Source organism: Pinus tabuliformis, chromosome 5_2, assembly GCF_031772625.1.
Source record: "Pinus tabuliformis cultivar Carrire ecotype Pingquan chromosome 5_2, CPIR1, whole genome shotgun sequence".
Classification (NCBI taxonomy): domain Eukaryota; kingdom Viridiplantae; phylum Streptophyta; class Pinopsida; order Pinales; family Pinaceae; genus Pinus; species Pinus tabuliformis.
The window spans coordinates 215446769-215518857 of NC_142306.1; positions in this window are offsets into that span (position 1 = coordinate 215446769).

Sequence of the window (72089 nt, forward strand, 5' to 3'; positions counted from 1 at the left end):
TTTGTTCAACCTCCGTACCAGGGACCGTATCAACCTGCGCAAGCTGCCCAACAACCGGCTTACCAGTATCAACCGTATCCTGGGTACACTTATCAACAACCTCAGCAACCCCAGTACGGTCCGGTTAATCCTGGTTTTCCAGGAGGATATAATATCCCCAATGCGATTCCTGTTCCTAGTTATCCTGAATATCCTCCTCCTGGGGCTGGTATTGTGACTCAGAATTTTAGAGATCCTAACCGGCAGTTACCTTTTATTGCAACTTTAGATTTACCCGACTTGACGCGCCTAACGAACGATCCAATTCAATATCAACAGTTCTGGCCGCCAATGCCAAATAAGTTGCCCAGCGATATACCCAAGTTCGAAGGAAAGTCTGGAGAGGATCCATCCAATCACGTGATGACTTACCACCTCTGGTGTGCATCAAATTCCATCTCAGATGATTCCATCCGCTTACGTCTTTTCCAGCGTACACTCATTGGTCTCGCAGCCAAGTGGTACATTGAGTTGCCACGGGCCTCTTTTTACAACTTTAGCCAGTTAGCTACCTCGTTCTTAACTCATTTTCAGTTACCAGTCAGGTACGATAATGGTACAGAATTATTAACTTCGCTAAAACAATCGACATCCACGTACATTTCTGATCACATCCATGAGTGGAGACGTCGTAGGAGATTAGTGAAAGTTTTTATCCCGGACCAAATCTTAGCTGAATGGTTTGTCAAATCATTATTACCACGAATTACTGAAGATGTAGCTAAGGCCGGAGTAGTTACTGAGGAGCAAGTTATTGCTCAAGCACAGTACCTTGACTTAGTTTATACTCAGTCGGGTACGTTACACGAGAAAATCCCGGATCTTCCCAAGTCAAACCAAATCGCTGCTGCTCCTTCGGGATCTCATGCCGCTGATGGTATGATTGGTATCGTGACTACGAAGAGAAAGAAGAAGTCTTCCAAGGCTTCAACTACTCCAATTATCACTTTGCCTGATTCTCCGACAGGAGAGTCTTCTCCTGAACTCACCGCCGACATTCACGCCGTAGAGTCATCTACGGCCAAACCAAAAAACGGTGGAAAGAAGAAGGCCAAAGCAGACAAGGCTCCAAAGGAGAAAACAGAAAAATCGGAAACCAATGACGAAAAGCGCAAACCTCGTTATCCTTGTCTCATTTGTGAAGAAGATCATTTTACGAGAGACTGCCCTCATCAGGCCGAGGTAGTGAAAATAGTCAAAGGTTCTCCCACTCCTGCTGTGTTAAAAAATCCATTTCCAGAACAGGAGAATAAGATGATAGGTTCTTCTTCGAATGCCAGTGAAGAACCCATTTTGATGATGTCTCATGTCAGGATTGCGACTCGATCGCAAGATTATGGTAGTAAGGCTCCTGTTGATGGTAAAGAAGCAGAATCTTCTCACTCTAACCCATCAACCTCAACTCCTGGTTCCGATCCACTACAGATCGAAAAACCTAACACAGACTTAGTGATTAAGCCGCCCGCCAAGGGTGTACTTCGAAGGTCTGCTTTCAACCCACATGCGAGAGCAGCCCAGAATTACAACATTGTTGAAGACTTAGCTGTTTCACCTTCAGCAATGTCGGCACTCGAAGTGCTGCAATCATGTCCAGCGCAACGAAAATTGCTTTTGTCGGCTATTGGAGCTGTCGATGTTCAGGACCCGAACCTAATGATCTTTGATCTAGAAAATAGTACACCACGTCTCCCCCATCAAATGGCTTTCCAAATCCCAGTGATAGTCAAAAACAGGCCTATTCATCGGACTGTGATTGATGAGGGAGCTTCCACGTGTATTATGTCGATTCAATGTTGGAGATCACTTGGTTCTCCTTCGTTGAACCAATCCCCCACCATCCTTAAGGCCTTTGATGGCCGTGGGTTCCGTCCGTTTGGTATTCTCCAAGAATTACCTATAGGGGTCGAAGGTAAAACCGTTAGTCTGGATGTGGAAGTGGTTGATGCCCCTCTAGACTACAACCTTCTTTTGGGTCGAAGTTGGTCATATGCTATGACGGCGGTCGTTTCATCGGTCTTCAGAGTCATTAAATTTCCACATAACGGTAAGATCGTGACTATTGATCAGCTGACATACTTTTCATCCGACCCATCCTCTTCAGAAACTATCCAACATGTTGGTAAAACGACAATCCCTTATAAGGACATTGGTGTAGGTTTAGTTAAGGATTCCGGTTTACTGGGAACTTTTCCTCTCCCTCCACTCAATGTAGATCCTTCATTTGAAACGATTCATATGATCACGTCAGAAAACATTATTTATGATGATCCTTGGTATGTTCCCTCTGACTCTGAGCTAGATTCACTCGGTGATGTTATGCCGTTGAGTCCGTATGAAATTGCTTATGAAGCTCTTATGTCTTTCACCGATTTTCATTCAACCGAACCCGACCAAATGAATGTGGTCAGTGAAGAGTCACTTTTCGCCTCACCTTTAGAATGGATAACGTTTCCCGAAGACGTGTCATCTGACGAACGACTTCGCGAAATCCTAAGTGTAGATGATCTACCATGGGAAGATCTCCATCACAGATCTTCGTTTTTACCTAAGGGAGATGCATTTGAAAATGATTTTTCATCTATCTTTACCGCTGAATATGTCAAAGACGCTCAGGATCCAACGAAACATTCTGATTCGGAGCTGAACTTAGGGAATATTTCTCGTACTGTTCCCATTGATATATCAGTGAAGCCCGGAATTAAGGAGAACATTCATATAGGTGCCGCATGTACTGAAGAAGAAATTGAAACTTACAAGGCCCTATTCCAAGAATTCCGCGACGTGTTTGCCTGGTCCTACGAGGAAATGCCAGGAATCGATCCTGCCATTGTTGTTCATGAAATCAAAACCTACCCGGATGCTAAACCCATTCGGCAACGGTTGCGTCAGATTCACCCTCGAAAAGCAGCTGCGATTAAAGCTGAAGTCGAAAAGCTGTTGAAAGCAGGTTTCATTTATCCGATCCCGTTAACGGATTGGGTATTGAATATTGTTCCCGTCAATAAAAAACAAGGAACAATAAGAATCTGTATCGACTATAGGGATATCAATCGAGCTTGTCCAAAAGACAACTATCCTACGCCTTATATCGATCAAATAATTGATGATTGTGCCGGAAGTGAGATGTTTTCCTTTATGGATGGTTTCTCAGGCTATAATCAAATCAATATTCTACCTGCCGACCAACCAAAAACGGCATTCATTTGTCCATGGGGGACATTTGCTTATTGCAAATTACCTTTTGGCCTTAAGAATGCCGGCGCTACTTTTCAACGGGCCATGTCTTATGCATTTCATGACATCAAGCACATTGTGCAACCCTATCTCGATGATTTGCCTGCTCATTCTTTACACCGAGCTGATCACCTTGTCCATTTACGAGCAATCTTTATGAGGTGTAGGCATTATCGAATTCGGTTGAATCCCCACAAGTGTGTTTTCTGTATAGAAACAGGTCGATTGCTGGGATTTGTTGTTTCCAAAGCCGGCATTCGCGTCGATCCCTCGAAAGTCGAGGCTATCATCCAATTGCCTCCTCCTTCGAGCTTGCGCCAACTCCAAAGTTTGCAAGGGAAAGCGAACTTTTTACGCCGATTCATCCCTAACTACGCCGAGGTCACTAAAGGTTTTACACGGTTGTTGAAACAGAACGTACAATTCTTTTGGGACGAGATTGCCCAACAATCTTTTGATGCATTAAAACACGCGTTGACCCATGCACCGTTATTGCATCCTCCCAACTACAACCAGGACTACTTCTTATACCTCGCAGCTTCGCATTCCACCATTGGAATGGTGTTAGTTCAAGAAGATGAATTCAAGGCAGAGCATGTGATATATTACCTTAGCAGAACCTTAAATCCAACTGAGTTAAAATATTCACATGTGGAGAAATTGGCCCTGGCAGCCGTTCAAGCTGTCCAGCGTTTCCGTCACTACATTCTTCTCCGCAAAACTACTGTTATTTCGGATTGCAACCCTATGATTTATATCTTGACAAAACAACTGCTAGGGGGCAAGTACTCTAAATGGATCGTCATCCTGCAAGAGTTCGACTTGGAGTTTGAGAAGTCCAAGTCTAAGAAATCTTTAGTCTTCGCGGAATTGATGTGTGATTTCCCGAGTGCTGACACAGAGACTGTGGCAGAGGAGTCCATTGCGGACGAATCTTTGTTTCTTATTAGCACTGTAGATCCGTGGTATGGGGATATAATCATCTATCTCCAAACCCAAACCTTTCGGCCTGAAGCTTCCAAGGAAGACCGTCGAAAAATTCGGTTTCAATCCCAGCAATACAGGATTATTGGAGATACACTTTATCGCCTGGGGGCAGACTTAGTTTTTCGACGTTGTTTAACTCATGACGAGGCTGAGAGAGTTTTAAATGATTGTCACTCTGGAGCATGTGGCGGTCATATGTCTGGGTATGCCACAGCTCAGAAGGTGTTGCGCGCTGGCTATTTCTGGCCATCTATGTTTAAAGATTGTATCCTTGCCGTCAGAAAATGCCACAACTGTCAAGTGTTTGATCGAAAGATGCGCGCTCCACCTGCTCCTCTCCACCCTATAATTGCCGCTGGTCCATTCGCCAAATGGGGTATTGACTTTATTACTTGTAACCCTCACTCGGCCGGGGGGCATGTGTATATCATCCTCGCGGTTGATTATTTTACAAAATGGGCCGAGGCGATGCCTACATTCGACGCAAGCGGCAAAACAGCTGCAGTTTTCGTATTCAATCATATCATAACTAGGTTTGGTGTCCCACAAGCAATCATTACTGACCATGGGAGCCATTTTCGAAATGTCATGATGACTGAGCTTACAAGCCAGCTTGGTTTGCGCCACGATAGCTCTACACCTTATTATCCGCAAGCCAACGGTTTGGTTGAGTCAATCAACAAAGTTCTAGTCATCATGATTCGACGGATCATTGGTATCCATCGAACGAATTGGCATAACATGTTATTTTCGGCGCTATGGGCATATCGAACTTCAGTGAAAAATTCAACAGGTTTCACTCCTTTCCAGCTAGTTTATGGCTTAGAAGCTGTGTTACCTATTGAATGCGAAATCCCATCACTTCAAATGGCTGTCGAATTACTTCCAGCTACTTCCGAAGAGGAGAAACGGTTGTTATACTTGGCTAAATTAGATGAGACTCGACGTGACGCTACTTTAACTATCGAGACTCACGCAAAACAAATGAAAGCCCAGTACGATAAAAATGTAACTCCTCGAAGTTTTTCGGAAGGAGACCTAGTACTATTATATGATCAAGCTAACGATAAGCTAGGTGCTGGAAAATTCGTTCCCATGTGGCATGGGCCCTACATTGTAAAGCGAAAGCTAGCAAAAGGGGCTTATGAGTTAGTTGATTTTGATGGGGACTCTTTGGGTAAACCCAGAAATGGACTTTACCTAAAGAGGTATTATGCTTAAAATGATGGATGGAGAAGTTTTTAGATAGGTTAGATTTTCTTTCTAGCTAGCAAGTGTGTTAGTTTAATCTGTGTGCTTAGCTTAGCGAGTGTGGTTTGTCGTCATTATTCTGGCTTATTTTGGTTTTACTCTTGAAATTGTAGATGTCGACGCCTCTCCAAACATACATTGGATTCGCTGATGGTGCTTGTCGTAGTACACGGAATATTTCTTCCGCAGCTTGGGTTATCTATTCACCCTCTGACGAGTTAGTTTCTATGCATGGGGTAAGCCTCGGTCAAACAACGAATAACATTGCAGAATACAGTGCAGTGGTTGAATTATTATCCGAATCTATTTCATTTGGAATTCGACGTTTGATTGTGAGGTTAGATTCTGAACTTGTTGTATTACAGCTTAATAGAGTTTATGCCATTAGAAATCCCGTGTTGTTAAGGTTGTTTTTGAGAGTGCGTCTCTTGGAACGTGAATTTGATTACATTGAATATCAACATATTCCAAGGTCCCTGAATACATTAGCAGATGCAATTGCTTCTCGAGTGTTGGACAGACATTTATAATAATCATGCAAGTAAATTTAAAGACATTTCATCATACATGTTAAACAAGATAAGCCGGTAATAGTGATATATATAGATAGAAGTGTGTCCAAAAATATATACATCGTCTTCGATCATAGGTTGAAAACACCTTATAATCGGCAAAATGATAGTACAAAAAGTCAAAAATGTCACATGTGACTTCAAAAGTGACTAGTCAATCACTGGTGGTGCTCTCTGTACGACACCACTGCGCGGGCTACCTTACGCAGAAATCTCCTAAATGGTCCAGGGACTGCAACTACAAAACGTTGAAGCCTGATAGGAATGTCATCCATAGTAGTCTCAGGTATGTCTACCGTGAGACGATCTAGGTCATGCTCCAACTCAGCTAATACGTCTGCAGCTGCGTCCTGTGGGGCCGGTGCCGGTGCAGCTGGATGTCGCCTATCATAAGGCCGGAGATTGGCTGGACGCTGTGGGCCAACATCTGCATTTTGAAAAATTTTACTATTAGTTTGAGACGATATATATGAAAAATAAAAAATACATAACTAGAAAACTTGTGAAAATAAAAGTACCTCTGTCGTCCCATTGTTCTCCCTGTGGAAGAACCATGTCCGGATCACCTCTGAAATCCATTCCGGCATATGGAAAGTCTTGTATCACAAAAAGCTGGCCCTCTAACCAGCCAAAGTAACTGTCTGAGAATCGAACCACTGCCGCGCCCTCGTCAGGATGCCGGGCCATCACCGCAACCCATCGAATAAGCTTTGGCTCCCGAGGACCCAAATCATCAATAGTGAGTCGCTGAGGGATCAGCATTGGAACTCTCTCCAAGGCAAAGCTCACGACTATAGGCCCATATCCAAAAGTCTTTAGTCGTCCGTTCTTTGCCTTGGTCAGTTGGCTCTTCATATGAGCCGACACAGCTTCACACCAGTTGAAGATGGTGCCTTGGTAACAGTCAACTGCCATCCGCATTTGGGATCCGGAAGCAATATGTAAAGCGGCCGCGCCGCAAATTCTGGTGACCGTGAACGCAATGACTCTGAGTTCCGGCAGAGCGATGTGTTTTATCTCTACGCCTTTTTTATGGCGAGTCCCGGGTCTGCACCACTCCTCGCGGAGATCATCAAGGGATTGGCCACCCGGCCTGGTCCCCGCAAGATTGAGTTGCTCACCTCTGTTTGGCAAGCCAGTAAGAAAGTATACATCCGAGGGCTCTATCTCGAGCTGGTGCCCTCCTATGTAAAAACATTGATCTTGAACGTTCCATCGCTCAACCAGCCATTCCAAGAATCTTACCTGGCCCCTCATGCCCGGTATGGTCCAATATTTATACAACCCGCATGTTCTTAAGGCATCCAAAGAGGGCTGGTGGTTTATTGCAGCTTCGTCTTCATCTACGTGCTCTCTCTCTCTCCAGTCTAACATGATTAATGCCCTGCATATCAAAAAAGACAATTAGAAACTGATTTGAAGAAATTTGGTGGTTTTTTGAGAGAGTTGGGGTTTTCAAATGCGCATTACTCGGAGGACGCACCCCGGCTTTGTAGCACAGGGCGTCCGGACGCAGCTTGCCTGAAGGCGGATTGCGTCCCCCGACCATTTTCCCGTGTGAGAAAAAGTCGGGGGACGCAGGTCACCCGAAGGGCACCTGCGTCCGCCGAGAGGCGCATTTTAAACCCAAAACCCCCCCAAAAAATGAAACAGAGACCTAAAACTTAATTCTAAACGGATAGAAATGCAGAGTAGGATGTGTAAAATACCTGGGTGAAGCGGCGTTCGATTCCGACGGTCAGATTTTCCGCAGCGACCACGGGAAGTTTCTTGTCAAAAGCTCCTTTTTCAACCTCCAAAGTCAAACGGTAAAAATGACATGGTAAAAGGTCTTTTTATAGGTTTTTTGGGTGAATGAGTTCATTTTTTACCATGAAAAGATGTTTTTCGACGTATTTTTGCCTATTTTTAAACAGGTATGAGTAATGTGTCGCTTTTGTGCAGGACAAAGGGTTTTCAAGGGAAATTGTAATTTTCACTAATAAAAATATCAGAGTCATCTTTTAAGCCCTTTTCTGACTCCTAAAACATGAAAAGATCGCCGAGTGTTTCTTTTACACTCGTTAAAACGGAATTAAAAGACGGTCCCCTTTTAGCTCTTTTCTGACCGTAAAATCAGGAAAAGATTGCCGGGTTTTTGTCGTTTCAAACTCGATAAGGAACTAAAACGACGTGTCTTTGATCGCTTTTTACTTTTCAGGTCAACGACACTATTATGAAAGTACTCCTTGGTCGCAAGATCAAGCGGTTCCCCCAGGTATTATTTTATACTTTTTCGGGCTTGCGGGACACAAATTTACGAAAAAGTTCAACGTGGAGTTTTCTTAAGTTTTTCAGACTCTCTAAAAATGAAAAACGCCGAGTTTCTCCTATACTGGGCTCGTTAAACTTTTACAGTAAAGGACCTGTTCAATTACAAACAGGAACGAACCACTCCTTCCTAGGGTTCGAATTTAAACTAGGTTGGACTCGTCCGAAGGATGAGCTTATAACCAAGCATATGTTATCCTCCTCAAGCTTGATAAAAATAAAGAGGTACTTGCCAGAAATGGTGGGGGAAAAGAGAGAAGAATGAACCTATTTGTCACCTTTTGTCTCAAACGAAACTTTATTACCACTCTTGAACACGACACTTTTGCATTTCACCTGGGTTGGGAAATCTTTTACCTCACAGTTGACCAAATCACTTTGAAAATCTTTAACCGGGTTCAGGGATCAACTTTGAGTTATTCGTCACCAAACCATCTGTTGTGTCGTTATGTGTTCAAGAGGTCTGCAAGCAAAACTTTCATCTGCAAAATACTTATCATCCATTTGACCATCCCTGAGTCAGTCCTTACAGCAACATTTCTTCAACTTGAACAATGATTTCGTGTTGTAGGCTTGCCTGCAACGAGTCGCTTTCTATCGACATCAACACATTATCTAGAAAGATGACTTAGGAATCGACAGTACCTTGAAGTCTGCATGCATCAATGGCAGGTTTCTCGCCTTTGACGACAGTTTACATCATTGACTTTCGATCAAAGGATTCCGTGAAGTGTTCGACATCAGAACATCTATTCACATTTCACGGGTTGTGCTTGGTACTTTGAGAACCATTGACATTACTGGTGGTCTCTCTCACGCTTGTTAACAGTTTACATCATCGACTGGTAATCAAGTGGTTTCTAACATGTTCGACATCAAATCATTTAATCACATGGTTAGAATCGTACCAATTCGGGAAGTAGAAGTGAAGACCCTGGATCTAGTTTCTACCGTCCAGGCTGCGAGGAGTTTTGTATTCATTGTCTATGTAGACTAATCATAAACAGATGGCTGCGTCCATACTGTGTCTACAAAAGTCTATAAAAATGATGTACTGCAAGATCATTCCTGTATCAGAATAGTTAGTCCATTAGTTAAAGTTTTGAATCTGAGTATGGGAATGCCTACCTCAGTGATGATATAATCTTATACATGTATTTTGTGTTGAAAATTGCAGGTTCTAACCAGGTCATCCACAAGTCAATCCTTGAAATGATAAAGCGCTTCACCCTTCCTAGAATTACAAAACACCAATCTATTCCAGGCTTCGCACTTTAGGGGGCAATCTGTTACACTAAAAAATGTCACCTTGACTACTTACAGTTAGTATGGCTCAAATCAACAGTCATGCTACCCTCTTAGGCAAGTCTCTATGCCTCTGTTATCCATCTCAAACTCAAAGAAGAGAGAAAGTCTTGTAAAAACTATGTTTATCTCTGGGGTCGCAGGTTCTCTCTAGCCTTACCTGCGGGGACGCAGGTCATGTTCACAAAAACTGCGTCCATGGACGCTCTGTATGTTAAAGGACAGGTGCGTCCTCCTGAAAAAGGCAAAATGTGCAAGTTTTATCTTGAGAAAGTTACTTGTGGTTACTTCTAGAACATTCTAGAGGTCGGTTTGATGAAATGGATGCGCCTCCAGTTGGTTCATGTATCTCTATTAAGAGGGGACTTATCCCATCAATAAGGGAGCTATCCCACCCATAGAGGGGGATGATCCCATTGATAGTGGACCTGAATAACCTCTTTACAGCACTATAAAAAAAGGCATTGAGCCAGAAGGAGAGGAGGTTGGAGCTATACATTTTCTTTGGGTAAATGCTGCAGGATTTAGGTCTTCCATTAGAACCTTTGTGAGGAGAGATTGTCTTTACATGATTCTACTTGGAAGTGGGTGAGCCTTGTCAAAGTAGGGGAAAACACTTGATGGACCCTGGGAGGAACTTGCACAACACCAAGGCCAGGTTGTAAGAGTTTCTTTGTTTCGTTATTAATACAAACTGGTTTATTTTTCTCAATAGCTTGTGTTAATGAGTTATTTCATGTGTTCCTTGGTCTGCATGTTGAATATATGTTTTATTATATGAAATGCAAGTGCTTGGTAATTGTTTGATTGTTTGTGGTTGCAGGAATTGACTTGAAAGAGGAGCTCATCTGGATCGTCAAGAACGGACTTCAACAACAGCGTTTTGGAATAAGGTAAGCCTGAACACTTGTAGTTTTCATGTTGTAAAAGGTGTATTTAGAGAAAGATCACTCCATTTTGTCTTGTTTGTCATTAGAACGTCTTAGACTTCTAGGAAGGTCAGTCGTGTCCGCACCCTTGACAAATTCCGTGTGACACTATGTTGATTAGTGCCTCCATTGTTGCCTTCAAGATGCAGGGTGGATCCTGCTCGAATATCATCTTGTAAACTGAGGTGACAAAATGATTGGGCAGTTGTGTGATAACTCCTCTGAAGTTGCATTCAGATAACATCTTATAATAAGTGTTCACAGCAGTCTCCACCAACGTCCATGCCCACTTCAAGCTAGGGAACTCTTGACGGGCACAGATTGCATCCAAGATGTAAGTGGACATGTAGATTTATGCTTTCATACCTTTGGGTGGCTTTCGAGCCCTTATTACCTGTTCCGTCAGTTGATGAGCCAACATGTCGGACCAGTTGCATGCTTTTCCTTCTCTAGCTAGTTGGTCCAATGCGATCACCCAACTCTGTGGGAAGGTTTCTGTGCTTTCTTGGATATATAGTTGACATGCAAAGATGACCAAGTAGTGATACACCTTCTGCAGTATCTTCATCTTGTAGACCTGGTTGGGTGTCATCCTGAAATTGGTCGGCTCCTTCACCCAGTTCTTCAAAATGTCTCTGGAGTTGGCGCTGTTGTTGGGTATGATGAAGGGAGTCTCCATGATGATCGTCGGTTTCGACATCTGATACATCTCATCATAATGTTGTGCCCTGAAGGTAGCGATCTTTGTCCCGCTGACACTGCTCAATGTCATCGTCTCAGGATCAGTGTGCGAGACAATGCAATGTATCATGTTCGCGCATGGGAGAACGTGATATCTGCATGCAATCCGATACAATCTAGACTTGTGGATGTTCACATAGACTTGGCGGTCTTCAAGGTCTTCCCCAAATGTGCCTACAAATGCATCATTGACCTCTTACCATTTCAACTTGATGTCCTTATCTACAATCAGCTTGGTATCCTCATAGATTGGTAGACTTGCAGACACTTGCTCAACTGCTGCTCCAGTTTCACTTCCATCAATGTCCTTGGATCCTGCTCTCTTGGAGGCCATTGATCTTAAACTGCTAAGAGGCAGATGAACACCTACTATATATGGACACAAAGCGACATGCATGGCAAGAAATTTGTCAGTGAAAACCAAATCAAATTTGAGGAACGATATGCAACATACATGGGGATTCACTGGAAAGGATTGTGTAATATTTTCTGGGAGGTTGGGAGACTAGCTGCTAGAACTGCGCAAAAGGTAGTCTGGGCTGTTTGGGGAGGCTGGCTAGCTGCTGGAATTGCGTAAAGTGCAATCCAAGCTAGCCTACTAGCTGCTGGAACTGCGCAATGTGAAATTTCAGCTGGTAATGGTTGCAGGCCCAGTGACTGCGTTGCATAATTTTCTGGGCCAACAGTCACTGTCCCTCAGAATTTTGCAAGGAAATACTAGAGGAAAATCACTGGGTAGAAATGCACATTTCCTTAGGGGAAGACAGATCCTTCCTTCTCAGGATTGCACAATGCTGTCTTGGTGAGGCAGAGTTCGGGCCAAGGCTGCCCAGACCCGCCGACAGGCAACTGAAAGAAAATGTCAATGCGAATGCATAACGATACTCAGTGTAAACAGGAGTGAATGATCATGCATGCAAATAGTGAATGAAAGATTCAGAAAATGCAACAACATGCATGTGGGTGGAGTGACTCGCTGAATCAGCGACTGTTCGTGCAAAATAGTTTCATGCATCCGACAACAGTGAGATGCTAACGAAAACTGAAACGATGCTAGTATGCATGTAAACGACAACAAGCGTTTATAGAAATCAAACAAACAACACTCACACAAGAAAAAACACAAAAAACGACATAAATTCTGCAAAAGACAAGTTAAGACAACTTACCCGTAAATAACTGAGTTGGATCTGTCGAAGACTCTTGGATGTGCTGTGGGATGTCACAGCTCCAAGATCAATGTGAATGAGTGAGCTCTAAAGCATCAAATAAATAAGTTTAGGTTCATGACGCGCATGACACAAATCTAGGAAAAAGCGACACTTGGAGTTGGAGGAAAGATTCTAAAATGATCTTTGCATGTAACCTCCAGTTGCTAAAAATAGCTCCCTAAAATATATGGATGCTTTTGCATGTTGCTTTGTGCTATTCAGGGAAAAAGCATCTCATGCATGCAAGTCAAGTTTTCTTGGTCCCGAGTGGAACGATCAATCCAACTGTACATGCAATAGTCTGCTCAGCTGAGGAGAAAAGATGCACATTTCTGGGAGGGAGTTGGGCTAGCTGCCTAGAGGGATTGTGCAATTTTTTAGCAGAGGAGCTGACAACTGCTCAAAATTGCGTAATTTATGGGCTGAGAAGCCTTGCTGGGAGGAATTGCACAATTTTCTCAGTGAAGCTTGACTGGCAGATTTGTGCAATTCTGGAGCCCAACAGACTGCTAGAAAAACTTGAGCAATTTATGGAGGGAAGGCTGGTTCCCCTCCACAATCGCACAATTTCTTGAGGGAGTTTCTCAACCTGCAAGTGGACCAAGTTCGGTGAAACAACCTATGAGGGGAATGCAACAAGCTTTGATGGACATGCTGTAATTTTGAAATAAAATCAATGAAGCTTGTGTACTTTACAAGGAAAAACACGCTGCTATGAAAGGTTGGTAGGGAGGCTCCAAAACGAAGCTAAGGCAAAATTTTGGAGGGTGGTTTTAGCCTCTACAACAGGTGCATGGAAACATTTTTCTCAACATGTTATTCAAATTTTCATGTTGTTTTCCATCATGAATAACATTCAAATTAACAACATTCGAATTAACAGAACGATTATACCTTTGTTTGTTGTCCTCTGGCTTACACTTCCTGCATGAGGAACTTGCGTGGAAAGAAGAACTCAACTTTACTTCTTCTTCAACTTTTACATTTCTCTTTGGATACGTTTTGCACTATAAGTCCTCCTTACGCTTGAGGAACCAAGCAGGAACCATTTCTGGATGCAACTTCCAACATCTTGCCTCCTCGTACCCTTTCTTATGGAAAAAGGAACACGATATCTATGAACTGTCGCTAGAAGACCACTCTTCTTTTGCAACATAGACTAAGCCTTCATATTTAGGCCTCTCCTTGGCCTCATTTAGATTTTTAATGCCTTGCTGGTTTACTCCAAGGCCTCCTCCCTTGTAACCCATCTTGGTCAAGAGCTTGGATCCAATGCCTTTACTATGTTTTTCAAAGTCTGCAAATGAATTACCATCAACAATTTCACATAAGGAAGAAGCATGTGAATTCTTACCATTTGCTTCATCTTTCGATTTCCCTTTTGATTCGAGATGTGTCGTCTTGGACTCTTCGACTCTCTTCTTTCAGCTCCTTGGATTTGGGTGCTAATAGAACCTCATCTTCCACATCATGTGGAAAAAAGGTACAAACTTGTCCATCTACCTTCTCAGAGGGAATTTCTACACTAGCATCTTGCATAATAGTTGTAGAAAAACATGAAGATTATGCAGAAGATGGTGGTTTATCACCATTCTTGTTACCTTCTTCCCTTGGAGAAAATTCTCCTCTTGGAGGTCTAGAGAGTTCACCTTGCAATTTGGTATTCCTCTCTTCATAGAGGACTTTCACCATTTCTACCATGTCTAAGAAAGCCTTTCTAAAAGCCTTCACATCCTCTAAAATTCTTGCAGGCTCTCCTCCTTGGGACATGCTTTTCTTGAAGATTCTACTGCAATTTGAGGTAGAACTTGGTGGTAGAGATTGTAACAGTCTTTCTCTCCTTTCCAAAACCTTCTCCTCAATGAGCTTCAAAACACATTCACTTTCAAACAACGGTCAATTCCTCCTTGCACAAAGCAAACCATAGCTCCTATACCAACCTGATCTGAATTGGGAGATATTAGTAATGTTGTGCTAATTCCCCTCATCAGAATAAAAAAAATGTGCTTGAGGTTTGACTCCAAAATAGCAAGTAAAAGCATGAATTTTATGTGTTTTTACTTAAGTTAGTTTCATGAAGAAAACTTAAAACATGAAACCAAAACACTGAATGGAAGCATGCATCAAATAATAATACACCAGCCATTGATAAAGGAGTTCACCCCTCCTGGGCTACATCTCCTTGGATCAGCTCTAAAGGCATGACCCCTTCTCATTATGCTCAAAATTCTTCAATGGTAAAGAGTACATAAGTGTGCTGACAAAAAGAGTGGCTAGTTTCCCCTTCAAGGAAACATTCTTTTGCAAATAACTCTCACTCTAAACAAATGACCACCTACAGTTAATCATGAAACAATCAGCAAGCTAAGGGATCTCAAATCAAGACCTCATACTACAACTTCCAAGAGCATAAACAGTACTACAATCCACTTGAAGTACTTAAACAAGTCTCTTTCTCCAAACACATATAGAGCAAAGAATAAATAAAGCTACAACACTATTGTAATGGATGCTTCAGAAAGTACATGGAGGCTGGAAGACCCCTGCAAGGTCATCTCCACCTTCATACTCCTCCATAAACTGAATCAACACTCTGGTTGACCAGGGCACCCATAGGCTTCACTTTACAAAAATCATATCCAGAAGTGCTCCTTTGCTCCTGAAACATGTTCCAATGAGTTTAGAATGTCCAAAAATGGCAATCTAGCCTCTTTTTGCATCCCATTTGGTCGAAAATTGCCTTAGTTATGACTTCTGCCAGTCTTTCCACAATTTTCTCCTCCAAATCTGGCTTACTGCCAGTTAAATTCATTATCGTAGTTAAAACTGGCAGTTCCGCCGAAATCAGCGGTTCCGCCATCATTCCCGCCTATCTCGCGGTTAAGGGACGAGTGGTCACATGCAAAGTGGTGCCTGATGGAAAAGGCTATAGTTCCATAGCCTTGTCGAATATCGTAATTAGCGAAGTCCATCGGTGTACAGACCCTTACATCAGGTGCTTTGCGGACTCGTTGGGATTATTAAATACAACATATAACATATTGCATCCAGTAACCCCATTGCACACAATTGGCGCTTAAACCTTCGGTGTATCAAACCAACTTGCGTTCTACGATAACACGAACCCACCGGGATTATAAATGTCAATGCATAAAACATCGCATCCGGCTGTCCTATCGCAATTGGCACTTTCCCTCGGCGGATATCAAAGTCCATCGCAGCGAACCCGCCAGGGTTATAAAATACAACATATAATAATATCGGGCTTGGAAGTTCCCCATCGCAAATTTCAATCGGCGGTGACATATATATATCGGTAGGTACCAGGTGCGATATGCGATTGTGATATATCACCTTGCAACCCTCACTGTGTCGGGGGCTGATTCTTAACATTATGTGATATGTAATTACGATCGCATTTCATCGCAACTTGCTCTGCAACAGGGTCGATTCTTTAACGACGACCTGCCTTTTGCTCCGATATGTGATATGCGGGGGCCAATGTCAGCCTACCACTTGGCGCCTCCTCATTTGTTGAAAGGTTTTGCCATGTCATCCAATCTTGCCATGTCATCAAGTCAACCCTGAACTTTGACTTGCTTTAACTTTTACATACGAGCTCGGATATGAGTTATGTTCAAACTGTTGGATTCAGAATTACAAGGTCTTCGATCTGAAGCTAAGCTTATTAAGATTCTAACACTTTGAATTTTTGGCAAATTTTGAGCTCTTGATCATTTTGGGTGCTGAATGTGCATCTTTATTTCAAGAAATTTCATTACCCATGCATATTTCCATATCAATATTGCACTCTCTACCTTTGAGAACCATGTTGAGAGATATGGCAGGACAATCACTAACAAGTCTTGGACAAACTTGAGGGTCTTCTTAAGAGATTGGAGGAGGCTGTTTAGTGATCACTGAAATGACAGTAGAAGTAAAACTTTCCATGTGTTTTCATTGTTTACAATTTGAAATTTCAGTGTTTGCGTTTTTTCTTCCCTTTCTCAATCTCAGACAATGAAAAGTGCCAGTAATTTAGCTTTAGGTCTAGAAAATTTTTGGTAGACCCCACTAGGTGTTTATCCTATCTTTATCATGAAAGTGTTCTAGTGGTTTGTATGACTAGAAACAGACACTAGGGTCTTATTATTCAACATCAGAAAGCAATGTAATTGTTTGAATGCTTTTTCATATGTAGGCCCTGTCTGAATCAGAACTGGTCACCCTTTGGACTGGGCATGGTATTGAACCAGCCTGCTGACCAGACTGGTACCTAACTAGTACAAACTGGCCCTAATTGGTTGAACAAGAGACATAATTTTTTATGAAATTTCTAAATGAATTTCCTTGTACATGCATAATAGACTTAGCTTTATTCTTTTGATGATGACTATAGATAGATAGTAAACAATTGTGAATTTTTCTTAATGTTTGGAAATCACAATCCTCTCTTAATTATGACTCGAAATTTATATCTGAAGTTGTTATGTGTTTGAATGAAAATTATTTTACAAAATGCTTAAAAGAATTGGTTTTCATCTACATAACAACATTCATCTATGTACTTGTATGTTGGTCTTAGGGCTTTAGATTTGGGTTGCTATTTTTGTTTTCACGGGTATTCTAAGTTCAGAACATAATCATCACTTTTACACCAGAAAGTCTTGGAAATTATATAGTGAGTTGTTTGTGCTACATGCACTTGAAAAGGTGTCATTTATTTACTGAAACCAAGACATCTTTTAATGCATTTGACTCAAAACAACAAGGAAATTTATGACACAATTTAGATTTGCATTATTTGTATATTTACCTGTTTATATGCTGAAAATTTAGTAGTGGGGTATATTGTATTCACGCTGCTTGGGAAACTTACACCATGTGGCTTCATTTCTAATCTCAAACTAAACCTCGCAGCCAAATACTGCTTCATCTCAGGAACAAATTATAAATCCTTTAGGACTTCAACATCCAAGACTTTTTGGTCTTCTTTTTTCTTTGGAGGCAAGGTCATTTTCTCCTGAAAACTCAACGCATGTTATATTAGGATCCAAGGGACCAAAATTGGCATATAAAGAAAAGCACTACTTTCTACACATGTTTTCATTACCAAACCAAGTGCACCAAACCTTTTTTAAATCCCGAACCCTAGCAGTAAAACTGTAGCATTTCATAGTAAGCCTCTAAGTCCTCTGTAGCTGATATCAGAGGAAGAGATTACTGCAGCAATAGGAGGAGAGATGACCATGGCAGGGAAGCAAAGGGTTTCAAGAAACAAAGAACTGATAATGGGAGTAGGTCATTTTTATAGATCGAAAATGTATCACAAAAGGGGTATTTGGGCCCTCAAGGAAAATAATGGGGGCAGTTTTTCCCAGAATGCCAAACAATAAAAAATATGTCACAAAAGAGGTATTTGGGTTCCTCAAGGAAAAGAACAGGGAAATTTTCCCGAGCATGCCAAACAATCGCAGGTGCCCAAATCCGATGAAAACCCCCCCCAAATTCTATCCTGCAGAAGACGTGCTTGATTAAACCCACTTCCTTTTCACACAATGAATCAACAGTTTGTTGAGGACCCAAATACCCAAACACTGAGATTGCTAAACCTATCAGTCACAATTCTAAGAAAGAGTAATGGGAAATTGGGAATCCAAGGCTTATGATGAAAAAAATCTGAACCTTATGCTTGGCGCTAGTGTCAAAGCTCTGCAATAGTGAAGACATAGGTAATCGATGGGGAGAAGAGGAACCTAGGTATTTCAATGTTTTACAATGCTTACACATCCACGCTTCATTAGCTAAAAGCTGTAAAAACGATAGAGTTGTAAACTCTGGCATGCATAAAAAAAGGAGCCAAAAATCCAAAAAAGAGTGGAACCCCGTTGCATAGATGACGACTTCAGCATTGCCCATTGCTTCACTCAGTTAAGAAACACCATGTTCTTGGCACTGTCCACATCGTAGACACCAGCCCTGATATTGAATCCTTTGGATAAGAGTTAGGTTACAATCCGTTTTCCATTGTTTCATGTGGCACCTACAACGAATACCCTATGCTTAGTGCAATAATTCAATGTTGGAGGTATGGTATGGCGGACGGGGATAAACTGACAAGTGGGGAGGAGAAGGGTACAACTTGCTAGAGATAAGATAATTATATTTATGTCCAACTAATGACCACAAAGTAGGTCAAAGGGGTTGTTGAGTACAATGATGTCCATAAAATGCGGGAGAACCAAACGGTCTCCTATAAAAAATACAATGCATGAATATAAAAGGTACAATATAGGAACATAAAAGATACAATGTATGGAATGCCATGACAGAGAAGATCCAGGGGCTAATGGGTCTGAGGATCAGAACCATCTCTCCTAACATCTGAGGCTGATTGAAGAACATTGAAAAGAATTTCACAAAGTTTGTTGGCCTGATGAAGGGCCAGTGGGAGGTGCAGACTGTCCACTAACTCGTTGTCTGGGGGATTTTGTGCATTGTTGAGGTCTACAAGACCTAGTCCATCTCCCAGGGACAAATCTGAGACGGTTTCACTGTTGAGGTCTCGTGTGGCGGGGTGAGGTCCCATAGATCCTCACTGGTCTAGAGTCTAGTTATGCAATGGTATCAATCATTTTCTTTGTGCCCCTATCTAAAAGTAGTACCCTGAAAAATGTTGTGATCCTCTGTACGGGGTCTGTTCTGATGGGAGGCTAAAGAATATGCGCTCGGAACCTGAGAGCCTCCTACATATATAGGGCAAAACATCTATGATCGGGATACTTGAAAAAGTCTGCGAGGGTCTAAGAGTCTCTGAACAAGCATTGGAACCTTCCAGAGAGGAGTAGAAGGCGTGAAAACAGGGCAGAGGATGTCGTAAAGAGCCGCAGAAACAAGCAGGTAGGAGAAAACAATATTGAAAGTAATTTGGAAAAATGACAAATTTTCATTGGTTAGAGGGACAAACACATGACAAGATTTTATTGGTTGGAAGGGCGAAATTTAAGCTTTCCCATTGCCTGGGGTGAATAATGTTTGCCCACCCCAAGCCAGCAAAGAGAACCCCTATCGACGTAATTAAAGGCTATTTTATTAAGCTTATGATCTCAATCAATTAGCTTGTTCATTTCTTCTTTGATGAATTTCATGCCTAATTTATTTTCTATACTACTTGGGGCCAAATTATTATTTATTTTTTCTTTTAACTCTAATTCCGTCTCTTAAAATACAATTTTTTTCAACTATTGATTATTTTTTATTTCCCTTTCTTATATCCTATCTTCCATTTTCTACCGTTAAATTTCAAACCCTAAAATTTTATTCTTTAACTTCTCTAATAACAAATTTGAATTTATTGTTAAACCATACAATTAACTTTATTTTATGTTTCATTTCTTTCGTTTTTTTCCCTAATAAATCAATTTTACCATAAACACATTTTATAATAACTTTACTCAACCTCCCCTCACTAAACTAAATTTTTAACATATATGTTAAAAATGTTCATACTTAAAAAAAATAAGTTATATAAGAAAATAAAAAATAAAAAATAAAAATCTTTTAACAACTATTTAAGTAATCCGTTTAATATTCTAAAAACTTTTATTTAAAATAAAATAAATTAACCATATTTTAGTCGTAGCAACTCGGAAGTATTCTTGATAATGTATATTGTTTTATTTAAAATAAATTAGATTTATACATATTTTATTTTAAAATATTTTAGTTTCTATTTTCTTAAGTTGTTTGGTTAATGTTATTTGGATATTTTAAATGATTAAATATATATGATTGTTTTTTGTTTGTTAAGTTATGTGAGTTTTGAGATGATTAACTTATTTAATATGTGCTCTGATTAGTTAAGACTTAAAAATATCTAAGTCATTAAAATCACTTAATGATAGCATTTAGTGTCAGCAACAATAGCCCTTAGCACGGCTAGACGTTTGCCCAATTTTTTTGAAATACTAAAAAATGTCTTTAAAACCTTTCAACAAATATATATAAATTTAAAATTAATATAATAACATCCCTATTTTTAAAAATATTGAAAACCGATTATATTGTTTTTTAAAGAAAAAAATTAATTTTATTAATCGAAAGTTATCGTGTATTTCTTTCACTTTCATGGAGATTTTCCTTGAGTGTTATTGCCTTAATATCCTTTTTGGAACCATCTTTGCTTACAAGTTCAGGTTTCTTGGATCAAAATTTTTCTATGTATTCAAGTTTCACAACCTCAAAAAATTCTATTTATTCGAGAAAGACAAACCTCCAAATCCTTAGAATGATGATAATATTAGAGTAAGTTTGGAATAATATTTTGTGTTATGTGATTTTATTGTATAAGATTTTTAATTAAGAATAAAATGATTTAATATATTAGTTTAATTTTAATATAGATGGCATTATTGTTTATTATTTATAATAAAAACTTACATATAAAATTAAATTTGTCAATATTAATGGTTTTATTTTATGTTTTTAAAAATAAATTGTTAAATTGATTTGTAGGTAAATTTTTTCTTACTATTTTAACAACTCCATAATAAAGGTATGGGACTATTTTTCTCTAAGTCACAGGCTCAACTCAACAATCGACCACTTTCTCTTCCAGACGCAGGGTTGGCCGCATCAAGAATAATGAAGGAATCGTTTCCCCAGAGCACGGCCCACGGTTCGAACCCTACAGCCGAACCGAATATTGCAACAACCTTTGGCAATACTGCCATTTGCAGATCTGCTCACACAGCACACCCCGGCGAACCATCCACCGCCCAGCTCACCATATTCTATATCGGGACTGTGAACGTGTGCGATGTTGTTGAAAAACAACTGAACCCTACAGCCGCCGCCGCCTCTGCGCCCTCGGCCTCCGTTTGGCATCGGCTCTCTGCCGTTGAAGGGGAAGATCCAATCCAGATCAGAAGGCCGGAGCATTCCTCATCACTTGAGAAGCAAGCGTTGAGCAGAGATCTGGAGCCGGAGCCGAACCCTAACTGCGAAGCTGCCGCCGCCGTCGCCTCCTTGTCCTCGGCCGCCGCTTGGCCTCTGCGTGGATTTGCCGCTGAAAGGGAGGCTCGATTCAGGATCTATCGGAGACGAGAACTCGAGTTGAAGCTCCAAGCGAAGGTTGAGCCGAAGGAAGAGACGAACTTCCATGCGCTGAGCATAGACGCGCAAAGCCATGGCAGCTCTGGCTCCTCCCCTGTTCAGGGGCCTCTCTATAGTTCGGACGCCTTTCCCTATGCAGCGGATCCGAGTTGGAGTAAAAGAGACCTTAAGCAGAAGATTTCTTCCCTCCTGCTGCCCTCTATGCGTCAAGAGATGGGAGTCTCAAAAGATTCTGGCCCAGTGCTGCTCCAGAAATCTTTTGAAATTTCCTCTGCCCCCTTTCAGGTTCAAATAGCACAGATCTTTGGCAAGACCATTCTGCAATGGGTAAACCCTACAGATCTGGTGCAAAACCTCAAAGCAAACCTGGAGCACAGACTTGGGATCCCCTCAGCCCTACAGAGACTTATTTTCCAAGGTAAATAGCTCGATGATCCTCTTCCTCTCTCTTTTTACAACATAACAAACAACAGCTCTTTAGTGTTTTCCTTTCGCTTGAGAGGTGGAGCTGCTGGTCAATCCTCTTCTGCTCCTCCATACTCCTACAAAGCTGCAGTCCGCTCTGAGATACTCGCATCCCCTGAACCCCCCAAACCCAAGCCTTTTTTGGTTGACAAATTGGAGGAGGTTCCCTCTGTTGAGATCTCCTACTCTGACCTTGCAGATGACACCCAAAAATTCGCTGAAAGGGCCATCATCTGCAGATTCAATGGGCTCTGGCCACGCTCAAAGGATCTTTATGACTGGATCAATGACAACTGGACTCACTGCTGCAAGGTTTATTTCTGTGCAAAGGGATATTTCATAGTGCTGTTCGATAATCCCGAGCACTACGAAAAGGCCTTAGAAGAAGGCCCTTGGTTCATGGGTTCAGCAAGCCTCTTCTTAACTCCATGGTTCCCAGACTTTGACCCAGCTTCTGCAGTCATCACTAAAGCCCCTGTCTGGATCAGACTTCCAAATCTCCCAATACACCTGTGGCGCACAGAAGTATACAGGCAAATTGGAAACACCTTAGGCTGCTTTTTAATGGGAAATTATGAGAGGGAACAGCAAGGTCTCTATACATATGCCAGAATATGTGTGGAGCTTGATCTAAGCAAGGGACTGCCAGAGCAAATCAATCTCAAGATCAATGACATTGTTTGGACCCAGTTTCTAGATTACGAAAAAACTGCCTTCCGATGTCGCCATTGTCACCTAACAGGGCACCTGCAGAACTCCTGCCCATCGCTGACAACAAGAACGAAAAAGGGCATCTTCGCAAAAACCAAACCCAAGCGTTGGGCTCCCTGTCCTCCGCCGCCAGCAGGGAGCTCTAGCTCCCCAAGTTCAGAGGATGAGGAAAGCGATTCAGAACCGGACCAGGCGCCTCAGCCGATGGATCCGCCCATAGATACTAAGGGGCTCTCCCATGTCTCAGCAATCTCCCAGAAACGCGCCCATGAGACTTCCTCTTCTGAATCAGAAAAGGAGTTCCCGAAGATAGAGAATTCCAGTCTTCAAGTTGTTTTAGCTCATTCTCCCCATGATGGCTGGACAAAAGTCAACAAAAAGAAAGGGAAAAAACACTGTGTTGTAGTTTCTGCCCCTATGGGGTAAAAGTCAGTTAGTCAGTCTATGCTCTCAAGTTATCTGATGTAGCTCTGAGATTGAATCTTTCATCCGGGACCGAGGTTGATGGATGCATCATTTCCGGTCAGCCGGTCTCTTGCTTCTCTTGATTGTACTATATTTTACTTAATAGAATTAGCCTTTATCGAGAAAAAAAAAAACAATCGACCACTTTGGAGCCTCAACTTATCATTGCCAAAATTACAAGGTATTTCCTCTCACTAAAAAAGATGCCTATCTTCTTACTTCCCCCTTTCTTATATAGATTTCTTCCATCATAAAGGACTTTATCCCAAGATTCCACTTGTCATAATTACCTTTTATCTTGAATTGCCTTTCCTTATGTCTTTATTTATTTTCTATTTGCGCAATTTGTTATTTTTTATTGATTTGCGTCTTGACATACTTCCCCATGTCGATGAACATCATCCTGAAGTTTACTTAATCAAAGACTTCAATATTTCATAATATTATCTTCCACCAAGGTAGGAATCTATCACCATGACAAGAACATCTTCTTCCATAAAGACACAAATATCATCTGTAGACATCTGTCACCAAAATAGGAACATCATCTATGATTTAAAATTGGATAAGGTGTTTTCTTCCTCTTTTCCAAAATCAAATAAAACAAAACCTAGGACTGTGTCAACGTTTTACGAGGTTAAAAATGGGTCTTGAAACAACAGGTTTATTCAATTTCTCTTCAAACATGAATTAGTCTTCATATGTAACTGAACATAATGAACATAACACACATAATCCATGAAGGCATAAAGAAGAGCAAGACAAAGGCTTCTTGGTGGAGTTCACTCCTCTTGGGCTACATCTTCGGGCCTGTCAACATGACTAGACCTCTCATATATTCAATATAAAAAATGAAGTACATAAACATTTGTTGCAGGGAAATAAGTGGTTATTACCCCTACAAGGTAATATTCTCCTACAAAGAACTCTCACAACAGCAGCAACTCAAAACATCTCCTTCAAAGATGACATACTTCAATTGAAATAAGCTAAAAACATCATGTGAACCCTTCACTTCTACATTGAAGCACATAATCAAAACTTCTTGTTAAGGGAAGTTGAATCTGAGTTGAACCATGCTGGCTACAGTTGCTGCAATACCTTTCTGGAAGTGAGAATACCCCTACAAGGTCTTCTCCATGCCCAAATACCTCCCAAAATTATTTCCAAACCCTGATTGATCCATACACCTTTTGTCTCAAACCTGCAAAAATACTATGTAGATGTGCTTAAATAAGAAATTAGAGGTTACCAATGGATTTAGGACATCTAAAAAGCCCTAAGTAACCTCTTTCCGAGCTCAATTTGGATAAAACTCAAAATGTTATGAGCTTCCAAGCTCTCTCATGAACTTGACTGTTAACCATCCTACAATTCGACCTAAACCTAGCTTGAGTGCCCCAAACCCAGAACCGACGCGCAAATTTGGCCTATAATGACGCTTGACAGGTGAAATTGTCAAACACTTTAAATGTTGTCTAACCCCTAAAATTCGGAAAATTATGGTAGTATGGGGGCACGTGCTCAAGGGTTGGGGCTAACTGCCTACTCCCATCGGGTTAGCCCCCAACAAAACTGGAGTTTGTCATATCGGCACCATAGAACCCGAGCCTGAGCCTACAAATCTATGCGCGTGCCAAACTACTGGGAAGTGGTCATGTGCGTTGGCCATGTGGCTTGGGGTTGGCCCCCTCTGCTTAGGTCCGCTGCGGTTATATGGGCGTATGTGACCCAGAGATGGACCCTCCATTAGCCTCCCGCCTACGATTATATGTGGACGGGCCTATGAATTAGGGCTGGGGCTAAGCTCTGGCCCTTGGTCCCACCCCTTGGTTCTTGGGCGTGGGGACTAGGGCTGGGGCTTAGCCCCGACCCTAACTCCAAACACAATTGCACATAAAACTTAAATAAAGGTTGAGACTTAATATGGTTAAGTCACATGATAAGGTGCAACGATGAAGATTTTTGATGCTTGGGTAGAGATTATGTGTTCAACCCCCGGTGCGGTCCTTCGACCCTTCAACCAAAATTTTACAATGCCACCTGGAGGCCACGTGGTAACCATTCATTGGCCCACGTGGCTTCCACACACTGGAGCCATAAAAATACAGTCAACCCATTAAAATAATAAAAAAAAATTGAACCAATCAGAATCTAGTATTTTTGGACCAATCTAGAGTGACCAAGTGATAGCATGCCATTGGACCAAAAATGCACAATCAGCCTCTCACCTGTAATTTTTTTTACCTGTTTGGGAAAACAGTTAGTGGATGATAACTTGATCATCCAGTGTTAGATTGAGGTGAAAGGAATGTCGTTGGATTCAAAATGACAGGAACATTGATTTGGCACTGGTTTCAACAAGTTCTGGGTAATTTTATTTTCGAGCGTAAATTTGATCACCTGATCACACCTCCCCACTAGGAACTTTTGGACTCCAAAAGTTTACTTCCCTAGTCAATATAAAGAGGTTGGAACTAAAAAATACCCAAAAACTCAATCCAAACTGCAAAATTTTCAATTGGTGCCCTTCAAGCCCCAATCAAGGCACTTCACTTATCATCCTCATGAAGACCTGTTGTCCTGTTAAGAATTGAGCCAACATTCTTATCATTGTTGCAGGAACAAAATACTAATGAGTGGAATCTGAACATTCTCTTTAAGCTCATCTTTGTACGGCTCCAAAAACACTTCATCTTGAAGTTTAAACAGTTGAAGACAAACTTGACTCCATCTTGGAAATCAGAAACAAAATAAATTTTCTTTAACGTCTTCAAGCTGAGCTTGTACATATAAATTCTACTGCTGTAAAATTTTCCATGATATGATTGACCTTACCTACAATACATAGTCATATTATATAATCTTAAAAAGAAAGATTCAATTAACTCAAGTTTCAAATTAAATACTTGTATCAGTGATGATATGACAATTTGTAGACAAATTTGAACGACAATCTTGTACATTCACAAAATTCCTTGAACATGTGGACTTCTAACAAGTCAATACATACATCAATGAAAAAATCTACTTGTTGAACATAGTGACTATAATGTTCACTTTACAAAAGTACCTAAACAAGTAATGGCAGCAATATTTACAAAATTTTACAAAACAACTTCACAATAAGTGTACCCAAACTTTGGCTCTCCTAGGCTCATGGGTTCTCTTCTTGCATCTTCTTGTCTTGAAGGTTGCTTAGGATTGTGGAGAGTCCTCTTTGCCACCTTTTGTTTCCCTTGCATTATGCAGCATAATCTCTTTACCTTTCTTTGAACGAAGTTCTAGATGCAACTTCCAACATCGTTCAATATCATGTCCATGCACTTTGTAATGAGCACATAAAAACTTCTTGCTTGCTGGCATAGAATTTATCTCATGCAAAAGAAAGTCATTATGCTTAATGCCCAAAATTTGGTTGATTCATTTAACCATTAACACATGTTGCTCACATACAACCACGCAATGGTCCAAAGCATCACAAAATGTACAAGGGTACTTATTCCACAAGTATTCAAATTTTGATGCATTGGAAAACACTCTTGAGAGTTATATCTGTCTCTAGAGTTGCAACTTCGATAGTTGTCACAAGGTGGTGAAATATCATGCTCAGGTATTTGGTGTACCTCAAGCTATTTGGAGCATTCTCCAAACTCTTTTCAACTATATCCCAACCCTTGCTACTTTGGTCTTTCCTCAACCATAATCAGATTGGTAATACCTTGATCATTTTTGCTAAGACCTCCACCTTCCATCCCATATTGGAAAGAAACTTCATACCTATGCCCTCACTATGTTGCTTGAATGCTGCAAAAGAGTTGTTATGCATGAAAACAGAAGGAGTGGAACTTGAGATACTAATTACCACTTTAAACTTGTGATGCATCCTTTCAACTTTTGATGATGATGATGATGAGCAACTTGTAGATGACTCTAGCCACCCACTCTTATCTGTTGGCATATGGTGTGCTTCTTGAAGATGTTTGAAAAATGTACATGCAACATCTTCCACATATGGTCCAAACCACTATTTGAACCATGAACACACACACGCCTCATTCTGGAGGTTTCCCTTGTTGGTGCAGGAGTAGAGCTTTCTGCAACTTGCTCATCAAGGACTTGCTACAATACAAAGCGCATGTGTCTCTTCTCCTCTTTAACTATCTTCAACATCCTTCTCAATTCTATGTTCTCCATCCGAAGATCCAAATTCTACTTATCTAGCTCTAGGAGATTCTTTTTGCTTCCCATCAACTAATGCTCTGATACCAAACTGATCTGAAATTGGATTAGGTTATTTCTTCCTCTTTTCCAAAATCAAATAAAACAAAACTTAGGACTGTGTTAATGTTTTGCAAGGTTAAAATGGGTCTTGAAACAATATGTTTATTCAATGTATCTTCAAACATGAATTTGTCTTCATATGTAACTGGACATAATGAACATAGCACACATAATCCATGAAGGCATAGAGAAGAGAAAGACAAAGGTTTGTTGATTGAGTTCACCCCTCCTCGGCTACATCTCCGGGCCTGTCAACATGACTAGACCTCTCATATATTCAATATAAAAAATGAAGTACATAAACATTTGTTGCAGGTAAATAAGTGGCTATTACCCCTACAAGGTAATGTTATCCTACAAAGAACTCTCACAACAATATAAACTCAAAACATCTCCTTCAAAGATGACATACTTCAACTGAAATGAGCTAAAAACATCATGTGAACCCTTCAATTCCACATTGAAGCACATAATCAAAACTTTATGTTAAGGGAAGCTGAACCTAAGCTGAACCCTGCTGGTTACATTTGTTGTAATAACTTTCTGGAAGTGAGAATACCCCTACAAGGTCTTCTCCATGCCCAAATACATCCCAGAACAGCTTCCAAACCCTAACTGATCCATGCACCTTTTTGTCTCAAACCTGCAAAAAGACTTTGTATATGTGCTCAAATTAGAAATTAGAGGTTACCAATGGATTCATGACATCCAAAACCCCCTAAGCAACCTCTTTCTGGGCTCAATTTGGGTAAAAACTCAAAAAGTTATGAGCTTCCAAGCTCTCTCATGAACTTGACTATTAACCATCCTACAATTCGACCTAAAGCTGGCTTGAGCGCCCTAAACCCGAAATTGGCGCACAAATTTGGCCTACAATCATGCCCAATGGGAAAAATTGTTTGACACTTTAAATGTTCTCTAACTCCCAAAATTCTAAAAATTACGGTCGTATGGGGGCACGTGCCCAAGGGCCAGGGCTAACCGCACACCCTTGTTGGCCGAGCCCCAAACGAAAATGGAGTTGGTCATATCGGTGCCATAGAACCTGGTCCTGGGCCTATAAAACACACGCACACCAATTGTTGGGTGATGGTCATGTGCATTGCCCATGTGGCTTGGGGCTGGCCCCTGTTCTGCACACTTAAGGGTTGGCCCCCATCTCTGAGCTCCTAGGGTTGGCCCCTTGTTATAGACATTTTTGTGCCTTACAGCTATAAGCATGAAATGTCCATAAATCAAGGGATCCTAAGTCCCTAAAGATGTTGTTACAACTCCTAAAGGAACAAGGTCAACCAATGACAGCTTCTCCCACAAGTTCTCCACCAAAAACCACTCAGAACTAGTCAAATCAGGATCAATTCAGAAGCTCCACTAGCTACCTGCGTTGCAAAGCACCCAAATACACTGGCTAGGTGCATTGCAACGCACTTGAATGCACTACCCAGGTGCGTTGAGCGGGAAATGACAAGTGGCAGAGTCATTCAACGAGGTGGAAAGACCATGGAAGCTTCCAGAATCTTCTCCAATGACACTTGCCTCACTGAATTCGACCAAGTGATGAGTAAGAGGCTCTCAGTCTCCAAGTGGAAGCAAGAACTGACAGAGAGAAGCCACAAGTCAAAACATAAGTTGACTCATCCTCTCTGCTTACATCTATATATGGATCCCTCATCCCAGAGATCCAGGGGCTGGAATTTTGTACTTTGCAGAGAACTCTTGTTGGTTTGAGATTGAGATTAGTACATTGGGTGATTTATGCTTTGTTGGAGGAGAGAAAGGGATTCCTTTGCTGGGAGGTAGATGCTGGATCAGGACTCACTTGGTTGTATCTCCTCTTGGACTTTCTTATCATATCAATAAAATTATTTGAGTTTCTCCTACATGCTGTGTATCAATGATGTTTTTTTATATTTGCATGTTTAGCTTAATCTGATCCTGAGCTTTTTATGAATGTATATCTATATCTTCGTGTAGTTTCTCTCTCTTGTGACCTTGTAGGAAATCGGTGAAGCTGGGCCGGTAAGGAAGCAGGGAGCTGGGAGCTATTGAAGAGAGGAGCGATTGGATCAACAAACTAGCGAAAGACATAGGTTAGTTACATCCTTTCTCCTCATTTACATCTCATAAAGAAGAATACTCAAGTAGTTTTCCTTGTTTGTTGCTAAGGCACTATCACACCTTAGAGTGGGATAGGGGCGTTCTGAATAGATACTTTTCCCAACAACAAATTGGCGACTCCGCTGGGGATTGTATCTAGTTAGTTTATTTGTGTTTCTATTGTTGTTCTTCTCATAAACTTAGGAGTGGTGAATCGAACTGCATTTGCCATTTACAAATGCAAAGTAGAGATCTGCCACTCTAGTCCACTCACTGGGCCTATTTATGATTTGAACAAGCTGATCCACAAATTCTCTAACTGCCCTTTGTGATAGCTCTTAGTCCTCCTTTAAATCATCCTTCTAATTGTACCTTATTGATAGCTTTTATCCGGCCAAAAACCTCAGATCAAACTGCAAACCGTGACCCAGAACCCAGAGACAATTCTCGTTTCTGCTTCAGCGCAGGCTCTGTGAAGAGACTCTGCATTTCAACGTAGGTCCCGAGAGGGCTACCTGCGCTGCAATTCAGTTTCTTTGTGCAATAGGTGCACTGATCAGCCTTTGCCCTGTGCAGCTGTGGTTCTTTGCATCCTTGTGTTTAGTTTTATCTCTGTTTTTGCAGCCTGTTATCAGTGTGTGTACCTATCTGAAAACCCCTTTTTCTTTGGCTTAATTCCGCCTCAGTTGTATAAAAGAAACTGTATTTGTTTTTGTGTATTTGTTACATCATTTGCAGTTTCCCATTACAAAAGTAAACTAGTCATACTGTCGCTCCTAGATCTAGACCTGTCGTAAGTGTCGTTTCGATCTTAGGAGAAAGTTTGTTGCTGTTGACAGTTGATTGCGCTTTTACTTTTGTCTTTTGGTTTGAATTTGTGAATTTCTAGTGTCGAAACAAGTGTTTACTTCAAAATCATAAAGTGTCGTAATCGTCTTTTTGATTTCAAAAAGAAACTTGTTTGTGTTTTCACTTGAAATCGAATTCAAATTTGTACAACATCTTTCTTTTTAGGCATCAATATTAAGAAAGTGAAAACAAATACATGCATTTGTGCATTTACATATTGATAGTTTGTATGGTTTGATTTAGGAAAAGTGCATTTACAGTGTGCTCTATGCTCTTTGAGAAAAGATTGTGTCTTTCTTTTCCCCTTGTAGCTAGGATTTTCATTGTTGAAAAGAGATAAAAGCTTGCTTATCATCTTTAGACTACATTTAGGAATTGTATCTACATCTCGGGGTGATCCAAAAAGGCAAACTTCTAAAAAAGATCAACCTAAAATAAATTGAATGAACTTAACAACGTATTGGAACTTAACGCACAACATAGAGGTCTAGGCTAGAGACGTGTTCCGGCGTCGTAAAACCTGGTGACTGTCAGCCTCACTGATGTTTGGGTGATTCCTCCTGAGAGACGATAAGCGCCAGTACGGATTGTGCTCCCACGTACCATCAAGTATATATTGGGAGACCCCTATAGGCATAAAACCTTTATCCATAGGAAGCCGTGTCGGCCGCCCTACTGATCGCAATGCACTGAACACAGCATTCGGGAAGATTGACCGCCCGTACCTTAAAAAGTATTCTGTGGTTTTGCAATTGGTTTGGCACACCCTCTACCTAGAACTCCAGAGCAGTCCCTTTCATTCCTTTTCAGACTCCTTAATGGAAAAGGTCCATCTGAGCACTTGTCACTTCAGGCTCATTAAAAATAGAAGGAGACTAGAGTCATCTTTTGCTTTTTTCTCGACTCTTAAAAACTGAAAAAGCAAGTTGTGTCCAAAGCATCTAAAATTCATTTAATTCGGAAACACATTTCCCCTTTGTATTTTAGTTGATCGAGTAATCCGCAATCGTGGAAGAAATTCAATTGAAACCTCGTCGTTCGCGGAGGCTTACAAGTCAACCGTCTTTGTCTCCGGAATCGAAAACAGTACGGACAAAGCGAACTCGTTTAACCGGTTCGAAATCTCCTATTAAAGTTAGAACAAGTGTTCCAACAACATCCGAGATTCCGGTTACTCCAAACATTTCTGGAAACCCTGCCTCTACAGAAGAAGTTCAACAGCCTCAAAGGGACAGTGATACTGATCCTAGTCTGAGAGCAAACACTTGTGTTATTGAACCAGTTCCATCTGCAACCGGTTCGGAGAGTCTTGCTCCTCAAACATCTGTCGCTGTCGATTCAACCCCTTCTTCGGCACCAGAAATATTTTACGGACCTGACGGTCTTCCCCTTCCACCTGGTTTGATTGCGATAGAGGAAATTGTAGAAGATTCGCAAGCAAGTACTCCAACACATTTTGGAGTCGGGGTCACTCTATTTCCTTCGGCATCAGAAGTTGGTCCACCACCAGCGGAAGTTCCAGTAGAATCGCTAGGTAATATTTTGGATAGACTCAAAATGTCTGAACAACCGTCAACATCTAGGACTGTGCCGACTGACACAGCGACAGCAGAACTCCCTGCCGTCACTCCGACAATGTTTGCCGACGTACCATCTGTCCCGGCTAGCTCACAACCGCTAGAAGGAGTCCATCCAGGGGCTATTTCGACAGTATGGTCCGTTCCTATTTGTTCGTCCGGAATAATATCCGACAACTCTTATGTTGAGACTCGACAAATTGATCCATTTGGAGGTCAATTTGGGCAATCCAGTCCCCAAGGGCAGACAATCCCCTTGAGTTCCGGATTACCACCGTATGGGGGGCAGTATGCCCTTTCATTACCCCCTCCGGGAGGATATCCATACGGGAGTTCACAACGATATTCAGTTATACTGGAGTTACATCAAGTGGTTGGGTACCTATACTACCCCAACAACCAAGAGTTGTCTATTCTATGCAACAATGTGTACCTATGTCGAACATCCCGACTACACCAGCTATTGTGATAGTGTCACAAGTTCAAATGCTGCCTGTTGTATGTCAACCTCAGATTCCTCAGGTTGTAATGCAACAGCCCCTTGACCCTGTGACTCAACCACAATCGCCGACTGGTGGGGTGACACAGGTCCAAATGGGTACAATTACCCCACACCTTGGTCCAACGGTTAGTATAGCGCAACAGAACATGGCTTCACAATCGTGGCCGGTGCAATACCAGCAACCACAATTCCAACAAGTATACCAAGGTTCTGAGCAGCAGATCTTTGCAAACAGTGGACAGCTGTACATTCAAAATGGTCAAAATCAACCACTTTACAATGGTCATGTCCACCAACCCTATCAGTCGTACCAGCATCAACTACATTATGCTGGTATGCAAAGGCCAACCGCTCAGGCAATTCCATCGTATCCTGGGTATGCTTCACCTAACCTGAATCAACAGTTACCATTCGTGGAAACTTTAGAGTTACCTGATTTACACCGGTTAACAAACGATCCAATTGCTTATGCCCCTTGGTGGCCAGCGATCCCTCATAAACTTCCATCAGATATTCCTAAATTTAATGGAAATCCAGGTGAAGATCCATCGAATCACGTGATGACATTTCATCTATGGTGTTCATCAAACACCCTAAACGATGATTCGATAAGGCTTCGCCTTTTTCAGAGGACGTTAACGGGTCCAGCGGCAAAATGGTATATTGAATTGCCTAGAGCTTCGTTCGACAATTTCAGTACCTTAGCCACGACTTTTTTAACCCATTTTCAATTACCGATAAGGTATGAAATGGGAACGGAAATCCTAACCAACTTCAAACAGGCGACGACCACTCACATATCTGATCATATACATGAGTGGCGATGTCGTCGTAGGATGGTAAAAACATATGTTCCCGATCAGCTATTAGCTGAATGGTTTATCAAGTCATTACTTCCTGCCATCATGGAAGATGTGGCAAAGGGGGGAGTCGTAACGGAAGAGCAAGTCATCGCTCGTGCGCAATATCTAGACTTGGTCTATACTCAGTCTGGCACGCTCTACGACAAAATACCTGACGCCCCTAGACCGAAATTCTCAATTCCTCCTCCTCCTAAATCAAACAATGACTCTCACGCCGACGATGGTGTGATTGGCACGACAAACGCGAAATCAAAAAAGGCTACGTCCAAGAAAGCCCGTAAGATTTCAGATCAAAATGCAAAAGACGAAATTCTTGCTTCGGAAGTAAATGCCGTATCGACAGATAAGGGCAAAGAAACCAAACAACCAGGAAGCAAGAAGAAACAAGGCAAAGGGAAGAAGAAGAAACAGGGTGAGTCATCTCCTGAAAAAACTTCTTCAAACCCTCCTGGAAATAGGAAACCCCCCTCAGGGTGCCAGATATGTGATGAGGATCATTGGACCTCACAATGTCCGTACAAAGTTGAGCTTCAAAGATTCTTTAAGAGTTCAAAAACCTTAGCTGTGTTAACTGATCCGTTTCCAAATCCATGAACAAATCTGGTTGATAGTGGAAATGCTTCCCCGTCGCAAGTGCTAATGCTGTCGATTTCGAAACAGCAAAATGATGCTTTGATTTCGACGAGGAACAAAGATTACGGGAATCTGCAGCTGTCGAACGACAAGGATAAAGATCAACCAAGTAGTTCGACAACAACTTCGACAGAAGTTGTACCACCCATCATTCCTGAATTAACAATAAAACCACCAAAGGGAGTAGTACACAAGTCGACATTTAATCCTCGCGCTAGAGCGGCGCAGCATTATAACATAGTGGAAGATTTGGCCCAATCGCCATCCGCTATGTCGACTCTTGAAGTACTACAAAATTGCCCATCCCAAAGGCAGGCTTTGTTATCAGCCATTGGTGGGGTTGATCCTAAGGATTCCAATCTTGTATCCTTTGACCACAAAGGATACGATCCTCAGTTACCAGCCCAACTAGCTTTCCTTATTCAAGTGAAAGCCCTCAACAAAACTGTTCATCGAACAATTATTGATGAGGGGGCATCTACATGTATTATGTCGATGAGTTGCTGGAAAACTTTAGGATCTCCAACCTTGTCGCGATCTTTGACGACATTAAAAGCATTCGACAGAAGGACATATACCCCATATGGTATCCTAAATAACTTGAAGGTTGAACTAGGGGGAAAAACAATAGAAATAGATGTTGAAGTCATAGATGGGAATCTTGATTACAACATCCTACTAGGAAGACCATGGATATATGCCATGGCAGTTGTTGTGTCGACCTATTTCAGAAAGGTTGCATTTCCTTTTCAAGGAGGGATTACAATCGTCGATCAACAAAACTTCCTCCCCAATGGTTCTCAAGTTACTAGAAGCATTCCAATGATCCATGGAAGCAATCATTCGCTCCAAAATACTGGAGCAGGTCTCCTAAAAGACCCTGCCTTAATGGGTACTTTTGCCCTACAGCCTCCGAGTAATCTGGCGGAAGTGGCCACAGTGGAATATGAAACCTTCTATATCTAATGGATTTGGACTTCGAGGATGGTTCTTATCTCGTGTCGACCTCGTTAAAAAATGAAACAAGGAGTCATGAGGATAGTTCTTTTACTGTGTCAACCTCATTAAAAAATGAAACAAATCCCCTTTCCAAGTCTCAAAGGTAAACCTTCATTCCAACCACCGAGTTGAATGCAATGAATCTTGGGGGGCATGCACCTCGATTTGCGTTATTATGCTGGGGGCATACAAACTTATCACGAGCAGTGTTACTGCAGGGTTCAAGCTCGTTAAAAAATAAAACCCGCATCGAGCAGTTTTAGCACATAGTTCATGCTCATTAAAAAATAAACATAAGACCGAGCAAGTGTTTCAATCCGCATTTAAGCTCGTTAAAAAATGAACTATCCTCCGGTAAATAACCACCATGAATGTAACATTATCAGCCATTAAAGCCTTGGTCGTGTTTGCACCGTCACCTCCACTTTTCCATTGGCCGATCATTCGCCTCCATTTGATTGTTTACCCATTTTGAGGAACAGCTGCGAAGAGTGATTTCACTAGCCATCCTTGTGACTCTGCCGTGCTTGGAAAATTCCAACCCTTACCTGGAATCAGCTGCTACCCATTTTATCACTCGTTCCTCAAAAGACGAGTCTTCTTTAAGCTCTTTTCATCTGACTCATAAAATATGAAAAGATTGCCGAGTTTTGGCCTTCCAGCTCGTAAAAGCGACCGGAAGAGCTATCCCTCCTCTAGATTTTAATCTTTTTGGACCTGAGGGATTATTGCACAAAAAGTTCGAGCGCTTGTTTTGTTCGGCTCGTTAAAACTATCGAAAATTCATCCCTTCTGTATTGTTTTATACTTTTTCGGACTTAAGGGATTAGATTACGAAAAAGGAATTCCGGAGTTAACTTTACGTACCTTTTCAGACTCTCTAAAAATTAAAAGGACCGAGTTATCTTTGTCGTTAGACTCGTTAAAAAGATTAATAGCGACAAACTTGTCTTTAGACGAGAATGAGTTTCACTATCGCTAGGCTCGTTAAAACATAGCGATGGGTTTTCCCGAAGGGAAAATTATAGAACAAGCATATGTTATCCTCCTCAAGCTTGACAAAAATAAAGAGGTACTGGTCAGCAATGACTGGGGAAAAATTGGGAAGAAACTCAAAGAACCTTTATTGGTAGCAAGTCGCTCTTGGACATGACACTTCCACTCCGTGCCTGAGTCGGGTTGGGTTGTTTCATTCACCGGTCACATCACCATGGTCTCGCCATACCATCCACCTTTGGGGTAAATGCTACCAATCCATCATATAAGTGTCACCGATATGTTCAAGAGAAGTCATCCAGAGAAGTCAACCGTGTCCCATCCACTACCATACATTATACTTCATTCTTTCATGACCGCCACCCTGAACCATATATCATTAGATCGTTTTCACCTCCATCAAAATCATTTGCTCCGTTCCGTGTCACTGATGTGGGATACATTAAGGCCCTCCTTTGACGGATCGCTTCTTGTCGACATCAGCTCATTATCCAAGAAGTTGATCTAGGAACACCCCCTTCAGTACTTTGAAGCTTGCATGCCTCAATGGCAAGTTTCTCACTTCCGGCGACAGGTATACATCAATGACCTTCGACCGAAAGATTTTGCGTGGTGTTCGACGCCAAATCCCTTATTCACACCACGTGAATTGTACTGCAGTACCTTGAGGGTCATTATCATTATCGGTGATTCCTCTCGCACTTGTTAACAATTTACATCATTGACTGGTAATCAAGCGATGTCTTTCCATGTTCGACTTCAAAACATTTCTCACATGGATCGACTTGTACTTAGAGTGAAGATCGGATGAGATTGAAGACCCTGGATCTAGTTTCATCCATTCGGGTTGTGATATATATTCAGGAAAAATAAAGACATTGACATGTACAGCATTGCAGAACAGATAATCATCCTACCAAAAGGATGATGATTTCATCAGAATCATCAGTCTACCATCAGACGATTGTCTGTCCTATGTACATAAAAATGAATTTATAAAGCCGAGCATGGGAATGCCCGCCTCAGCTAGATCATGAAAACAGTATGAAAAATAATGTATTGTATTGTATCTTATTACAGGTCTCCTCCCAGCATTGAAAGAACTTCGGATCCTCCTAATAAAGCATTTCACCCGATAAACGACCTCATACTTTAGGGGGCAACTGTTGTAGACATTTTTGTGCCTTACAGCTATAAGCATGAAATGTCCATAATTGAAGGGATCCTAAGTCCCTAAAGATGTTGTTACAGCTCCTAAAGGAACAAGGTCAATCAATGACAGCTTCTCCCAGAAGTTCTCCACCAAAAACCACTCAGAACTAGTCAAATCAGGATCAATTCAAAAGCTCCACTAGTTGCCTGCGTTGCAAATCACCCAAATACACTGGCTAGGTGCATTGCAACGCACTTGAATGCACTACCCAGGTGCGTTGAGCGGGAAATGACAAGTGGCAGAGTCATTCAACGAGGTGGAAAGACCATGGAAGCTTCCAGAATCTTCTCCAATGACACTTGCCTCACTGAATTCGACCAAGTGATGAGTAAGAGGCTCTCAGTCTCCAAGTGGAAGCAAGAACTGACAGAGAGAAGCCACAAGTCAAAACATAAGCTGACTCATCCTCTCTGCTTACATCTATATATGGATCCCTCATCCCAGAGACCCAGGGGCTGGAATTTTGTACTTTGCAGAGAATTGCTGTTGGTTTGAGATTGAGATTAGTACATTGGGTGATTTATGCTTTGTTGAAGGAGAGAAAGGGATTCCTTTGCTGGGAGGTAGATGCTGGATCAGGACTCACTTGGTTGTATCTCCTCTTGGACTTTCTTATCATATCAATTAAATTATTTGAGTTTCTCCTACATGCTGTGTATCAATGATGTTTTGTTATATTTTCATGTTTAGCTTAATCTGATCCTGAGCTTTTTATGGATGTATATATATATCTTCGTGTAGTTTCTCTCTCTTGTGATCTTGCAGGAATTCGGTGAAGCTGGGCCGGTAAGGAAGCAGGGAGCTGGGAGCTATTGAAGAGAGGAGCGATTGGATCAACAAACTAGCGAAAGACATAGGTTAGTTACATCCTTTCTCCTCATTTACATCTCATAAAGAAGAATACTCAAGTAGTTTTCCTTGTTTGTTGCTAAGGCACTATCACACCTTAGAGTGGGATAGGGGCGTTCTGAATAGATACTTTTCCCAACAACACCCCTCCATTAGCCTCCTTCCTACGATTATATGTAGATGGGCCAGTGACTTAGGGTTGGGGCTAAGCCCCAGCCATTGGTCTCACCCCTTGCTTCTTGGGCATAGGGACCAGGGCTGGGGCTTAGCCTCGACCCTAAATCCAAACAAAAATGTGCATAAACTTAAATAAAGGTCGAGACTTAATATAGTTAAGTCACATGATGTAGTGCAGTGGTGAAGAGTATTGATGCTTAGGCAAAGGTTGTGTGTTAGAACCCCGGTGCAGTCCTTCGGCCCTTCAACCAAAATTTTATAATGCCACCTAGAGGCCACGTGGCAACCATTCATTGGCCCACATGGCTTCCACCCATTGGAGCCATAAAAACACAGTCAACCCATTAAAATAATCAGAAAAAATTGAACCAATAATAATCTATTATTTTTGGACCAATCTGGAGTGGCCAAGTGGCAGCATGCCATTGGCCAAAAAATGCATAGTCAGCCTGTCACCTGTAATTTTTTTACCTATTTGGGAAACAGTCAGCAGACGATAACTTGAGCATCCAGTGTCGGATTGAGGTGAAACAAACGTCATTGGATTCAGAACAACGAGAACTTCGATTTGGCATCGGGTTCAAAAAGTTTTGGGCACTTTCATTTTCAAGCACAAATTTGATCACCTGATCAATCTACCACCAAGGCAAGAATTTATCACTAAGATAGAGATATTATCTGGCACTAAGGCACATCATCTACAACCAAGGAAGACATTTGGCACCAAGACAATAATTTTATCTTCCACCAAGGTAGACATTCTCACGAAGATAGGAATATCTTTTACAGGCACTTGCCACCAAAGCAAGCATCTATCACCAAGATAGGAATGTCATCTTCCACCAAGACATGCATCTATCACTTGGAATATTTTATAATATTTGGTTAGGAGGGAAAAAGTATTTAAACTTTTATATAGAAATAATAAATAAATAAATGATTTATTTATCATCTCAAGGAATTACTTAAGGAATAATGAACAAATAAGAATTTATTTAATTATTCCTAAGGGATTTAGTTAAATTTAACAAAGAATAATAATTAATTAGTGTTTAATTAATTATTCTTAGAGAAAAATAAGAAAAATAATGATTTGTGTGTTTATTTTTCATGATTGGGTCAAATTCGACAAGGAATAATAATAAAATAATGGTTTAATTAATTATTCCTAGAAGAAAATCAAATAAATAGTGATTTATTTAATTATTCTTCATGGGTTTAACTACAAATTACTTAACAAAGGTGGTTTATTAGGTAATTTTTCACAGTGAAAGCAATTTTACTATGGTAAAATTGGCTTTACATGGTGTACTTCGATCCATCTAGTAAATAAGGCTAGATGATCAATTTTTTGGTGATAACAAATCGTCCCCCAACGTACGAGTGTTAGGAGCAAAACATATGACTGAAGTATGTTGTAAAGGCACAATCACTTAGACAACACAGGGGAGTCAGAGAGAGAGAGAGAGAGAGAGACCAATAAAGCTGAATTGAAAGAGGATAGGGACAGAGGGGGTGAGACTAATGCAAGTCTCCTTTTATGTTGTGGTACTAGACCTCAATGAGGCGGGGGAGGCATACCCATACCCACCGAGATAACTTAGTACAAAAATAATGGTTCGCCTAGAAATATAAAACTGAGCAATGAAGTACATGCTGAATGGTACATGACATGCTGGCATAACAGAGCCAGAAAATAATACAATGTGTCTCATATACATAATGCACTTGGTAAAAACATGAGCCATGACTGAATACAATAATATATGTGAACATGAGATACAAAGCCCCTTCCCTCAAGAAATGGGTGGGAGGGAGGATAGAACAACTAGAGAAGCTCTACTGAACAGGGAAGGGCTCTGAAAATTGAACAAATCATCTGAAGGAGACATGCATGCTATGGACACTGCGATGGTAGGAACCGAACCCATCAACTCTATGGAACTACATCTGAGTTTGTAGCATAATAGGTATGCATCCAGGCATGTGGGGGGCTACCTGAAGGGCCACCCCCTCATGAGGTCTGAAACATCTCACACACACCTAGGAATCACTAGTACAATCTGTTGCATCACTGGGCCATCAAGTGTATGGATCACAAACATGAAATGACCAAATCAAAGGGCAATAATGATACCTTCTTCTTGATCCAAGGTGCTAAAAAAGAATGGAAGCTGGAACCGAGATACATTGCCCTCTATGTAGTTCTTATGGAATAAATGAGCTGATGTCGACAGAGTAGGGCCCACGATAGGTGAGGCAATGAGGATCCTCAACTAAATCACGAGGGAAAATAGTAATTTGACTGATGGACTGACACCAGGGATAATGGGGAAAAAGTGGGACTGAAGGATAAACAAACAACTGCCCTTGTTAGAGCATAAAGTGCATGGTTGACTTGGCAACAACTGACTTAATTCCAGAGGGGATGGGGACAGTATGACTGGAGGCCAAAATGGGCAACACAGGATGAGCGATATGCAAATATGGATGGAATACTATGACATGATATGTTGGGACATGAAATAGACTCCAAGAATGCAAGGGTGACTAATTGCGGATGCTCTGAATAAGGGTGACTCAATGACATTGCCACACAGACTAGGCCTGGTGGGGACCATCAAAACATGAGTAAATGAGGGTTACTCATGAAGAAAGTCGACATATGGTATGACAAGTATGAAGAAGAGGTGGACCTCAAAGTACAAGTGTCGCTTTATAACAAAATTCGATTTTGAGAGGCGACAAAGTGACCTTTCATGGAAAAATGGCTTCCTGGTGAAGTTTCAAATCATCAAAAAATAAGGAAGACCCATATAGATCTCGCTGAGAGCTTTCCAACGATGTTGATGGTTCGTCAAATGGAGCTACGATCTGGTCGCAAAGTGCAATAGAAAAACTATGAGTTTTCTTATAAAAGTGTGTTTTCCCTCCAATTTGAGAGGAGGAGAAGGCCCTAAATGTTATGGAGATCGTAGCGGACAAACCGACCATGGGAATGAGGATATGAAACTTTCAGGCAAGTGGCCTTACTTGTCTAAATATGGCCTCAATGCTTCTTGGAACGATGGTTCCTAGTGAAGAATTAAGGGAAGAGGAAAACGAGACTACTAGAGGAGGTCTAGAATAATCCTCGCTCACTAAGTCAAACATGGGGACTAGGTGGTAAATAAGTAGAATATTTGAAAATATGGTATCAAATGTCTACGATATGCGATGTGCATACGGCTCACCGGAGAGGCCGGTAGGACAAACTATCCAAGGAATGGGATGACAATCGACCATACCTAGATCCAGTGGGATCTAAGCCAAGACTTAACTGAGAAAATGACTGGGTGAAAACCATCATGCCCCCAAGCATGGGCTACTGATCTGGTATGAAAAGATGGGAATGATGCCCCATAATAGGACTTTGTGGAGTTCCATTGTGTTCCAAGTTCTCGAAAAAGGGATTCAAGCATCTCGACCCAACTTCGCACAATGTCCTCCAAAGGAGATGTAGGGGCCTATGTGCACCCCAGTATGCTATGAGAATATTGGATGTATTTAGAGTTAAGGGATCCAAGCACTTATATGATACACAATATGATTATGCATTTTATATGACGATGATGGTTCGCCATTTGTTTTGTTTATGGTTATCTTTTGTGGTATACATGTGATAAATGCCAATCTAGAATGTTGTTTGCGATGGTATCTACAATACTGATTTTGGGCTCTAGGCACATGATTGAATGTAATGGTTTCAAATTCATGTACCAATAACTTAACTTGTAGATATTTTCTAAATAAGACTTGGTTATGCACATGATATACACCATTCAATTGCATGACAAGTAGCAAGGAATATAAACGAACATGAAGATGAAGGATGCGATGAGCAAGGGCTTCGATTAACAAACCTATCCCTGCATCATATTTGGCCTGATTATTGGTGGAAGATCCAATGCACATGCCATTTGAAAGGACTAATGTATGCAAGGGGGTAAAAATGGCCGAGGCTAGATTCCAGGAAAAGTGACTTGCACCATCGGAGTGACCGATATATGGTGTGGATGATGGATCCATCTGAAAGGTGCAAAAGGCAATGGATGAGATGATGCAATCTACCTAACTTCATGGAATAAATAGAGACACACAAATAAAAGGGATGTGTTATGAGTGAAATTTCTTGAGGTAGAGTGCATTGAGAGAATTAGGAAGGAAATGGTCCTCAGAATACTCTAAAGAAATGCCCCCTTACTTAAGGGTAGGGGTAATCAGGGGTAGACATAGCTTCCATTGTGTCCTCATCAGGCTAAGAGATGGGCAGACATGAGGAGGATTGACTACATGATGCGACGACATTACCTGGTGCATCAACCTGAGAGAGAAGGTTCACATACGCATCATCTTGAATGATAGATGATAGACTGATAGATGGAGGGTCGACTGATGTTGAGACTTGGGATTCTGTCGAAGGAGGGTTGATAGAAATGTGTGCAACAACCTCAGGAAGGTTTTCCAATGAGGAACTCAAGGATGAAGACATGTAAAGCATGGGGTCTGTGGTGTCCGTCATCTCGACATCGGGGGGAGGGATCACAATAGTAGGGCCAGAGTTTCTTTGTTCTGGTTGACTGGTGGTACCAGAATCCATAGGTAGAGGACTAGAGGCTCCACTACGAGTGACCTCATATTTACGAATCGCCACAAGGCAATCGCGAAATTCATCGAGACGAGGGAAACAATGGGAATAGTGACCATGAAGATCACATAAGGCACAAGGGTGGTTTGTGCGAAGCATTTTGAGTTTCATAGGTGGGATCGGTAAGTTAACATGGACTTCCAGAATATTCGACTCGGGGAAGGCTTCATGAACCAACAATTTAAGTTGAGGAAGTTTAGGACAATTGTTGGTGGCGTGTCCAATAACTTCACACAAAGCACACGGGGGTGTTGGCTTTTGGGCCTTAGGGGCTGGAGGAGGTTGGGGAGCCTTGTCCTTAGAATCTTTCCTTTTTTCTTTACCTCCCTGGCCTGATTCTTTCGCAATAGGAGTTGGTTCTTGTTGATGTTGCAATGGAACTGAAGCAGTGACAGGGGTCATGGGGACCAGTTGAACCGAGGTCAAAGCGTGATAGGGGGATCAATGTACCATACTGGGATCCCGAGAGTCATGTTAGGAAGGACTAGCGAAGCCATGGCAAGTACAAAAAAACTCTCGAAGGGGGGAATGAGAAAGGTATCTGGCCGGCAGGATAGTGTCCTGATGGAATAGCTCCTGGATGGCTAAGACCCGGAGGAACAGTTCCTAGAGGAAACATAGGAGAGGCACCTACAAATGGAGTGGGTCTAGAGGTTTTAGCTGAAAGAGCAACAACACGATGCTAAGGAGATGGTTGTTGATCAGGTGTACTGGACTATTTAAGGGCAACCCGTGACACTTGTAACATGAAAACACTCATGGAAGTAGGTTCATAAAAGGGAGGGGGAGGACCAGGGAAGGCACCTAACAATGAGGAATCTTTATAGACTCTGGGTGGGACACTGGTGCAAGGAGTTGAAGAATGGTTGTTGGAAATCGACGAGATGGCGGACTCAGGTGAGGTCACAGATGTCGACTCGTAGTAAGTCAACTGATCAATGGTAACGATCTTCCCTTCATGGGGGAAGCACATCTTGCGGAACACTACAGATGCGAAAACTGACATGGAATATGTGTAACTATGACCTAAGAGAATATTGTAATCCAAAGGGGCATCGATGAATTTGATATCGACATGGACAATCTTACCCACAAGAGTCACTGGACAGTTGCGGTACATGCCGAGGGGCTGGGAGGAGTGTCCATCCCAAGCACGCAAAGTGATGGTGGAGGGGGACAACTCAGGTGACTTTAGCTGTTTCCAAACAATAGTGGACATCACACAGGTGGATGCGCCTTCATCAATAATGCATCTGGAGATGATGGCATTACAGATTCTAACTAGTATCTGGAAATCAACTGATCAAGGTAACGGGGGGTGCTCTAATGTATCAATCGAGAAGACAATCAAATGATCGTCGGAAGGATCCACTACACCCAAGGCAGTTAGTAGAGATTTTGTTTGGGAAGGGCACGACTGTAGGACTTCCATTGTCAATATGGTGGTAGGTGATTGTGCTGAGTTGTCTACTATATTGTATGTATGGGCAGCTCTGTTAGAAGCTGCATTACAATGTAATGGTTCCTTTGGGATCTTGGGAATGGCCTCAAATTTAGGTTGAGGGATCTATAAAGGACCATTTGGTGTTGTAAGAGGTTCAATAGATACTTTGGTTTTGGACTCGGTAGCAGACGAAGTGGAGGGATTGTCATATTGGTGCGACTAAGTTTGTAGGTTGATATTGGAGGGGTTAACCTCATCAGAGTTCATCATAAGAATCTGATAGTCACCAGGACCAAAAGGTTGGAAGGTGGGCTGTTTGACCTGGCTAAGGTTGAGCAACAACAAATACTTGTTGAGGGAAAGGAGTTGTGAGCACGACTAGTAAGATGGTGCAGGATTCTGAGGCGGTTGTTGACCTCTAGAAGCTGTTTGAGCTTCCCAAATCTAGTGCATATCGGGTAAGAGGGGACACTCATGCGTGTAGTGGCCTTGTACTTCACAACATGCGTAAGGCTTTTTCATACGAATAACCTTGTTTTGCTTGGGCTGGCCGCCCTGTTGCTGGTTGTTGGTGTTATGTTAGTTCCCCTAGGGTTCACTAGGTTGGTTACCTTGGTTACCCTAGTTACCCTTCCCCTTATTCTTTTTCTTTGAATTTTGGGGATTGGTATCACTTTGCTGTGCAAACACATGGACTTGAGGGGGTGGTGGCTGTTGGGGATGAGGATGCATGGGTGATGCGACTCTAATTCTTGAGGGGTTGGAGCGCCAGGCTGTGCATAAGAAGGAGAAATAGTTTGGTAGATGGGTTGGGGCCCTGTAGACATGTTGCTGGCAGTAAGGGCATAAATGTTGGAGGAACTGGTGCCCCATCAATACCCTCAAACTTTGGGATGTCTGAGGGCAGCTTAGTCAGCATAGAGGGCCAACTAGCATCATGGTGTATGGGGTCATTTATCAACTGGTTAAGATCCGGTAGACTTAACCCAGCCATAAAGTGGAGCTGGGGGATGCCGAAATGGTTCCTCAGACTGTTCCACATGATGTGTCCACTGGTGTAGAACCAGAGCCACCACAAGGTTGGGTTCCTGCACCAGCTGTGAGTCTAGACATGGTGACGATATGCGGTGAAGGAGATTTAGAATCAGAACGACCAGGAGAAGAGTCAGTATGGGGACTCGGAGGGCTATGAAATCGAATTCGACAGGGAGGAGTAATACACCCAAGAGGAAACTGGGGGTGAAGGCCTAATAGTCTACGCAACACATGCCTTGGTGGAGAAATGATGGAAGGACACACACAACACGAAAATGTTGAAGGGAGATCAAAAATATATCTTTTGTCTCTGATGTGGTGAGATAAATTTATTATGTTAAGTCTTGGCTTGGCGGTGTAAACAAAGCCCCCTTCACTTAAGGTGTGCTTGTGTGTGCAATGTATTAATTGATTAAGCCCAGATCGTGTTTGTAAAAAAGAAAAAAGTTTGCTGCAAATAAACTAAAATAAATAACAGAAAATGAAAAACAAAATAATTAACTAAACCCAAACCAAATTGGGTTTGCAAACATTGTACTACTTGGTGGCTAAACTGATGGGAAATACACTGAAACAATCAAGATATCTGAATGTTGGTGTGACTGGGATCGTGACACTAAGCTGCTGGAAATTGGTGCAGCAACAACAAAAAACCAAAGAGGAAGATCGCTGCAAAAAGATAGGGATATGGGTGAAACACTTAGGGAAACTGATGGGACCCTAAGGGAATGATCAAACAAGTTTAAATGTGAAGCTATGGATGGTAACAAACTATCTTAATAGATCTGAAGCAAAATATTAGAGATTTGGGAAATGTGGTTGAAAGCACTGCAGAAACTCAGACTTCTCACTCAGCTAAACTCCTCGTAGAAAGGTGGAAGTGTACTAGAAGCCCTAGGGGAGGCTAAATTTGACTTCGATGAGTAAAACATAGTGGATCAAGGCCTAAACGGGATGAGACAGAGGTCAGACACCTAGCAGACAACTCTCAGAAAAACCTAGTAATGGATATGAGAAAAATCCTAAAACCCAGAAATCGCAGGGATTGACCTGTTTTCTACTGAAATCACACTTTTTGGGCTGAAAGGCGCGTTCTGAAGCCCGGATCACACTTTTTGGGCTGAAACTATGATTTATGTTCCGAGGATCCTGGTCTGTAAATTTAAGAAAAAAGTGTTGCCTTTGTCCCAGTTGGTTCATGTGACCTGCGAAAACGATCAGACCTAGGGTTAAAAAACTAGGAAACATTAAGAGAATTGAAAAAAGAAGAAACCCTAAGATGAAAACCAAAGGTCACCCAAGTTTCTATATCTGAAGTATAAAAACCTAGCGGAGTCGTCAATTTTGTTGTAGTTTTTTCTTCTCAATAATGTACGAAAAAACCCACTTAAGGTTGTGGATGACAAACAATCTCAATAATATAAATGGTTGCTAAATATTGTAGATCTGCAACAACTGATAGAAACAAAACCTGCCATAGTCTGGAACTATGCCACAATCATAGTTAAACAACAAAAGAAAGAGTAATATCTCCAATCATCCAATGGAAACCAGATATGTAAAGAATATTTTATAATAACACCAGTGAAGAGAATAGATAAATGTTACTAGTCCCCCACTATGGGATGGGTTCTTGGCTATCCTCAAACGTCTTTAGCTTCTATAGAGTCTCTCTCCTCTATAATGCATAAACCCAACAAAAATATGGTGTGTGACAATGAAAATAATTAGAGTTACAATAGTGAGTGCAACAATGAAAATAATCAAAAGCGAATAATGAATGGAAAACCTTTCTATTTATAACAAAATATTGAGTTATCCTCGAATAATGAACAACAATAAAATATTATTGATTCCATTCTTGGAATATTTTATTATATTTGGTTAGGAGGGAAAAAATATTTAAACTTTTATTTCGAAATAATAAATAAATAAATGATTTATTTATCATCTCAAGGAATTAGTTAAGGAAGAATAAACAAATAAGGATTGATTTAATTATTCCTAGGGGATTTAGTTAAATTTAACAAAGAAAAATAATTAATTAGTGTTTAATTAATTATTCTTAGAGAAAGATAAGATAAATAATGATTTATCTGTTTATTTTTCATGGTTGGGTCAAATTTGACAAGGAATAATAATAAAACAATGGTTTAATTAATTATTCCTAGAAGAAAATCAAATAAATAGTGACCTATTTAATTATTGTTCATGGGTTTAACTATAAATTACTTAACAAATGTGGTTTCTTAAGTAATTTCTCACAGTGAAAGCAATTTTACTATGGTAAAATTGGCTTTACATGGTGTACTTCGATCTATCTAGTAAATTAGGCTAGATGATCAATTTTTTGGTGATAACAAGGAATATCATCTATCACCAAGGGGGGCATATATAAACATGATAGAAATGCCATTTTCCACCAAGGAAGGCATATGTCAGCAAGACATGAATATCATATGTAGGCATTTGTTACAAAGACACCCATCAAGGTAGGCATCTGCCATTCACATATAATTTCCTTCTTCTAAACTCATCATCATGATTCCTAGAAATAATGGCAATAGTAGATTAATGTAACAACCATGGTTAAAAATTCATGTAAAAATATATAAGACCACGATTTATGGGACAAGTATTCCAAGCTGAATGGTGGGCCAGACATCCTAGTGTGGGTGTTCATTTTGTTTATTATGGCTAAGGACATTGACAAAGATAATGGCTAAGGCTTTGGAAAGGCAAAGTGGCATTTTTGGCACATTTATTTATGAAAATAATGGAAACTAGGAGAAAAGGAAGGTGAAAAGTCGTAGGTTTCATGTGAGGAGGAAAATGAAGAAAGTAGAGGCCACATTCATAAAAAGGCTTCTGAGGATCAGTTGATAAGCTTTTGCTCAGACTTTTGTCAGTTCAGTTTTGGAGCTATCTCATTATTCTCTCACTTTTGGACACTTAGAGTTTTCTTGGAGCACTTTGGCATTAGATCAAGAAAGGCAAAGAATGCAAGAGGAAGGAAGGATAAAGCAAGGAAGATCAGGATCAAGCAACTACAACATGATTATTTGTAGGTATTAATTTGCATGCAGTTTTCCTTGCTAGATTTGGCATGCATTGTATTGCATGCGGTCCTTTCTTTTCTTGGCATGGGTTTTTCCAGGTTTGATAGTAGTTTTCAGCCTAGCCTTGCCATTTCTAGATAACCTTGATGAGATGGGTTCTCATACTTTGGTTGAGCTGGATTGCCAGATGGATTCGAAATTGAGTGAGGTGGATCTCTGAAATGAAAAACACATGGCCTAGTGGTCCCTGAACTAGACTGTGGATCACAGGAAAGACACTGGCCCAGTAACCCTTGAGCCAGACTGTGGGTTGCGGTAAAGCCAAGATTGTGTGCCTCGGTGGGCCTAGGAATCCTTGCTGGTGAATGGTGGGATATACGGTAAAGTCAAGAGGTGGATTGATCTCTGTTGGGCCTAGTAGTCCTGGGATGGGATGTATGGTAAAGCCTGGAGAGTGGGTCTCGATGTAGGGCCTAGTGATCCCTGGATTAGACTGTGGATTACAGTAAAGCCTGAGAGAGTAGGAGACACTAAAATTTCTCATGGTGTAGGTAGAGAATTCTGATAGCATTCATGCTTGTTTGGTCTTTTTGGTTGGTTATGAGTCTCACATTCATGATTGGAATATGGCATAGGGGTGGTTAGTTGAAGAGAGATTTGGATTAGCCAATCTATGGTTGGGTGGAACATGGTAGTCCCATCCCCGATTGGTTTCTACATTCATCAATGAGAAATTCATTCCCTTGGATTTTCATGTGTAAATGTAGTGGTTTATATGTGGATTCTATGGCGATGTATTCATGGTATTTCTGTTGTTAGTTTGCTGGTTATGAGCATGTATTCTGACAATGATGATGTATTTATCTCCTCATGTTTTTATTTGAAAATGAATAAGCAATGTATCTATGACCTAATAGATGGTACTACAGCTAATGATGTAAGGGAATAATTCTTCTTAGTGATTCTCAGATAAGTATGAGATCCCTATGTTCAAATCTATTGTTTACACGTATATATTACATATTCAAGTAGGGGTACCTGTTGTTTACACCTATAGATTACATATTCAAATAGGGGTACCTGTTGTTTACATATTGTTTGATGAAATTCTTGTCATGGCTAGTAGGGGTCTGGTTAATCCCTTATTCAAGTAATTGCATTTGAATCATCATTACCTTGCTATCTTAATGTTCTAAAGGTGTCATTTAATTATGGGCAGTGATTAGGGCTCTGGGCCTAAAAAAGTGGCTCAAATCCCAAGGACGCTGGTAGAACATTGAGAAAAATAGTCCCTGCACATTGACATGCCATGTTGTTGGAGCATCCAGATCCCTCTGGACACTGGCATGCCCATAGCATGGGAGTGTTGTAGGGTTAATTAGTCTAAAAACTCAGTGGGACCCATGGGCTGGTTGCCAGAAAGATTGGGATGGTTATTGGGAGTCCTTTTGTTGATGTGAAAGGTCAATATGTTGTGTTTCTATTGATTCCACTTCCTTAAGGTCACATAGGAAGTTGAATCCCATCATAGTAGCCTCTCATCACATGTTTACCCCGGTTTGACGGTTACTTGGGTAGATGTGGGAGGAGGGTGTTACAGAGTGGTATCAGAGCATGGTTCAGTCCTCAGATTGGATGGGTGGTGTGTTGGTCATGCATTCATGTCGATTTCATATGTGTTCCTTACTATTCCATGTGCTTGTTGCATTTGCATGGTGTTGATCCGGATTTAAACAAGAACGCAACAAATTACAGAGATAACCATAAACATAGATATGCAGCGGAAATAATACTTCATTTCATTAATGTAAAATACTGAAATATGCTTACAAACAGTAATGGAAATAAACCAGCGAGGGCGATGGTAGCTTATCTCTGAGAAGAGATGTGGTGGCTACATGCCTCTGAATTGTGTTATAATGAGGCTCAAAGGCCTATTTATTGTTGAGAAACAATGGAAAACCTTTCACATCCCGAAACCTAACCCTAGAAGATGAAACGCCAAATTGTGGGCCCCGTTTGGGTAAATTGGTACATCAATTTCCCGAGGTCGTAACTTTGGCATACGATCTTCGTTTGACGCGTACAATAGCTCGTTAGAAAGATCTATCCGAGCACTACCACTTTGGGAGGCAACATCGGTCTATGGACCCATGTTGCCCAAATTTCCCAAAAAATGTCATTTAGGGCCTCAAAACGGCTCCGGAAGTTCAGGACCCGAAAAACTGCTAAAAATAGAAAATTGTGCTACAATTTAGGAAACTGAAAAAGCTGAAAGAGACAGTTGTGGGGGTCCAAATGGGATAGGTGGGTGGCCACCAACATCCACCTAGATCATTCCTCCCCCCTTAGGAAGCAATGGTCCCCATTGCATTGAGTTCCTCCTTGAGATGAGGAAGCTTCTGATGAGTTGGGTCTCTGGTGAGCTGTTCTGCAATCTCTGATGTGTCTAGAAATGGTGGGAAGCATGGTCGACGACGGTCCACATTGAACACTCGGTGCAAGCAAAGGAATGGAGGAATGCTGTGCTTCTAAGCATTTTTGCCCGTAGCCTTGGTACTAGTGTAAGGACCATGTCAGAGTCGCCTGAGTTTCTGATGGGTTCTGGTGAGGCGTTCTCTCTACAGATGTAACCAAACTTTGTCGCCCACCTGAAACTTGTGTGGTACCCTCGTGGGTGAGGAGAAGTTGTTCCTGTGTCTTGTCATGACTATATCCCTTTGCTGCTACTGCTGCATGGCGGAACCCTTCGCGGGGGTCATGGATGTGATGACAATCTTTCCCTTACTTTGGGAGTGAACCAGACATATGAATTTCCTGGTCTGGGAGATGAGCTTGCTGCCTTTCTTAGCGATGATCAAAGATGTGGCGGTAGGTGGGGCTACCTCCGCTATCCTATATAATGAATTATTCAAAGAAATAATGATAGCACGAGGCCTTGACTCATACACAACATGTCGCCTCCACAAGTATGGTTGGCCTAGTAATACATCACAAACATCCAGAGGTGTAACATCAAACAATACCTCGTCTGTGAAGGGCTTGATTTTGTAGGGAAGGTGGCACTGATGGCAAAATTTGAGATCTCGTTTTTCATGAAGCCATCCGATACTGTATGGCTGGAGGAGTGGTGTAGTTGGTAGGCCCAACTGCTTCACGACCTCTGCTGAAATAAGGTTCTTTTGGCTGCCACTGTCGACAATGAATTGCAGCGGCGAACCCTTCACCCACATCTGTGAGTGGAAAAGACGCTCCCCTTCCTTTGGATTTTCAGGCTCATTTTTCTAGATCTTAGCAGTGGCAATAGTGGCGCTGGGATCCGCATCAATAATTTGCTTCCCTTTGCCACTCCCCTTATCGGGTTCTGGCTCAGGGTCGGAACATGCATCTGATTCTGAAGCCTTCAACTCGGCCACCAGCAATTGCTTGGTCCGACACTCAATTGTGTTATGAGTGGGGCTCTTGTGGAACTCACACCACTTTCCTGTGTCCTTCTTCGGCTTCATGGTGTTGTTCTTTTCTTGCGGCTTCGACGGGTTGTCATGGGTCACTCCGCCTTGACTTTGTCCTTTGGTCTTCAAATTTATAGATCCAAAGTCTCGCTTCTTCTGTTTTAACTTTTGCTCGATTTTGACAACGTATCGGTACGCCGTGCCGAGCAAGGAGATGTTCAGGAACTCCATCTCTTCCTGGATGTATCTGTGTAGGCAGCCACGATATTTGAGTACCAGATGCAGCTTAGAATCTTTGATACCCAACTGTGTGCGAAGGGTATGAAAACTGTTTGTGAACTCTGGCACATCTTGGTCTTGTCCCTGCCGCAGTGTGGTCCATTTGATGTATTTGTCCTCATAGCTTTTGACAGGGTAGTACTGCTCCTTGATGGCATCTCGGAAGTCATTCCAAGTGGGTGCGGCTGAAAACAGTGAGCCTGTACTTTCATCCTTCTGCTCACAGTATGTTTCCCACTAGTCCTTGACGTGGGGGGCTGCTTTGAGAAGAGAGAAAACGATCTTTTCTCGACTCGAAAATTCATGAACAAAAAAATAACCCTCTAGTAGATTTAACCATTTATCTACGGCATATGCATCTATCTGACCCTTGAATATGGGGATTTCAAAATTAACTTGTACCTTAAAGGGCGTGGCGTTTCCAGAGTAGCTGCTGGAAGTCGATGCGTCACTTTTGGGTAGCTGCTGAAGGATCTGGGCAAAGCTGTCCATCATCGCATTCCATTATCGCTCGAGGGCTTCTTCGAGCAAGATTTTGATAGGATCTCCTGCTCCCTCGTCTTTCTTCTCATCCACCATGGGAGGTCGTCGGGATTTGCGAGGCTGGTCTTGCAAAGGTTCGACCAGTTCAAGCCCTAACTCCTTATATCCCGACCTCGTTGCGGACATGCAAAGAAAAACAAAGAAAAAGCAGACTGCTCTGATACCATTGATCCGGATTTAAACAGGAATGCAACAAATTACAGAGATAACCATAAACATAGATATGCAGTGGAAATAATACTTTATTTCATTAATGTAAAATACTGAAATATGCTTACAAACAGTAATGGAAATAAACCAGCGAGGGCGATGGTAACTTATCTCTGAGAAGAGATGTGGTGGCTACATGCCTTTGAATTGTGTTACAATGAGGCTCGAAGGCCTATTTATTGTTGAGAAACAATGAAAAACCTTTCACATCCCGAAACTTAACCCTAGAAGATGAAACACCAAATTGTGGGCCCTGTTTGGGTAAATTGGTACATCAATTTCGCGGGGTCGTAACTTTGGCATACGATCTCCGTTTGACACGTACAATAGCTCGTTAGAAAGATATATCCGAGCACTACCACTTTGGGAGGACTCATGTTGCCTCAGATTTCCCAAAAAAATGTCGTTTAGGGCCTCAAAACGGCTCCGGAAGTTCAGGACCCGAAAAACTGCTAAAAATAGTAAATTGTGCTACAATTTAGGAAACTGAAAAAGTTGAAAGAGACAGTTGTGGGGGTCCAAATGGGATAGGTGGGTGGCCACCAACATCCACCTGGATCAGGTGTTGATCATGGTTGTAGTGATTTTGCCATGTGAAGGTTTGATGGTGTTGTTGTGGGATGTGTTGTCATGAGTGTATGGTTGTATATTATGCATGTCAGTGTCTATATGTTTTTATGCATGCATTTTCATAGTTATGGCTATGCATGTATGGTAGGTCGGACATGCATTGTAAGGTCATGATATGAAATTAGGTCATCATGATTATATTGGTATGTAATGATGCTAATGTGTTGGATGAGATAGAGCAGGGGATGCAGATCATCAAAGTGAAGTTGCAACATTGGACCTCGAGGCAAGAGCAGATCATCATACAAGTTTGTATGGTGGGAATGCAGGTATGCGATTCATCGTTGTTGTGATAATTAGGGTTACTTATATGGTTTTCATTCTATGGTTACATATATGATATATGCTATTTCATTAGTGTAGTCATATGCACATGTGTCAGATAGTCATGAATGATAGTAACTCGTGGTTGTATGCATTTCTATTGTTGTTTTAGGTTAGATAACTTGATGATTATGTTATATGTTGTTGATGAGTATGTTATAGGTTAACTTGTTGTTATTATATGTTAGTTAGCTTGACGATTAGGTTATATGTTGTTGATGAGCATGATATGTAACTTCTTCTTGTTATATGCAAGTAACTTGATGATCAGGGTTATTGCATTAAGATCTTGATGTTATATGTATCATACTAATTTAGATTGGTTTGCAAATGGCTAGGGTTATGACATTTAGGTATGAGTTAATATGTTGTGATATTATCTCATACTAATCTAGACCGACTTTGCATATGTGATTGTTATTCATGAATAATAAATTTTTATGAGTTTATGATGTGAACATGTTAGCTAGTGACTATTATGGGTATCATGACCTTATTTATGTTTGAGTTGATATATTGTGAAGTTATATCATTCTAATCTAGCTTGATTGTGCAGACAAGACAACCTCCCCTGAGATACATTAAGGTATGAGTTTCTTATGTCGTCTATTTGGTGTTTGAATGTTTGACTACGTCGTTTATTTGGTGTTTGAGTGTTTGATGTCTATTAGGTCATCTATCTGTTGTCTGAATGTTTGATTACTTGAATGATATGAGTATGTGTCTATAATATTTCTTGTCGAAAGGATCTTGTTTTAAGATGGTTGTACTAATACATATGTGTTGAGATAACTGATATGTACTTGAGTGTAAGTAGGTGATAGTTGTACCATTATGTATTATGACTTATAAATGTGAGTTGATTGTTGAGTATGACATGGTCATTAGACTTGGTATAGGTTGATTTCAAATTAACATACATGATGTCTTGATCTTTGGAACATGAGACAAACATGTGTGAGCAATTGCAGGGTAACATTCTTGGAATTAGTATCACGAGGTAACAATTGATGTGATTATATAACTAACAATTGGGTGACGTGACAATACATAGTAAGCCTCGATTGCAACGAGGTAAAAAGGTAAAATAAAGGAATTGGGCAAGAATTCATTTGGCTATGTTTGGAAACCCTAATTCCAAAAAAATGAGTGCTTTGCATACATGAAGTCTTCTTAACCTTGATTTTGTCTAACATTATGTGGATATGGGCTATAGTCATGAACATGTATTTGAAATGTATATAAACTAGTTTCTAGTTATGGATGGATTCTTCAAGGGAATTGGAGTCCCTTGAGAGATGGCATGAACATGTTTAGTTACAAGGCAACATGCTTGGCATAATAAGGTAATGTAACTGGTGTATTGTTATGTTTATTTATGCACTGATAGTTATGTATTTATGGCAATATGATGCAGGGGATTGCATGGATCAGAGACTGCCATGGAATTCTGAAGAAGGCTTAGGTTGATCTTTCCTTTGGAAGCACTGGGAACCATGGGGATTGAGTCATGGTGTCTGTTGAGAGTCTTGTGATTTTGATTCTTTGTGCTTTGTTTGTGCTTGATTTGCAACTTTGTTTATGTCTAGTGTATGGCCATACCACTTTGTTTGCGGTGTCGTATTGTTATTGGTTTTCATGGTTTTCTTCTTGTTTGTTTTTTCTTTCCTTTTATATCTTGAGGGTCTTGAGAATTGGTTGGGAAAGAGGAAAGTTAATGGAGATCAGAGAAATATGAATAAAACTTAGTAGGTAATGCAAGACCTGAATGAAGCTCGGTGCATGAGTAAGGGAAGTTGAAGGTAAGAATATGACAATCGGTTGAATTGGTTTTGTCTGTTGCTGTAAATGGGCAGTGGTAGGACAGTCACGGGAAAGGCAATCAAGAAATTTAAGGTGAATGGATTTGCGATGTCATATGCCTTGGCTATCTTGGGAACTATTGTTCTCAATCTTGTGCACGTTGTACATGAATAAAGGAAGTTCTCTTAACCTTGACCTTGATATCTAGTAATTATGTTGTGATCATGATTGCTTTATGCTATTGTTTATATGCATATATGTATGTATGTATGTTGCTATCTGAGAGCGTCATCATGGATCAATATTGTTTTATGTTGATGTTTATATGTATACATGTATGTATGTATTTCCTTGTCTGACAGGGTCATTAGGGATCATTCTTGTGGAGGAATGATTGCTTATGCAGGTGAATGGCATGAGGAGGTTTGTGGTTCATGAGAAATCAAGTGGGAAGAGTGGTCATGACAAATATATGAGGTCAATATCATGTGGATATGAATTTATATTGTATGCTTGTATTATGCCTATGTTTATGATTGACATGTAATGCTAAAGGATTCGTTAGCGGAATGAAAACAATGTGCTTTATGACATGTTGGGATAAGCATGGATGGCGGAGAGACATTGAAAGCAAGGTTGCTTGGTAGAGACAATGTGGTTTTGGATGCGTGGTACTATTGTTGTGCATATGTTGTACATGTTGCATTTGTGATGTTGTGCACATGCAGTGTGGTGTATATATAGTGTGTGTACCTATTGCTTATGCAATGTTATGTACATGGTGGTATTGATAGTGTTGTGTGAATATTGTATATGCAGTGCTAGATATAGATGGTGTTATGTACATGTTGGATATGTGGTGTTGTGTGCATAAGGTGTTGTGCACATGTTGAATATGTAGTGTAGTGTACATAGGGTGCTATGTACATGTTATATATGGAGTGCTATGTACATACGGTGTTGTGTGCATGTTGTACTTGTGGTGCTATGTACATATGGTGTTGTGTGCATGATTATACAAGTAGTGTTGTGAGCATGTGGTGTCATGTACATGTTGTACATATGATGTTGTGTGCAGGTGGTGTTGTGTACATGTCATGCATACGATGTTGTGTACATGTCGTGCATGTGGTGTTGTGTACACGTGATACAAGTGGTACGATGCACATGTGGCATTGTGTACACATTGTGTAGGTGGTGCCATGTACATGTGATGTTGTGTATGCATTGTGAAGGTGGTGCTTTGTATAGGTGGTACTGTGTACATGTTTTACATATGGTACTAGTGTACATGTGGTATTGTGTGCATGTCATACATGCTGTGTTATGGGCATGTGATACTATGTATGTGCATTGTGTAGTCGTGGTATCGTGACATGTGTATTCATTTTGTTGTATGCTGTGTACGTATATGTATTGTGTTGTACATTGGGTGTAAGTGTATGTATTGTGTGGTGGTGTACACTGGATGTAGGCATATGTATTGTGTTGTGTTGTACACTGGGTGTAGGTGTATGTGTTGTATGGTAGGTGTAGGTGCATGTATTGCATGGTGTTGTATGTCACGTGTGGTTGTATGTGTGGGATGTAAACTATGTGTATGTGTACATGGTTGAAGAGAAGATAGTGGGTGTTAGTCGGGTGTGGCAACCGATCCAAAATGCGTACAGAATAAAGACAAAGGTAGAAGATAAGGATTGATTAAATGATAAGTATTGACCAGTATTTTATTTCAATTTTATTATGCTTGTGATTTATGATTTTGGTCTATAATGATTACATGTGATCTATGATTCTGGTTTACGATGGTTGAATTTGAGCTAATCAGATGTGATATGTTTATACATGATGATTTGATCAAAGATGCTAGTTTGACTTGTTGTGACAGGAAGTAAACATGATTGCAAGTGTACCTTATTGACGAGCTACCAATGAGGTATGATATGAATTTCTTTCAATTTATTTTAAATCTAATGGCAATTCTGCTTGGTACAGGAAAGCATGGGAAATTCCCAAGTTGGGTGGTTAAAATCGACTACAAGAAGTAGTAGTAGTAGAGAAAAAAATTGGAACAAGTAACAGTATGCTGATAAAACACTTCAGGAGCAGGGCCATTGTGGGACACTAGTACCCAATAATGTCCATTGATTTCCATGAGCATGCTATGACCAGTATGATGGTTTTGAGGCAAGTATATGCCTTGGTTGTTGAACTTCCGATGTGAGGAAGCCTTGCCAAGGGATGGATCGCCCGAGATAGGGGATGTCGGGGAACTTGGAAGGTGAGTGACTGCACAAAAGGGGGTGATCGGATTGTTCAAGTGACTATGTAGTAGAGAAGGGAAGGTCAAGGATGGATTTGTTTTGGTCATTAGCATTTCTAGATGAAATCAGATGCACATTGGGAGTGTGCCCGAGAACAATAAGCTAGTAGTTGTCCACTAAGAGGACAAGGGGCACAAGATTATAGCGTTGGAAATTGGATGCAGATTTGACCTTGCAGTGGATTCTGGACTTCCTGGGAAGGAGGTTAATCTTGTTATTAATTTGAGGGTGTAGGCATGGGCCTTTGGATTCCCTTGTTGTGGATGAAGGCATCATATCCTTTTATTTGTTGGTTGAGAAAATGTGCATATGTGTATGTGTGGTTATTATTGTAAATACCGTAATGAGTTGTGTTATAAATCTCTAGTAAATTATATGTTTTCGATGTTTAGCAGATGGTCATTGTAAATACTGCAACGAGCTATGTTATAAATATCCATGGGCAATGTGTTTTGTTTTCAATGGTCTTGTTGGTTATAGGTGTCATTGAACACCGAGGACGGTGTTCCCCAAGGGGAGGGTTCTGTAACAACCCTGGTTAAAAATTCATGTAAAAATATATAAGACCACGATTGATGGGACACATATTCAAAGTTGAATTTTGGGAACTACATCCTAGTGTGCGTGTTCATTTGGTTTATTATAGCTAAGGAAATTCGCAAAGACAATGGCCAAGGCTTTGGAAAGGAAAAGTGGAATTTTTGGCACATTTATTTATGAAAATAATGGAAATTAGGAGAAAAGGAAGGTGAAAAGTCATAGGTTTCATGTGATGAGGAAAATGAAGGAAAATAATGGAAAATGAAGAAAATAGAGGCCTCACTGATAAAAAGGCTTATGAGGATCAGTTGGCAAGATTTTGCTCAGACTTTTGTCAATTTAGTTTTGGAGCTCTCTCATTATTCTTTATCTCTCTCTCTCTCTCTCTCATTCTTGGACACTTAGAGAGTTTTCTTGGATCAATTTGGCATTGGATAAAGAAAGGAAAAGAAGGCAAGAGGAAGGAAGGAGAAAGTAAGGAAGAGCAGGATCAAGCAGCTACAACAAGATTCTTTGCAGGTATTGATTTGCATGTGTGTTTTCCTTGGTAGATTTGGCATGCATGGTATTGCATGTGGTTCTTTGTTGTCATGGCATGGGTTTTTCCAGGTGTGATAATGGTTTTCAGTCTAGCCTTTCCATTTTCAGATAGTCTTGATGAGATGGGTTCTCATACTTTGGCTGAGATGGATTTTTCGGATGGATTCAAAGATGAGTAAGGTGGATCTCTGAAATGAAAAACACATGCCCTTGTGGTCCCTGAACTGGACTGTGGATCATGGTAAAGCCACTGGCCTAGTAACCCCTGAGCCAGACTGTGGGTTACAATAAATCCAGGATTATGTGCCTCGGTGGGCCTAAGAATCCTTGCCAGTGAATGGTGAGATATACGGTAAACCAAAGAGGTGGATTTCTCTACATTGGGCCTAGTAGTCCTGGGATGGGATGTATGGTAAAGCTTGGAGAGTGGGTCTCGATGTAAAGCCTAGTGATCCTTGGATCAGATTGTGGATTACGGTAAAGCTTGAGAGACTAGGAGGCACTAAAATTCCTCACGTTGTAGGTGGAGAACTCCGGTAGCATTCATGCTTGTTTGGTTCTTTTTGGTTGGTTATGAGTCCCATATTCATGCTTTGAATATGGCATGAGTGTGATTGGCTGAAGAGAGATTTAGCTCAGCCAATCTATGTTCGGGTGGAACGTGGTAGTCTCATCCCTAGTTGGTTTCTACATTCATTAATGAGAAATTCATTCCCTTGGATTTTCATGTGTAAATGTACTGGTTTATATGTGGATTCTATGGCTGATGTATTCATGGTATTTCTATTGTTATTTTGCTGGTTATGAGAATGTATTCTGACAATGATGATGTATGGCTCTCCTCATGTTTTTATTTGTAAATGAATAAATAATGTATTTATGACATAATAGATGGTACTGCAACTAATGATGTAAGGGAACGATGCTTCTTAGCGATTCTCATATAAGTATGAGACCCCTATGTTCATATATGTTGTTTACACATGTAGATTACATATTTGTGATATGTTTAATGAAATGCCTGTCATGGCTAGTAGGGGTCCAGTCAAGCCTTTGTTGAAGTAATTGCATTTGTATCATCATTACCTTGTTATCTTTCTGTTATGAAGGTGTCATTTTATTCTGGGTAGTGACTAGGGCTTTGGGCCTGAAAAATTGGCTCAAACCCTAGGGAAGCCGACACATTAATGAGAAAAATAGTCTCTGGATGCTGGCATGCCATGCTGTGGGAGTGTCCAGAGCCCTTTGGATGTTGGCTTACCCATAGCATGGGAGAGTCTAGGGGTTAATTGGTCTACAAACTCAGTGGGACCCAGGGGCTGGTTTCTATAAAGGTTGGGATGGTTCTTGGGAGTCATTTTGTTGATGTGGAAGGTATATATGTTATGTTTCCATTAATTCCACTTCCTTAAGGTCACATAGGAGGTTGAATCCCATCATAGTATCCTCTCGTCACATGTTTACCCCAGTTCGACGGTTACTTGGGTAGATGTGGGAGGAGGGTGTTATAGTTGAGTTGTCGCCATACCATCACATCGTGGAATATCATCATAATATTATAATGTCACTACATTTGTATTCAAGAAATATCGACATAATAAATGAAATCACATGATATCATAACTCTCATAAGTTAGTTTTGAGATTCTGGGCATGAGGGGACACCTCATGTTTTTTCATCAATCTTTCAACATATAGGGACCCAAATCATACATAACACATATCATGTGGAGCTTGAACCAACCCATAATCCTCATAATCATAGGCTTGTCACGATTCATCAATTTATTGAATGCCATCCATCATCTAATAAATTGGTTTTCATGGATTCATTTTATAATTTTTTTCTCTTTTAGTCATAAATCCATAATGAGTAGTAGGAAATTCATAAATCTATATGTCATCACAAAGAGACATATTGGTATTTTGGTTACATTTGTGCATAAATCATTAAATTACATAAGTATGCATATCATTAATCAAATGATGTTACATATAAATACATGAAGTGTCGTCTCAAGATAGACAAATTATCTTAGACACATGGTCAATCGGTTGAAGGAATATGTCCACCACACTCTAATCTAGGATACTAACTAGATGGAGAGAATATGTCAACCAACTAGGCCTAAAAAAAATCTTAAATATAAGAAAAAAAATCATTCTTATAAAGCCTAAAACTCTACTTATAATAACCAATAATTCAATAATTAACTATGTAATAACCCTGGTCAAAAATCCATGTAATAATGTTAATAAAGAAAAAATAAAACCATGGTCATGGGACACATATTCCAAGCTGAATGTTGGGCAAAAACATAGTGATGGTGATCCAGGTGGCTCCAAACACGCTCATAGTTCAATAGTGGCTATGGAAAAACTCAAAAATAAAAGTCTTCATATTGAAGTGAAACTAGGACTAGCTCATAGTTCTCGTTTCTCTGATTCCAATGGTGCGAATGACACTCAAATCTGAGTTCGTATGCTCAATTTATAGCTGGTCAAAGTTCTGGTCAAACTTGGCCAAGTGGCAGTCTTAACGAGGCAACAATTTTGTAGCGACCCAACACACAGAATCTGGCCATTGGAATGCGTGAATTTGTCGCCTACTTAATTTTTGCAATGACCCTTATTTTTTAGTGGGAGAATTTAAACTGTGTTAAAAAAAAAAATCAGGTAGTGGGTTGCCAACCCTGCCACCCCCAAAATCTCAATGGTATATTATAACAAAAAAATGATTGTATTGGGTGGGCAGGCCACCCCCGGCAGACCCGCCCAACCCTGATGGTTACATTATCATATACGTATGGGACCAGCAAGGTTCGAACCTACCTGACCCATGTGGGCCGACCCACCAACTAGCAGTCTCGCACAACATATAACCATTTTCCAGATATGATAATACACCATCACCAGTTGTAACAACTCTGCCAACAGAACATACCATTAAAATGTGACTGTGTATTGTATAACTGCCATTCTAAAATATTATGTGACAACTAACCGCCGATGTTAAATAGCAAGGTGCGTTGTGATAAAACAATAATCTAATATGTATGGGGTGGGCAGGGTTTGAACCTTGTTCGCCCCCACCAAATCTGCTGACACTCACCAATAGGCCAACGACCTTTGGTTTGAGAACTTTGCCCAACAAGTATATTTAAACACTCATTCGTCCATTCGATGAGAGTGAATAGTGGGGAGTAGAGTGGAACCTTGAGCGGCCAGGAGGGTCAGAACCTTGAGCTAGGGAATCTCTTGGACGCTGAAAAGATTCTCTTGAGGTACAGAGGTGCCAATATCAAAATTTGATAAGTTTATAGTTGTTTTTGCATGTTTTCTCACTAGGAGTCCAACCGTGCAATCTGTTTCCTCATTTGAACAACAAAATTTTAGGTGGTTAGCAGTGAGGAAGCTTTGCAAAATCTTGAGGAATCTATAGATTCCCTTAAAGGCTGATTTTTTATCGAGGCAAAATGATGTCGAATTTATAGTCATTTTTCACAGAATGTCACAGGGAGCGTAGTAGTGTTCTTAGAACCTTCATCCGAGCAGCAGATTTTTAGGCCATCTTTAGGAAGGAATCTTTTGGGAAATCTTCGAGATTCTCGAGGGTCCAAAATTTGAGGGTGTCAGAAAGGGGAAAAGTTTATAGTCATTTGACATGATTTTGTTCCACAAATCCAACAGTGCATGCCATTTCATCAACTGAGCTTTTAATTTTTTGGCCATTCCCGAAAGTGGAGGTATATGATGTAGTTATGCCATGCCTTTCTTTTGATTTGTTGAGATGATGTTTTTTTGTTGAGATCTTTGATTACCATTATGTTGAGGGATACTTGTATGCCACATCATGTGAGAATTTATTTGCTTGTCATGCTAAAGGAGGGTCCATTTGAGTGAGAATTCCTATAGGAGGATGACTTGTGGAGAGACATGCCACTCTTGTTGAGAGAATTTTCCCATATGAGTGAGAGTTCATGAGAACGCCTCATGGAGAGACATGTCACTCTGGTTGAGGGAATTTATCCTTGTGATAACAAAGAATGTACTATGTACTCATCATCATCTTGCAAAATTTAATGAAGTGGCCTCCCCACTCTTGACCCTAGGGCCCGAAGACGTAACCCACATTGGGTGAACTCTATTATCGATGTGTTTTGTGTTATTGATTTTATGGTCATCGTTATGTTTCATCTTATTTACAGTATGCAGATGTGGCTTTTCATATTCTATCATATGAAATTTTTCTAACTTCACAAAAGTAAAAGATCTTGGATAATTCTGGTAACTGAAGAGATCCAGATCAAGTTTGCTATTAGAGTAGTCTTCTTGCTGATGTGAATTGTGAGTGTGGATGATTGAACATGCAACAAGAAGGGAAATGGAGAACAACTGAGATATCTATGAGTAATTCCTCATGATGGCACACATGATGGACATAATGTATGCAAATTATGAGGAGAAGATGGCAAGAGAGGAACATGAGAAAGAAAGAGCATAGGACGATAATCCATCTACCCCCTCGAGTGTACATTCATATTCTTCGTCACCCTATCATCATTCGGATGAGGAGATCAATCAGAGTCTTCAAGCAGAGAATGCTGAATTGAGGAGACTTCTATGAGAAGAAAAATAGGAGAAGCAGAGACTGCAACTTCAGTTACAAGCCATAGAAGGGGCCTTGGAAAAATTGAAGTGCAACGAAGGCTTAATGAAGCCATCATCACCTATTTCAGAATTGACAACTGAGGTAAAAAATATTTATGGTTCTTCAGTTTTTCTTTCACATGATGCTATTTCTGTTGGAAACATGGAGGTACCCATTTCAGGAACTAGCATGAGACTCCTTACTAAGATGGGTTATAAAGGAGGATGACTTGGTGTTAATGGCCAAGGAATGATTCAACCATTATAGGTTGTATAAAGACCTCGATTTGAAGGTTTGGGATACACTGAAGGAGAGCGTTCAAAGGTAGCAGAAGCTTCTAAGACATTTCTGAAGCCATTAGAGAAAGAGGGTGATTGGATCACATCACAATCCTCCCATGGCAGTGCACATTGTAGAGGAAGAGCTAAGAAAATCTCTCATTGCTAGGATCGCACTAGAGACAGTCAAGAGAGGTATAAAATGTCTCAGTACTCTAAAGTTCATTTTAATTACCAGCATGTTAATGATGAACAAAAATCATGTCATAGAAAACTATGCAATTTTTTTGGTTTACATAACCATGTGGTTGCTGAGTGCTAGAAGAGAATGGCAGCAAGAAAGAGGATGAGGTGTGAAACACCTTCTCTACATCAAGGAAGAAAGCAGGTTAAGAAGGTATGGAGGAAGAAGAAGTTTTGCATTCATTTCAATAGAGGTGGACATCAGAGAGCCACATGTTGGAGGCTCCACCTAGAGCAACGTCTCAAGGACAAAGCGCCTATGCAGGAACCAATTATAAACGTTGTTCAACAAGTAAATCGGCCACAGGGAAATGACCCATTCACTTTCATGAGTGACAGATGGTTTTACTAGATATGGTAGCTTGTCATGGCCGCATTTTTAAATCATGTGTTGCGATATAATTGTAAAAGTGATGATGTGTTTTCCATCGCTTATTAAAGCAATGATGCCGTTTTGGCATTTTATTGATAGCTAGGGTATTGGTTTCTATTCTGATGTAAACTTGACCAAAGAGTGTGACTTATAAACTTTTGGCAAGTATGGGGATGCTTGGGTCATGATTAGTAATGTAATTGAGTATGTAGTTTGCAAAGATTGTACTACAGGTTTGTAAAGGATGCAGGTGTTGGCTCATCACTTATGACTTTGAAGAACAAGGGTGAAGGAGAAGGAAGGATGACCTGTTAGGATGCTTGTGGTGCAGAAAATGTAACACAACAATTGTAGATTATGTTCATGCTTTTCGAGCAACAATATATCCTCATTGGGGAGGAATGATCTAGGTGGATCCAAACATGCTCAAAATTCAGCAGTGTCTATGGAAAAACTAAAAAATGAAGGTCCATAGATTGAAGTGAAACCAAGACTAGATCGTAGTGCTATTTGCCTGGATTCCAATGGTGTGAATAAAACTGAAATCCAAGTTCATATGCTCAAGTTATAGCTTGTCAAATTTATGGTCAAACTTGGCCAAGTGGTAGTCTTAACGAGACAACGATTTGGCAGTGACTCGACGCACAAAATCCGACCACCGAAATAGACAAATTTGTCGCCTACTTAATTTGTCCAGTGAGCCTTATTTTTTGGTGGGAAAATTTGAACTATGTGTTTAAAAAAATAAAAATAAAAATAATATTTTGGGTGGAGGGTTGTCAACCGCGCCACCCCGAGAATCCCAATAGTATATTATAACAAAAAAATGATTGTATTGGGTGGGCGAGCAACCCTCGACGGACTCGCCCAACCCCGATGGTTACATTACTATATATGTATGGGACCGACAAGGTTCGAACCCACCTGACCTGTAGGTTTTAACCCCATATAGAAATTACCTGCATACGAATTCTAAAACATAGAAAGTAGACAATGTGAGAGAATAACACATAAAACACATATACACATAAAACAGATATCCCCTGGATCCCAAAATTGGGACTACCAGTTTGATTTTTCATTATGTTCCTTTCAATGTTACAATACATATATATACATGGCGAAGCATCCAATACCATGGATCAAAAACCATTGTGCCCAAAACCATGTGCAAAAACCATGCACAAAAGCATAGGTTGGTCCGCCCACCTAATATAGGGTCCAAAAAAAATTCTTCCCAGGGCAGTGGGCTAACCATCCCCCTCTAACCTCCCCAGTTGCGCGGTCACTGCAATAAAGGGGGGGCGAAGACCCCATGGTTTAACTAGGGGAGATAGTTGTGAAAGAATATAACCCAACCCAACATTCTTCCACTTGTTGTTTTCTTTCCACAGGGTGTCACAAGAGAGCTTAGTCATTTATCCAACCCTACAATGCCCATTGTTTCTTTACACCAAGAGAACTTCTTAGAGCTCACAAATTTTGTCAATGCATCTACAATATTATTCAAAGTGTCCACCTTTACCAGCAACACCTTTTTGTCTTCTATCATATCCCTCACAAAGTGATACTGAACATCAATGTGCTTTGTGTTTGAATGATAAGCAAGGTTCTTTGCCAAGAAAATTTCACTTTGGCTGACACAGTCTATCCTTATAGCTCCCTGTACTAACCCCATACTTGAACACAATCTCTGCAACCAAACTGCTTCCTTGCTTGCATGAGTGGCTGCCATGTATTCTGCCTCTGTAGTTGATAGTGCCACTACAGATTGTTTCTTACTCATCCAACTCACTGCACCTCCAAATATGTTAAACACATACCCACTTGTAGATCTTCTCTGATCTAGATCTCTAGCCCAGTCTACATCAACAAAGCCATGAATATCCAAAACTCTGTCCAATCCTGGTCTTCCTTTGTAGCACAACACATAATCACTAGTGCCACGCAAATACTTGAAAACCCGTTTCACTGCTGTCCGATGCTTCTTCCCTGGTTTTAACATAAACCTACTCAATACTCCCACTGCATGTGCAATGCCTAGTCTAGTACAGACCATCGCATACATTAGGCTAATGACTGCACTTTCATATGGAACACAGGACATGTCCTCTTCCTCTTCTTGTGTCTTGGGACATTGTTCAACATATAACTTCACACCTACATGAATATGAACCTTCACCGGTTTACTATCTTGCATATTAAACCTTTGCAGTATTGTCTCGACATACTTCCTCTGGTTTAACCAGAGCTTCCTCTTTGCCTGATCTCTTTTAATTTCCATGCCCAAAATATAGTTTGCAGCACCAAGATATTTCATGTCAAATTTGGAGGACAGTTGGGTCTTCAAATCCTGGATAATTTCTTTGTCATTTCCAACCAGCAACATATCATCCACATACAAGACCAGATGAATAACACAGTGACTAATTAATTTAAAATACACACTGTGATCTACTTTTCTACTGGTAAAGCCAAGTCCCCGTATAAATGTATCAAATTTCTGATACCACATCCTTGGTGACTATTTTAACCTATATAGAGACTTTTTTTAACTTGCATACCAGTTATTTCTTGCCCTTCACCGCAAAGCCTTCAGGTTGCTTCATATAGATCTCCTCTTCCAGATCCCCATGATGAATTTTTGTCTTCACATCCATCTGTTCTACCTCAAAATCAAAAGTAGCAACAACATATAAAAGTAATCTAATAGAATCTACCTTGGCAACAGGGGAAAAAATATCACCAAAATCAATTCCTGGCACCTGGGAATAACCTTTTGCTACCAACCGAGCTTTGTATTTCTCCACCTTTCCTTTTGCATTTATCTTCTTCTTGAACACCCATTTTCTACCAATGGGTTTCCTTCCAGCCAGTAACTCCACCAGATGCCAAGCCTCATTTTTGTGCAAAGATGCCATTTCATCAACCATGGCCTCTTTCCAGAGTCTGCCATCCTTTGAATCTACTACTTCCTTCACAGTTCTAGGATCATCATCAGTAATAGATAAAGAAAAATTTGAACAGAAAGCAGATGGACTATACCTTTCTGGCTACCTTCTTTCTCGAACTGATCTTCTCACAACCGGAGTTTGTGGATGTTTATCTTCTGATTCCCATTCTGCTATAGAATCTGATTCTTCCTCCTTTAGCTCAAACTCTATCTTCTCAGGTTCCTTCGGTTGGACTTCATGTTTACCAACATCTTTCACCTCTCTGAACACCACATGTCGGCTGTGCACAACTGTTTCCGGGAAAACTAGTGTCGATTCGAACTGCTAGTCCCACTAATATGGGTAGCTATCTTAGTCATGTTTAACAACATTTTTCACCTCTCTGAACACCACATGTCAGCTGTGCACAACTGTTTCCAGGAAAACTAGTGTCGATTCGAATTGCTAGTCCCACTAAGATGGGTAGCTATCTTAGAAACAAACAATCAAAGCAATTCGCGATTTCCTTTAGGTGTAATGGATAAGAGGGAAGAAAAGAGGACCAACCTGGATCTTCCGATTTGATCCTTGCTCGATTTCTCTTTCCTTTGATAGAATTTTCCACTCCTCTCCTACTTGTCCCACTTTAAAGAGTACCTGTAGAGTCAAAGTAACAGAAAACCATCAAAGCATCTCTATCCAAAACATCATAAACAATGCAGAATCAGAAACACATTGACCATACAATTGCATTCATAAACAATAAGATTCACAAACACACGATTATGTGGAGGAAAACTCAAAGAACTTTATTAATAGTAGAAGAGAGGATTACAACCCAGTTGTTTGATCCAACATCATCCTCCCAGCATAGAAGCCCTCTTCACCTCATGAAAAGCAAGATCACCCAACAATACAATGCCTCTTCTCATAGATAAACCAACAACACTTCCTTACAAATTACAAAATTCCAGCCTCTAGATCTCTCAGATGAGGGATCCATTTATAGATGTCTTGCAAGGGTGTGAGTCAGCTCTGGTTTTTTGATTAGTGTCATTCCACTGATAGTTCTTGGTTCCACTTGGAGATTTCATTGATCTCTTACTCATCCCTGGGCGAATTTTGGAGAGGCAAGTGTCACAGGAGAAGTTTCTGGAAGATTCCATGATCATCCACTTAGCAAACTGTCTCTGCCATTTGTCTATTCTCGCTCATCGCACCCCACAGAAGGCTCTTTCAGTATGCATCACACCTGGCTAGTGTAGCAACTAGTATGCATCGCACCTTGACCATGGAGCAGTCAGTATGGTCCAGTTTTGGCCAGTTCTGAGTAGTTTTTGAGGTGGAACTTCTAGGAAATGATGTAATCAATTGACCATGATCCTTTAGGGTATGAAACAACACTTTTAGGGACTAAAGAGCCCTTTTTTTATGGACATATGAGTTTGGGGTTGTAGTGCCCAAATATGTCTATAACAGTTGCCCCCTAAAGCATGAGGTTGTAAATCTTCTGATGTCAGGTGAAATGCTTTATCATGAGGATCCAAGGTATTCAAACTGGAAGGTGACCTGTATAAGATATAATACAATACATCATCATCATATTATTTTCATGATCTGGTTGAGGTGGGCATTCCCATGCTCAACTTTATAAATTCATTTTCATGTACATAGGATGGAGTGATTCTTCATATGAAGAGTCATGTTCTTTTGCTTAGATGACTATCTGTGTAGATTCTGTGCACATTTGATGTCTTTATGTTCCTGAATATATCACAGCCTGGATGGATGAAACTAGATTCGGGGTCTTCAAACTCATTCAATCTTTGCCCGATGTACAAGTCGATCCATGTGAAAAGATGTTCTGAAGTCGAACATGGAAAGACATCGCCTGATTACCAGACAATAATGTAAGCTGTTAACAGGTGCGAGAGGAATCACTAATAATGATAATGACTCTCAAGGTACTACAGGACAATTCACATGGTGTGAATATAGGACCTGATGTCGAACACCACACAAAATCTTTCGGTCGAAGGTCATTGATGAAACTTGTCGCCGGAAGTGAGAAACTTGCCATTAAGGCATGCAAGCTTCAAAGTACTGAAAGGGTTGTTTCTATGTCAACTTCTTGGATAATGAGCTGATGTCGACAATAAGTGACCTGTCATAGGAGGGCCTTGATGTATCCCACATCTACGATGTGAAATGAAGCAAATGATTTTTCTGGAGGTGAAAACGATTTGATGATATAAGGTTCAGGAATGGCGGTCATGAAAAATGAAGGGTGAAGGTATTGCAGTGGATGAGGCATTTGCTGGATGGTGAATTCTCTGAATGATTTCTCTTGAACATGTCGACGGCACTGATATGGATTGGTAGCATTAACCCCATGGATGGTACAGAGGACCAATGGTGATATGGTGAACAGAATAACCCAACTCGACTCAATCATGGTTATGGAGTGAAAGTGTCATGTTCAAGAGCGACCTGCTACCAATAAAATTCTTCAAGTTTTCTTCCCTTTTTCCCCAGTCATTGCTGACTAGTACCTCCTTTTTTTTTTGTCAAGCTTGAGGAGGATAACATATGCTTGGTCTATAATTTTCCCTTCAGGCAAACCTGTCGCTATGTTTTAGCGAGCCTAGCGTCAGTGAGACTCGTTCTTGTCTGGGTGGACAAGTTTGTCGCTATTGTTTTAACGAGTTTAACGACAAATATAACTTGGTCCTTTTCATGTTTAGAGAGTTTGAAAAAGGACGAAAAGGAAACTCCAACAGTCCTTTTTCATAGCATAATTCCTTAAGTCCGAAAAATTATAAAATAATACGAAAGGGATGACTTTTCAATCGCTTTAGCGAGCCGAAAAAGACAAGCGCTCGATCTTTTTGTTTGATAATCCCTCAGGTCCAAAAAGATTAAAATATATGGGAGGGATGGCGTTCCCCTTACTTTAACGAGCTGGAAAGGCCAATGGCTTGACAATCTTTTTATATTTAACGAGTCTAAAAAGAGTTTTAAAGCGACTCGTTTTTTTTTTTTAGGAACGAGTGGTATTTTCGGGTAGCAACTGGTTCTAGGTAAGTTTGGAACTTCTCAAAATATGGCAGTGTAAAGAGGGTGGCAATCTGAATCACTCATCGCAACTGTTCCTCAAAAGGGTAAACAATCAAGTGGAAGCGTATGATCGACCAAATGAATGGAGGTGACGGTAGGAACACAACCAAGGTTTGAAAGGCTGATAGTAGGGCAATCACGAAGGTTATTTACCGAAGGTGGATTCATTTTTTAATGAGCTTGAATGGGAAGAAACTATGCTTAGTGGTAGGTTTATTTTTTAATGAGCTTGAACCTTGCGGGAACATTTCTCTTGCCAGTCATTTGAAGATGTCTCTTATTGGTAGATTTATTTTTTAATGAGTTTGAACTCTACTATAACATGTGCTCATTGCCTTTTTATGTAGGTTAGAAATGACCAAGCTACAAAGCTAGAAAAAATAAAAAGCTAAAGAGCTAAGAACGCTAAAAAGCTAAAAAATCGAAGGTCGTTTTTCACTTGCATACAAAGATTTGCATGCCCTCAGGTCTTTCAGAAAAGGAGAGTTTCCAGGTTACCATATGGAAGTTCCGGCGGTTAGGCAGGATTGTTTTTGTCAGCAGACAAAAATCTCTTCCTTGGCTTTATCCATTGAAATAGACGAAGGTGAATGGTGAGCTTCCAATCACATAACATACAAGGAAATACTTGTTTTAGATTGATCACATATTGAACAAGGAAATGTTTTTTCAATCCAATCATATAACCTTTCAAGGAAATATCTGTTCCAGACTGATCACATAACCTACAAGGGAATGTTTTTTCAGTCCAATCATATAACCTTCAAGAAAATCTATCTTTTCCTCTGGGTTCACCTGCCAAAGCAGACCAGGGTGCATGCCCCCTAAACTTCGTTACATTCACCGAACTACTCGCGGTAATTAGGTGGATGGACTGAAGGTTGAAGAGACATTTTTGATGCGAAGAGACCATTTAGGGATGATGGTTGATGCACAGTTGTGTTTGAACCAGGAAATGAAAGCTGGTTGACAAGTTGCACCAGTTAGCATTCATGTGGAAAACACATCACTCAAAAGAGTGTGGAAACAATAGCTCCCATGATATATATATATATATATATATATATATATATATATATATATATATATATATATATATATATAGTCACGTCCAAGGAGTAGATTATAATATAGATGCCCTTGGACTACCATCACGTTCAAGTGAACGGTTTTCCTTTTCAAAGTTATCAGCAACTTTGGAAGGATCCCTAATGGTCGACTAGTTCCTTTGTTGAAGCTTGACAAATTTTG